The 71,277-nt window shown below is 47.3% G+C and overlaps 1 protein-coding gene and 1 pseudogene across 3 annotated transcripts; one reads left to right on the top strand and one right to left on the bottom strand.

The window, feature by feature from the left end:
- The first annotated feature begins 14,692 nt into the window (after window positions 1-14,692).
- NOX5 (NADPH oxidase 5) lies at window positions 14,693-55,218 on the top strand. 3 transcript variants are annotated; one of them, XM_043470908.1, is made up of 17 exons: window positions 14,693-14,832; window positions 18,957-19,080; window positions 20,722-20,872; window positions 22,291-22,501; window positions 23,486-23,720; window positions 25,110-25,263; window positions 25,440-25,618; window positions 28,218-28,400; window positions 30,036-30,168; window positions 33,477-33,619; window positions 35,831-36,028; window positions 37,912-37,956; window positions 38,367-38,491; window positions 38,722-38,806; window positions 39,988-40,087; window positions 47,972-48,138; window positions 49,116-49,774. In XM_043470908.1, exons 1-17 carry the CDS (start codon window positions 14,783-14,785, stop codon window positions 49,245-49,247), a joined length of 2,415 nt encoding a protein of 804 aa, XP_043326843.1. In that variant the 5' UTR covers window positions 14,693-14,782; the 3' UTR covers window positions 49,248-49,774. The 3 variants fall into 3 exon arrangements, with proteins under 3 accessions (XP_043326843.1, XP_043326844.1, XP_043326845.1); XM_043470909.1 differs by having other exon boundaries at window positions 35,834-36,028; XM_043470910.1 differs by lacking the exons at window positions 47,972-48,138; window positions 49,116-49,774 and adding an exon at window positions 54,956-55,218.
- A 14,708-nt stretch (window positions 55,219-69,926) lies between these two features.
- LOC122443369 lies at window positions 69,927-70,972 on the bottom strand (annotated as a pseudogene).
- Between the last annotated feature and the right edge of the window lie 305 nt (window positions 70,973-71,277).

Below are 71,277 nucleotides of genomic sequence, written 5' to 3' on the forward strand. Positions count from 1 at the left end.
CGGGGGGCAGCTGTGTAATCAGATGGAATGTGTATACCACCACCACCACTCATAGCATCACCTGTGGAAATGGGAGGGATGTTCCTCTCCTTGCCTGTTCTCTTGTGCTTTTGCAGTTTTCACTACAGGCATGGCTTGCTTTTATTAAAAGGAAACGAAATTATTTTGGACCCTCCTTAGGTAGGAGGAGTGTATCCTGTATAGTCATATCCTTCATATCCTCATACAGTCATATTCTTGCTTTTTCCTCTCCCTTGGGTTTACAAAAGGCCCTCTAGGGACTTAGCATTCTGAAAAGGGGGTTTTGCAGCCTCTAGTTGCCATGGTAGCTGTTGCTCCTGGTGACACAAGATGCAGGCCTGGCCCTCCCGGCCCTGTGTGCAGGGAGCTGGGAATCCCCACCCGGGGATGATAGCACCCCCACATCACCCTGGGTCCCAGATGTTTAAAAGATGTCTCTATCAATGCTAGTGTGGGAATGAATCAGCTGTGTTATTTCAGGAAGACATTGTGTTCAGTGATCTGTGCTGTGTGGTGTACTCTTTCTAATAACAAATGCGCTTCACCTAAAAACACTTTTACCTCTGTCTTAGAGCATCAGACCCATTCTCCTCCCCTCCAGGGTAATCTGGTTTAACTGCCTCCAGGTAAACATAAGAGTCCCGTTTAGAGGCTGTAGAGGGGCAGCCCATTCTCACACCAGCGTTCCCTCCCAGCGCACTCAACTTCCTCTCAGACCCAGAAGCAGGAAGAATTGTTTATTGCTTCTTAAGGGACTGGAGAATGCTTACTGACATAGGAAGAAAACTGAGTTAACTTCCAGTGGGTGGGACGCATATCAAGATAGTTATTGTTCTTTCCCGATAAGTCAAGAAGAGTAATATATGACGTAAATTAATTTGTTAATAAATTATTGTGGTATATTAAGTTCCCATGAAATTCTTCTCCTTCAATAACAGAAAGGTCTCACTTTTCACAGGTGATACTGTTAGTGGTGTGTGTTTGTGTATGTACCCATGACATCTGGTTACAGAGCTAGCTCTCTCACTCACACACACACACACACACACACACAGAATGTACCATTCAACATTGTGTGTTGACAGAACAAAAGTAAAGTTCAGTGAGAACTGGAGGAGACAACTGAAAGGTCACGTTGACCGCAGGCGGAAAAGCCCCCGCCGGAAAGTAACGGATAAGACATCCACCAATCAACAGCCCGTTGCCAGGCAGAATGATGGATGCGAAGGCGCCAAGACTCCGGCCAATCAAAAACTGACAGACCGAAAAGTCCAATCAGCACCCTAGAGCCCGATTCTAACCATATATGGAAAGGTCCCGCCACTTCCGCATCCACCAGGGTATATAAGTGTCGTCCCCGTTCTCGCAGGTTGGAGACTCCCGCTTTCCCCCCTGCTTGCCTGTGGGAGCTCTGCTCAGGAGCGATTGCCCAATAAAGCCTCTTAACACTTTGGCGCTCTCTTCATTTTGCCGCGGCGTTCTTACAAGAACTAAGTAAGCTCTTCTCTTGGGGAGGAGCGGGCTGAGGAGGGGAACGTTTGTGGTGGCCCTTGAGCTGGTGTAGGGGTTCACCAGGTGGAGATATAAGGAGGAGAGCTAGCAAATCCTTGGTGCTAAAACCAGGGTCCTGAGTCTGTCCAGAGATTTTCCGAACTATGTCATGCTGCCATAGCCCTGAGCCCTCTTCATCTCAAGGATCACAGGTGTAGGTTCAGGTGAACACAAAATCTGGAAAGAGGCAATGCCTTCATGTCAACTGACCAGGATATGTTCAGCCCAGGTAGAGCCTGCACTACGCCGATGTGCACTGAATTGCCAGAGACTCCACTGCTTCTCTAGCGGAACCAGTGTCCTGGGGACAGGCTGGGGCTGCCGCCCTAAAGTAAGGCTTTGTCATTTCGTGCTGTGACTTCTGTGGGTGCAAACTAGATAGGGTTAAAAGAAGGACAGGGAGGGAAGAAAAGAAAGGCAAGGCAAGATGGAGAAAGCAAGGAAGGCCAGGCAAGTCTACTCTGCGGAAGGTCTCAAGGCACGACTCACAGTGGGAACTAGAGACAGACATCCTTCAAGGCCTGGTGTTTGAGGCCCACATTTCCTCCCTCTGGGACTCCCAGAGCCTAATGGTTCTTGGCACCTCTCAAAAACAAAAGGCAAAAATAATACTTTAATTTCCTGCAAAAGTTTGAGTTATAAATACTGACCTTGTTCCAAGAACCAATTCTTAGGAATGAGACATAAATTTACCAAGTTCCTGGATCAGCCTAGATTCTTTTCGCACTTAGGTCACATGTGCCCCACCCTGCCTCCTTCCTCCCTGTGTCTGACATACAGAGCCCAGCCTCAGGCTTTGTAATCACCCCCTTGGCGTGGAGCCTGGGGGGAAGGGTCTGCGTTAGCGGGCTAGGGCTCTAGTTCCATCGCCACCAACTCCTGAGTGACCGTCAGGAAGCCACATCCACTCCAACGACTCTGTTTCCCCGTCTAGAAAAGAAAGGTTGGTACTTCCTTGGTGGTCTAGTGGTTGAGAATGTGCCTTGCAATGCAGGGCGCATGGGTTTGATCCCTGGTCAGGGAACTAAGATCCCACATGTCATGGAGCAACTAGGCCCACGTGCCACAACTAGAGAGTCTTGCACCACAACAAAGACCCTGTGTGCTGCAACTAAGACCCGATACAGCCAGATAAAGAAATGAATAATTTTTTAAAAAAAGAAAGAAAAGGTTGCACTAGATCTTTCATAGAAAAAAATCTGCATACACAGTTTTAGGGAGGTGAGTCGGCTAAAATTTTACACAAGTAAGTAAAAATTAATTTTAAGTGTTTGGAAGTCATGGAACAAGTCATTTTCAAGGCTATGTCCTGTGCTGTGTTTAGTCACTCAGTTGTGTCCGACTCTTTGCAACTCCATGGACTGTAGCCCGCCAGGCTCCTCTGTCCATGGCGATTCTCTAGGTAAGAATACTGGAGTGGGTTGTCATGCCCTTCTCCAGGGGATCTTCCCAACCAGACCAGGGATCAAACCCTAGTCTCCCTCATTGCAGGTGGATTCTTTACCATCTGAGTCACCAGGGAAGGCCAAGAAGACTGGAGCAGGTATCCCTTCAGTTCTCCAGGGGAAGTTCTCCAGGGGAACTTCTCAATACAGGAATCGAACCGGGGTCTCCTGCATTGCCAGACAGATTCTTTACCAGCTGAGCTACCAGGGAAACCTCTTCAAGGCTATAGCCAGATCTAACTTCTGTAAGTCTCTAGACTTCTCCACACTCAGGGAGGAGGGAGGTGGCTTGTCTTATACAGCTGGGTCCCCACAGCAACCCTCCCACCATTGCCCTCTTTTATAAAAGGAGAGTGTCTCACACATATCTTCTGTCTCTTGGGCTGGGATGGTGGTGGAAGCAGCAGCTGGCCCGCATTGCATGTGTTTCTGATGGCTGGAGCATTGACGGCATCTCCTGTGCTTAAGGTGTAGAAAGGGGTGGGAAGAGAGTGGGGTAGCTGAGGACAAGAGGTTCTTGCCCCACCTCTAGGTCTTTTCCCACCCTCTCTGAAGAACAGCCCCCTCCAGAAAGGAGAGGGAAGGGAATCAGGAGCATGTATCCAATGGGACCCACTGGAATGTGTACTTGCAGGGTCTCAGTGGAGCCACATGACCTCACAGGAGTAAGTCTGGTGTTACTGAGTCCAAGCTCGCCCTACTTACTGCAAAACAGGCCAATCAACAGAGAGATGAGTTGTTGGGGCAAAGAATAGCAATTTTATTCAGAAGGACAGCAGACAAGAAGATGGTGGACTAGTGTCACAAAGAATCATCTTGCCCAGGTTTGGATGCTAGTTTGTTTGTTTTTTCTTAAATAGAACAAAGAGGGGGAGGTAAGGAGGTAAAGTAAAAAGAAGGTGATAAGTTGTATATATTTCCTGGTTCTGGCCAGACTCCAGAGGGAATGTGTTATTTCTTCTTGCCTGCAGCCATTCACAGGTGGGTCTGGTCAGGGGGTTTCCTGTGAGCTAAACAAAGGTATTTTAGCTTAACGCTCAGGTGTTCCTTGGCAGTGTTCCTTGTTGTTTACTGGCTAAGTTGTATCTGACTCTGACCCCATGGACTCTAGCCTGCCAAGATCCTCTGTCCATGGGATTTCCCCGGCAGGAATGTTGAAGTGGGTAGCCATTTCCTTCTCCAATGGGATCTTCTTGATTCAGGGATTGAACCCTGCATTAGCAGGTGGATTTTTTTTTTTTTTTTAACCGCTGAGCCGCCAGGGAAGCCCACAGGGTTCCTAGAGATGGGCAGTTATGTATACTTTAAGCTACAGGCAACATCCCTTTAGTAGCAAAAGCAATACAACACAAAGGTTAAAGTGAAACAATATGGAGTCAGATTTGTCCCTATTTCATGAGCAGTCCCTTTCTACAGGTAAGAAAAGTGAGGAACAGGGAAAGGAAGCACGTTGGCTTCAGGCATCAAGTACCCATTCTGAGGGTGGTTGGATGAGCAGGAGCATCAGGATCATGACCCCTGGAGGAGGCAGTTGGGGTCACATGCACTCACCGATTCCTGCTTCAGAAAGACTAGCCAGGATACTTTTTCTGGGATTTGGGAAACAAAGGAGGTGGTTGGGAATAATGAAAACAGCCTTCTGAATGAGTGAAAATGAACTGAGTGTGTGTTCCGGGACAGGTGTTTCCTCATATGGTGTTTCATTTAGTCCTCCACCATATGCTCTGGTAGGCAGGGCAGATACACCTCCACCCACCCTACACAGAACTCAGAGAGGGTCAGAGGGCTTCCAGGGAGGGCAGGACTCCAGTCAAGCCTAGCCCCTCTCACTCACAGGGCTCACGCCTATAGGGGGCCCACTGGCCACACCTGCCAAACAGCTGATCGTTCTGTGTGATTTCCTGGAGTACAGTCAGCCCCCTCTCCCATCCCATGCCCAGCGCTGGGTATGGAGGAGACACTCAGAATCAGAGCACAAGTGTTTTCCGGCCTATTTAAATGTAACGGAAGCCACTGTTGTAAATTGGCCTCCCCACACTTCTTTCCACCTGCCAGAGTGTGCCAGAGTGACTTCCAACAGCTAAGTGGGAAAATGCATCTTTTCCTTTAGCAGGAAGTTATACCTCAGGGGGTCCTAGGAAAAGAGCACTGTGCTGGGAGTCCTGCACTGGATCAGCCACAAGCCCGCCGGGTGCCTCAGTTTCCCCATCTGGGCCATGAGGGTGCTTTTGGTGTGCCTAAAGGCCTCTTCAGAACCCACGGACTCTGACTCTCTTGTGGTTGGAGCTTCTAGTCTCTCACAGAAGGAATTCCCTTCTAGGCTTGTCATCCAGAGGCAGCCCTGCTCAGGCCCTGTCTCTGTGGCCCTTCCTGCTTTTCTACTTAAAAATAGTCTTCACTAGGCTTTGACCAGATGAAAGAGACACACGCAGCTGGAACTTGCTAGCCAGAGACTGTCACTATTAACTCTTGCCTGCTGGTTACAGGTGAGTTATAGCAGGTCCCATGGGGAATCATAGCAGGGACATAAAGAATAAATGGGCTTCCCTGGTAGCTCAGATGGTAAAGAATCTACCTGCAATGCAGGAGGCTTGGGTTCAAACCGTGTGTTGGGAAGATTCCCTGGAGTAGGAAATGGCAACCCATTCCGGTATTCTTGCCTGGAGAATTCCATGGACAGACCATGGGGTCACAAAGAGTTGGACACAACTGAGTGACTAACACGATCACTATCAAAGAACAAATAAGGAATATGAGTTCAGTGAGTGCAGCAATCATGGATCATCTATTTATCGCTAGGATGGCATAGAATATTTCTTAAAGGAAACACTTGAGTGAAATAGTGAATGAGTGGAGGTGATTCCTACCTAGAGCTGATAGGCATGTTGTGGAGAGAAGAGATATATACATGAAAAGTTAAATAATGACCTAAGGACCAAATCCTTCCCCCCTCCCCACCATACAAAGCAATGGTATGAGATGTTGCAAGACAGCATGTGTTCAGCCAAATCTGTGGGCAGGAACACAGTGTAATTAACTCTGGGTTGGGGACAGCAGGAAGAGCCTCCAGAAGAAGGTGGACTTTGGGCTGGATCTTGAGGGATGAGCCCACTTTGAGGGGTGTGGTGCCTCCAGAGGCTTGCCCAGAAGACCAGGCAGTTCCTGCAAAGGTTCTATGTTGAAAATGAGCAAAACATGTTCAAGTTTTCCAACAGAGGCTGGGTCTCTGCTTTGAGAGATGGGATACTGGGCAGGACTGATGGAACTCAAGAGTACCCTGTTCCAGACTCTGCCCCTTAGTTGGTCTGTCTGATAGATGGAGCTCAGAATATCTGCCCCCTGGGATCTTGGGATTTCCTGGGATGTATTTGCACAAGCATTTTGCTCCGGGAAATGTCTCATAAATACCCACTGTAACCCCAAGGGGGAACCTGTCACTCGAGGCAGGCACAGTGTTGGCTCTCTCCACATTTTCCTCAAGCTGAGGGCAGCTACTCAAGGTCCCAAATGCTGACCAAATCGCTAACCAGCTCATGGAGCCCCATGGTTGTATACGAGAGGAGGAAAATAGGTCCCAGCCTTCCAGAGCTTAAAGAGGAGATAAGAGAAGCTGGTGAAAACTTAATGTCCTCTGAGATCTTGTTTATCAGTTTAAAAGGATGATAGAACTTGCTGGAATGATGTTAGGTCAACTTAACTGCCCTGTTTTCTATGAGGGCAGTTTTCTATTTCAATCCCAGAGGGGTGAGACTACGGTGGGGTGATAGGCCATATTCAATCTCATTAAAGAGACCTAGTGATGTCAGCAGGAAGACAGAGCCTTCCCCAATGGAAGCTCAGGCCTAACAAGTCATTCACTAAATATGGACTGAGTGACTGTTACAGTCCAGGCACTGCTCTAGTGTTGAGATTCATTCAAGAATGAAACAGACACAAGTCCGTACCCTCATGGAGCTTACATTCTAGTGTGGGGGAGGCAGACGAGAAACAATAAGAAAACACATCATATAGCACACTGGAAGATGATACATCTCATGGAAAGAAGAGGGTAGATCAGGGTAATGGGAACCAGTAGTTTGGAGTGGGTGAGATGCAACTTTAAGACAGGATGCTCAGGGTAGACTTCATTAAGAAGATGTGAAATGAGCAAAGGCTTGAAGAAGGTGAGTGAGTTAGCCAGGTAGATCTCTGGAAGAAGAACGTTCTGGGCAGAGGGAATGGTCAGTGCAACTGCCCTGGGGCAGAAGTGTGCCTGTTCAAGAGATAATGAGGAAGCCAGTATGGCTGGAGCTGAGTGAGCAAGGGGAGTGCCTGAAATGAGGGCACATGGGTCATAGGGTCATGTCATAGTGGGGGTTATGAAGGGCTTTGTGGTTATTCTAAGTGGGATAAGAGCAGGGGAGTACTCATCTACCTTGCATTTGAACAGGATCCCCAGGGCAGCCAAATAGAGAACAGACTCTAAGGCAATGATGGTGGAACAGAGGGTGAGTTAGGAGGCTGGCAGCATGGTCCAGGTGAGCAGTAATGGTGCCTCTGGCTAGGCTAGGACCTATGGAGGGGCAGTGAGATTCTGTATCTATTTCTAATGTAGAAGTATAAGCTGCAAGATTGGCTTGTGGGTTAGATGTCAGACATGTAGGAAAGAAAGGAATAGATGAGTACTCCATAGTACTGAGGTGAATGGGGAAGGGGTCATTTACTGAGATGGGAATACCAGCTGGCTCAGAGTTAGGAATACTGTGAAACCAGTTTTGGATGTGTTAAGTTTTAGATGCAGATTGACATCCAAGTGGAGATAGTAATTGGCAGTTGGAATTACTGAACCACAGTTCAGGGCCAATGTTGGGGATGGAGACATGCACTTGTAGATGAGCTAGTTAACTTAACAAGGAAGTTATTTGTTTAGATAGAAAAGATAGGCTAAACCCAACTTACAAAGGCCACATAAAAGAGCAGAATCTAGGGATTTCCCTCGTGGTCCAGTGGTTAAGACTCCATATTGCCAGCTGGGGGCCTGGGTTTGATCCTTAGTCAGGGAACTAGATCCCACATGCTGCAACTAAAGATCTCACAAGCCACAACTAAGACCAAGCAGAGCCAAATAAATATATTTTTTAAAAAAGAGCAGGATATATCAATAAGTTAGGATACTGAAAAGGAGACAGTGAGTTAGAAACTGGAAGAGGGTGGGATTCAGGAAGTCAAGAGAGGACAGAGGTTCAAGAAAGGAAATCACCTTCATCAAATGCTGCTGTGACCCCTGGGCTTGGAGGGATAGAAGTCTGATTGGAATGGGTTCCAAAAAAAGGGGGGGGATGAGACTGAGTATAAGCAACTCTTTCAAGAAGCTTTGCTATTAAGGAGAAACTGGGCACTGGCTGGAGAAAGAACGATCCAGCCGAGAAGAGGAAAATGCTGCAGAAACACGGGGCACCATCCTTGAATGGGCAAGGGGATGCAGGCTCCAGGGCACAGGTGGCCTCAGGAGGAGCACAGGCAGGTGACCTGTCGCCTTCCCCATGGCTTGTCAGCATGTCAGCTGCTTCTCCTGACTCATTCAGGCGGAGGAAGGTGGCCGTAACAGTGTTCCCACTCTACAGCAAGCAGAGAAAGTCTAGGCGCTACAAACTCAGAACTTAACAGCAGCCCCAAGAATTAAACCATCTATTACAGGGCTGGAGTGAAGACATCATGCCTTTGACAAAAAATGTAGAAGAAAAATGCTTTCTGGCAAAAAGCAACCGGTTGGGAGCATGTTGTGTAATGAAGCGCTGTGTCCCCTCTACAGGAAAATATGTCCTACTTTACTCAGAAAAATGAAGGAAAGAAGTTTTCATATTTTTCCTTCCATGATGGTGTTTCACTTTGTTACTAATCAGACTAAGGCAAATAAAAATTGAAAGCAGTATTTTTTTTTTGCCAAATGGACAAATATTTTAAAGAATAATTCTTAGTATTCAAAAGTATTTGGTAAAATAGGCATTTTCTTCAAACATGGGCGGGAGTGAAAAAAATGATTTAAGATCTTTGAGAAGCAATTTGGCTATCGGCTGTAACCAAAAGACTTAGAAAGTTTCATATTTCAGTAATTCCTCTTTTGGGCATCTGATCTAGAGAAATGATTGGAAATATGGACAAAGATTTAATAACAAGATTTCTCACAAATTTGTTTATAGTAACGGAATAAATATAAAAAGTTAACTGTCCAAACACAGAAAACTAGTTTACAACATTTTGACATGATCATATTTAATAGTATGGAGAAATGTAAATGCTGGTAAGTGAAAAGAAGTTACAAAATTATTCCAAGTGAATTATTCAATACTATCTTAGGAATTATACATCTACTCTTCAATTATGTATAGACTAAAAATTATCTTATTTATTGAATTATTTAAATTTTTAATAACAATATTCTTCTCCATATTTCTAGTTGTGTTTTCTTCATACCAACTAGGCTGGTTTAATTTCTGCCCATTTTTATTAAAGTTCTTATTCTTTTTTTAAATGGATGTTTTTCTTTCCTTTCTTTGAGGATTCTAAATATGCTTAACATCTATTATTTTCACTTCTTATAGAATGAAATCCCCCTATTGTTGGTTTGATTGGCTGTCTTTTTAGTATAGTGCTCTGCCAAAAGACTTTTGGTTTTAGGGTCAAAGGATTTATCAGCAAAACACCACTCTGCACTTAAGTAATCAAGAAATAAGTATCTATTATACTGATAGCCAGACATCCTGGAATGTGAAGTCAAGTGGGCCTTAGGAAGCATCACTACGAACAAAGCTAGTGGAGGTGATGGAATTCTAGTTGAGCTATTTCAAATCCTAAAAGATGATTCTGTGAAAGTGCTGCACTTAATATGCCAACAAATTTGTGTAATAAATTTTGTGTAATAAAGTTTTATTAAAGCATAAAGGAGATAGAGAAAGCTTCTGACATAGGCATCAGGAGGGGGCAGAAAGAGTACCCCCTTGCTAGTGTTAGCAATGGAGTTATATACTCTCTAATTTGTTATTAGGGTGAATCAAAAGAATGTCTGGGGGTTGTAAAGACCTCACTAGACCTACTCCCATAATTCACATTTTAAGACAATAGGATTAGCCAGAAGGTTTTTTTTTCTCCAGAGACTGTCCTCAAGCAGGATATATTATCGTTATATAATCCTAAGGAATGTAGAGGGGAAAAAAAAGTTTGTCCTTTCTTCCTCCTTGAGAATTCCAGACCCCTCTCTCGTTGGGGACCCCTAGACTTCTTATCAACCTGCCTAGGAATTGACTCTCTCACTACTAACCAAATAAGTGAGCATCCCATGACCAGAGATGTGTAAAGCAGGACTAGTGACCACCAATGTTGTTGAGGAGGGGTGGATGAACTAAAACAATCGGTTGATTCCTACACTGTTGGTTGAAATGTAAATCAGTACAGCCACTATGGAGAACAGTATGGAGGTTACATTAAAAAAAAAATATATATATATATGTATATATATGTGTGTGTATATATATATATACACACACATACATAAATAGAGATACTGTAAAATCCAGCAATCCCACTCCTGGGCATATATTCCAAAAAGATGAAAAGTTTAATTTGAAAAGATACATGCACCCAGGGTTCAGGCTCATAGCAGCACTATTTATAATAGTCAGGACATGGAAACAACCCAAATTCCTATCAACAGATTTGGTTTCAGAAGATGTGAACTATTACATCATGGAATATTACTCGGTAGTTTAAAAAAATGAAATATTGACACTTGCAGCAATATGGATGGACCCTCAGAATATCATGCTAAGTGAAGTAAGTCAGATAAAGACAAATATTTTATCACTAATATGTTGAATCTCAAAAATAGTACAAATGAATCTACATACAAAACAGACTTGGGATTAATAGATACAAACTAGTATACATAACATAGATAAGGAACAAAGATTTACTACATAGGACAGGGAACTATATTCAATATCTTGTAATAACCTATAATAGAAAACACTGAAAAATATATAGAGAGATAGATAGATAACTGAATCACTTTATATCCTTGGTTTACAGTATTGTAAAAGTAGGAAGTCAAAAAATACCTGGAGTAACAGGCAAGTTTGGCCTTGGAGTACAAAATGAAGCAGGACAAAGGTTAATAGAGTTTTGCCAAGAGAACCGACTGGTCATTGCAAACACCCTCTTCCAACAACACAAGAGATGACTCTATACAGTGGACATTACCAGATGGTCAATACTGAAATCAGATTGATTATATTCTTTGTAGCTGAAGATGAAGAAGCTCTATACAGTCAGCAAAAACAAGACCGGGAGCTGACTGTGGCTCAGCTCAACTCCCTATTGCAAAATTCAGACTTGAATTGAAGAGCTTAGGGAAAATCACTACGCCATTCAGGTATGACCTAAATCAAATCCCTTATGATTATACAGTGGAAGTGACAAATAGATTCAAGAGGTTAGATCTGATAGAGTACCTGAAGAACTATGGATGAAGGTTCATAACATTGTACAGGAGGCAGTGATCAAAACCATCCCCAAGAAAAAGAAATGCAAAAAGGCAAAATGGTTGTTTTACAAATAGCTGAGGAAAGAAGAGAAGCGAAAGGCAAAGGAGAAAAAGAATGATATGCCCATCTGAAAGCAGAGTTCCAGAGACTAGCAAGGAGAGATAAGAAAGCCTTTTTAAGTAAACAATGCAAAGAAATAGAGGAAAACAATAGAATGGGAAAGACTAGAGATCTCTTCAAGAAATTTAGAGATAAAAAGGGAACATTTCATGCAAATATGGGCACAATAAAGGACAGAAACTGAATGGATCTAATAGAAGCAGAAGATATTAAGAAAAGGTGGCAAGAATACACAGAACTATACAAAGAAGATCTTAATGACCCGAATAACAATGGTGTGATCACTCACCTAGAGCCAGACATCCTGGAATGTGAAGTCAAGTGGGCTTTAGGAAGCATCACTACGAACAAAGCTAGTGGAGGTGATGGAATTCCAGCTGAGCTATTTCAAGTCCTAAAAGTTGATGCTGTTAAAGTGTTGCACTCAATATGCCAGAAAATTTGGAAAACTCTGCAGTGGCTACAGGACTGGAAAAGGTCAGTTTTCATTCCAATCCCAAAGAAGAGCAATGCCAAAGAATGTTCAAACCACTGCACAATTGTACTCATTTCACATGATGGCAAAGTAATGCTCAAAATCCTTCAAGCCTTAAATCCAGGCTTCAACAGTATGTGAACCAAGAACTTGCAGATGTCCAAGCTGGATTTAGAAAAGGCAGAGGAACCAGAGATAAAATTGTCAACATCCATTGCATCATAGAAAAAGCTAGAGAATTCCAGAAAAACATCAACTTCTGCTTTATTGACTATGCTAAAGCCTTCGACTTTGTAGATTACAACAAACTATGGAAAATTCTGAAAGAGACGGGAATACCAAGCCATCTTACCTGCCTCCTGCGAAACCTGTATGCAAGTCAAGAAGCAACAGTTAGAACTGGACATGGAACAACGGACTGGTTCCAAATTGGAAAGGGAGTACATCAAGGCTGTATATTGTCACCCTGCTTATTTAACCTATGCAGAATACATGATGTGAAATGTACTGGGCTGGATGAAGCACAAGCTAGAATCAAGATTGCCGAGAGAAATATCAATAACCTCAGATATGCAGATGATACTACCCTTATGGCAGAAAGTGAAGAGTTCTTGATGAAAGTGAAAGAGGAGAGTGAAAAAGTTGGCTTAAAACTCAATATTCAAAAAATGAAGATCATGGCATCCAGTCCCATCACTTCATGGCAAATAGATGGGCAAACAATGGAAACAGTGACAGACTTTAAGGGCTCCAAAATTACTGCAGATGGTGACTGCAGTCTTGAAATTAAAAGATTCTTGAACCTTGGAAGAAAAGGAATGACAAACCTAGACAGTATATTAGAAAGCAGAGACATTATTTTGCCAACAAAGGTCTATATAGTCAAAGCTATGGTTTTTCCAGTAGTCATATATGGGTGTGAGAGTTGGGCCATAAAGAAGGCTGAGCACTGAAGAATTGATGCTTTTGAACTGTGGTGTTGGAGAAGACTCTTCCGAGTCCCTTGGACAGCAGGGAGATCAAGCCAGTCAATCCTAAAGGAAATCAGTCCTGAATATTCATTGGAAGGACTGATTGTGAAGCTGAAGCTCCGATACTTAGGCCACGTGATGTGAAGAGCTAACTCATTGGAAAAGACCCTGATGCTGGGAAAGATTGAAGGCAGGAGAAGGGGATGACAGAGACAAGATAGTTGGATGGCATCACCGACTCAATGGACATGAGTTTGAGCAAACTCTGGGAGATGGTGAGGGACAGGGAAGCCTGGTGTGCTGCAGGCCACAGGGTCACAACTGAGCAACTGAATAATAAAAAAGCTCAAATATTTCAGTAAAAATTACTTTTTTAAGTTGAGTGAACCGTATGACCCTGAAGTCTCTCCAGTCCTGAGTTTAAGAAAAGCAAATCAAATCTGATAAACTAAAACCAAATCAAACACTGAACTCCTAGATTGTTGTCATCACATCATAAAACCTGGACAGTTGCCCCTGAAGGAAAAATAGATGCTTTTTATACTTTCTGATACTCCAAATTAAACCATTTGGACCCAATACATTTGATTTCTTGCCACATTGGAAGGGGAGCACTTGCCAAGGTCATCAGATAAATTCCACAGAACTCATCTTCCCTTGGGACTTAGTCAGATGAGAACTGCTGAGCCTGTGAGCAGAGGAGCATGAGGGTCACAGCAGAGGGATTTGAGGGAACATTTCAGGTTCAGGGGCTACCATGACTGTCACTCAAGGAGCCCTTTAAATATCCCACCAGGGGCCAAACAATTGGAGAAACTTCTTTAAAACAAAGCAATAAATATTTCCCTCATTTTGGAAATGAACCAGGAACATCTAAAACAACCAATAGGAAGTCCTAATGTGCAACAGAGTCTAGGAGTTATCAGTCTGAGTTGACATCTTACCAGACAGGAGAAAAAGTGAAAAGCACTTGGAATTTTCATTGCAGGGTGGCTTTATCTAAATGACTGCACAATTCCTTTTTGTGTTTTAACAAACAGAGCTTGCAGACCATCAATTTCTCCCAGACCCCTTGGACAGAAACCCCTTACAGATGACTGTTCCAGCTTATTTTTACACAGGACACTGGGTCCGAGTTGCACTCCCCACATGGTTAAATGCAATCTCCAGATTGAATTCTTGCTGAGCCGCCTGGACATGTTACTTCACTTCTCTGAGCTTCACTTTCCACATCTGCAGAGTGTGATGCTAACACCCCCAAGCAGGGTGGGTTACATATTCAATCAGGCACCTTGTGTGAAGTCCTCAGCATTTTTGTTGGTAACTGACAGGACTGTGGGCCATGAAGTCTCATGGGGTACTTTTTTTCATGGTGCATTTCTAGACCTGCCCAGTCTCCCTGAGGGAGGGAAGGTGGAAGGTACTTGACTAGATGGAACATAGCCAACATCCTTCTTAGGAAAAGGCTTGCCCCACTCTGCACCAGGCCTCCTTCTTAAAATTTCTCTGTAACAAGCTGGCTACCAGCCAGCACATGGCTCAGTGAGCAGCTGTGGGTGTGAGCAGCATTTTAGGAAAGGCAGGAAGAGTAGCTGGGGAGAGATAAACTGTGGGCTTCAGGACGCAGGCTGCTGTACGGACAGCAGCCTTTCCGGGACCTGTGGTCTAAAAGCGAAGAAGATGAGTGCGCCGGGAGACACAGCCTGGACAGACTCTGAAGGCTTCAGAGGGTGAGTGGCTCACTTGTCTCACTTTCCATGCCAGCGACAAGGGAAAGGCAGGAGTGCTTATTCTTTTGGGGGTCCACAAAGGGTAGACTACCGGTGACAGAAGGAAGGAGACCCGAGCACGCTCTTGTCTGGTTACGAGCAAGCTGTAGAATCTTGAGCAAGTCATCTGCCCTCTCTGGGCCTGTTTTCTCATCTATAAAAGAAGGAACTGGCCAAGTCTAATAACCAGACTAATAACCATACCTAACATTTGTGCAGTGTTCACGAGTTTCACTTTTGAAATAGAATCTCATTGGGTCCCCGTGGCAACCCTTGGTTGAAGGATTGACTGTCACTTTTACAGATGAAGAGGGCTTCCCAGGTGGCACTAGTGATAAAAAAAAAAAAACCCACCTACCAATGCAGAAGACGTAAGAGACATAGGTTCGATTCCTGGAGTGGGAAGATCCCCTGGAGAAAGAAATGACAACCCATTCCAGTATTCTTGCCATGAACAGAGGAGCCTGGCGGGCTACAATCCATGGGTTTGCCAAGGGTTGGACACAACTGAAGTGACTTAGCACACACGAATACACAGATGAGGAAACTATCACACACTGGGGCCAGTGGACCTAAGAACCTGGTCTTCTGGGGACAGTTCTGGCCTCTCGTCAATACCAGGTTCCCCTGGAGCTCTGAAACCTGCAGATTCCCAGCTTCTTGTTGAGGACTACCTCCTTTTCCCTACCCTCCCTCACTCTTTACTTCCCACCAGTTGTCTCTTCTCCAGCCTCTTTGCAGAGTTTCCTTTCTCATCCTGTAGGCCAGGCACACTAATATTTCTGAGACGAGGGAGGTTAACATTTGATACCCTGCCCCCATGCTCCCTGGGTTAGCACTTGTGTGCAGCCTGTTTCCTAGAATTCGCTCTGCTTTGTGGAATGTCTTCCTGTGGGGTCCCGAGAAAAGTAGTAGGTGAGGCTGTTTAACCTTCAGGGCCGTGCTTCTCCAGATGTGAGCCTGGACCATGTTGTGTGGCTCACAGACATTCAGGGTTCTGCCTACATATGCAGATTCCTGGGCCCTGCCCCGAGTTTGGTGGGTCAGAAGGGGCATTTCACCATCTTGCCCTGTTTCTGACAAGCACTTACCAGGGCCTGGGAACCATGCTTTTAGGAGACTGCCCTGTTGGGCTGCAGAGGGCTGTTGATAGACTTCTTAGAAGTGAACCACACTTATATTACTAAAATAAGTCCTTCCTGATGATGATGATAATTGATTTTTACTTTCTGGCCATGCCATGTGGCATGTGAGATCTTAGTTCCTCGATCAGGGATCGAACTCTCATCCCCTGTAGTGGAAGCTTGGAGTCTTAACCACTGGATCGCCAGAGAAGCCCTAATTTTTTAAGTAAACTTTAGGATTTAACTAGGTTATATTTTAGAGTTTTGCATCTCTGTAAGTGAAACTTGTCTAGAATTTTCTCTTTTCGCATGCTGTCTTCAGTGGGCTTGGGTAATGATAGCTTTGTAAAATAAACTAGGGATCTTATGGTCATTTTCTACAATCTGAGATGGTTTGACATTGGACTTATTTTCTGAAGATTAGAGAAAGCTCAACTGTGAAAACAAGTTGGGCCTGACATTATTTTAAATGTTGACATTTAGCCCCCTTACTAACTATTTAAATGATTATTGGTCTGTTCAGATTGTTACTTCTTGAAATTAATTCATTTCTCTATGTTCACCAATCACTTGCACACAATACTCATATTTCTGTAGCCATTTTCTGGATTCTATTGCCTTTCTCAATATTAATATTTTATTTTTTCACTTTCTCTAATCACGCTTTTTTACTTAGTATTTTCATAGGACCGACTTGTTTTTTTCACTATGAGCATGCATGCTTAGTTGCTCAGTCATGTCCGACTGTGACTCCATGGACTGTAGCCCTCCAGGCTCCTCTGCTCATGGGATTCTCCAGGCAAGAATACTGGAGTGGGTAGCCGTTCCCTTCTTTAGGGGATCTTGCTAACCCAGGGATCAAACCTGGTTCACCTGCATTGCAGGCGGATTCTTTACCATCTGAGCCACCAGGGAAGCCCTTTTTTCACTATCCTGAGGCATAATTGATGTACAATTATTAATAAAAATGAACAATTTGATGAATATTGACATATGCATGCATCTGTAAAACCATCGCTGTAACCAAAATCAGTTTACCATTTTGACCTTTTTTTTCCAGTTTTCTAGTTTCCTAATTTCAGATTTTATACTTGATTCTATCCTTCTATTCATGTATGTGTGTGATTTATTCTTTTTCTAGTTTCTTAAGTGAAAGCCCATTTATTTCATTTTTCAAAAGGTTATACTCCATTATAGTTATAAAATATTAGCTACATTCCCTGTGTTGTACAATATATCCTTGTAGCTTATTTTATACATGGTAGTTTGTACCTCTTAACCCCTTACCTCTATCTTTGCTCTCCACCTGTCCTCTCCCTACGAGTAAACACTAGTTTGTTCTCTATATCTGTGGATCTGTTTCTTTTCCATTATGTTAACAGTATGTTTTAGTTTTTACATTCCACGTATAAGTGATATCATAAAATATTTGTCATTCTCTGACTCATTTCACTTTAACTCATTATTTTTAATCTTATTTATATATACAATAAATTCTCATTTTTTGTGGTAGCTGTATTTTGTAAAGTCACCACAAACCCTGAATGAGGAAATTCTGCACCTTTATTCCTGGGAAAAATAAATACAGGATTTGGTTCCTACCAGCTGATGGGCACACAGTTTTCGTATAATGATCAATACATGATTTTGTTTTATGTGTTTCTGTTTAAAGACTCCTTTAAAAGCAGAAATTGTTGATTCATTAACATAGACCTTATGGTCAACAGCACTAGAACTCGTGTCTGAACAAAACTTATCTAACAATGTAATTTCTGCATAAGGCAGATCACAGACTTTTGTGCTTAGGAATACTAGACAGTATTTTGTATTTCCTAGGGGCCATTTTAAAGAGCAAAATCACCAATGAAGAGTGCAAAAATGTGAAACACACAACACTAAATAGATTGTGGGAAAGGCATTTGTTTATAGTCTGAGAGCTGAGACAAGTAGGCAGATTGTTGCTTGTGTTGACCTCAACAGGAAACATGCACATCAAGTGACTCAAATGCATTCCCACTTAACCCATGTCCACAGTGATCTCAGAAATGCTGCAAGTATAGGGGGTTACTAATAAATTTTAGCGAGTATGCTTATTTCCATACATGGAATCTGCAGATAACAAGGATTGATTGTAGCTAAATTATTTAAAGTTATATTAAACTCATGGGATATAGACAAAAGCCATTCTCACAAAGGAAATTTAGAGAATAAGGTGACATAAATTCTCACTCATTGACTCGTCATTGACTCAAGTTTGGATTGCTGGGTTCTGATGCCACACAAAGTGTTAATCTCTGTTCTCATCACAGTTTAGCTAGCCCATCTGTGAGGGTTTAAGATGGCTGATGCCCTTGTGACATTGCTGATACATCCTGGACCTGGAGAGTCAAGCCCTCAGTCTCAGCCCTTGCATGGCTTATACTTGAAATGTTCAGGCAGAGGGTGGAGGTTCTTGGGTGTGATGGGAAAAGCAGTGGCCTTGAAGTTGACCTGCTGAATAAATTCTGCTAAGTAACTGAAGTGCTCTGAGCCTGTTTCCTCCCTGTAAAATGTCTTAGGGAGGAAGGAAGCTCAGAGCGGTCGAGTAGTTTACATTCGGTAACAAGGACCAAAGCAAAGAGTGACTGGGGAGGATTCGGAGCACAGTAAAGAGCTGGTAAATGTGAGGTGGGGTGTCACTGTCACCGTGTTAATAACACCCATGGAGTGAGCCATTCTCTGAACTTACACCCATCGTCTGAGGTCCAGTTCACTGGGGCCCTGTCATCCCAGAACCTAAAGAGACTTAAGCCTGGGTCAGCCAATGCCCTAGATGGAAGGAACAGACTTAAAGACAACAAGAAGCAGCTGTGGGAAGCCTGAGACCCCAGCTGGAGGAAGACAGAGGTCCTGGGGCCACTGTGAGGCCTCCTGAGCCCTTGGACACCCCAAACCCACCCACCTGTCTCTTTTGTCTCCCAGCACCATGACTGCCGAGGAGGACGCCAAGTGGCTTCAGTGGGTGACGCACCAGTTTAAGACTATTGCGGGAAACGATGGGGAGATCAACCTGCAAGACTTCAAAAAAGCCCTGCAGGTGAAAGAGGCAAGTGTCTGCTCCAGAAGTGGGGACCCTGTGCTTATATTTTGTAGAGGAGGAGCAATCTGGTTTCCAGGACACAGTACCTCACAAGGAGGGAAAAGTCTCTGCTACTGGGGCCCTTCCATCCATGGTGGTAGCCATGGCCTCCTGGGATCTTTCAAACAACACATGAAGTTGGAAATCAGTAGCTTGTCAAATCTTAAGAAATATTATTGACCTTACATTTACTGCCAGCCTCATGGGCAGAGGTGATGCCAAGACTTAAGTTTCCTGCCAAAAAACCAAATTTTTCCGTGGTTTGTACCCATTAAAGGCCTGTTTGCACTGCCACTCCATCCCCAGTCCTCTCTCTCGGTGTCATAGGTCCTCTGCCCATCCCCATAACAGCCTGCGTGCCTGACAAAAAGTGGAGACATTAGCAGAGAGGAGGGTGGGGTGAGCCTGCAAATGCCAACCTCTCCGCAGGTGTCCTCGGGGATGGCCTCTCGTGGTGGCCTGTATCCTTGATGGGAGTGAGACAAGGAGCATTTGAATGCCCCTGTTTGGATGGGAGGACTCCTCACTTGCTGGTACCAGGGGCACTCTAAACACTGTTTGAACTCTGAACATTGTCTCCTTTCATAGTCAATATGGGGAAGGGAAAAAAGGCCTTCTGCCTAATTGGGGCTATAAGACATCTTAAGATGAAGACCATTCGGGATGGTAGAGTAATATTAGGAGAGTGATAAAGGCATTACTAAAGGGACCCAGGTGAAAAAGAGTGAGGCCGAAGCAGGGCTGACTGCCCACAGTGGGCCTCGTGCTTGTGAACCCATGCTTGTGAACTTAGATCAGACACTAAAGCCCTCAGGCTCCTCGCCCTGCCTCAAGGAGTAGATCTCGGCCTGGCACATCTGTGACACTGACCCAGCCTGTCTTCTTAATTTCTGTGTTTCCAGTGCCTAACACAAGACCTGCCTGGCAAGCAGGGGCTTGTGCAGATACGATTCTTGAATGAAAGAATTGTTGAATGATGAATGGAGTGAGTGCACGAGCACCTGAGAACAAGTGCTGTTAAGAACGACTCTACATTAGGAGCACTTAATTGTAGGCTCTAGGCAGCCCAAACAACAAGGCAAAGACACAGGTATTCAAGTGCCACCTTCTTTATAAGTCTTTCCTGGCTTCACTGTCGCTCGAGGTCACCCGAAGGGGAAAAAGACAGGACCTGGGAGGAGCCTGCAGGGGGACGCTCAATCTGACCTTTGTCCCAAGTTGAGTAAGGGGCCACCAGAAGTCTGGACTGCAAGGCTGATGAGAGTGGTGGGTTATGGAGACAGAGAGCCTATGGAAATTACCAGGCCCAAGAGCCAGAAGGGAGCCCAGGACCCATTCACAAGCCTATCCTCGCTACAGGGATCTGAACAGTTCTCCTACCAGAGCCCAAAGTTGTTCTCAGCTGACAGGATGGGCCATGGACACTGTCCCCTGGTGTGGCTTCATTGGGCAGATCACAGGCTATTTTCAGTCACTTGAGTCCTCCCTGAATCCCACCACCCCATGGCATGTGTACACACACACAGACACACACACAGAGTGAATGAATTCAAAGCCCAGGCTCCATGGCCACGTTTGTACCCATCTCCTGTCCTCCTCTGGCCACAGTCTTTCTTTGCTGAGAGATTCTTTGTCCTGTTTGACTCGGATGGAAGTGGCACCATCACACTTCAGGAGCTGCAGGAGGCACTGACCCTGCTCATCCACGGCAGCCCCATGGACAAACTCAAATTCCTCTTCCAGGTGTATGACGTCGACGGTAAGCATCCTTGGTGGGATGGGAGGAGGACTCCGAGGGAGGGACAAAGGGAACGGGCTGTCTCAGCGACTGCCCAGCACTGGGCTAATGTCTCCAGCTGCTGTTGTGCTCCTGGGCACGGCCCTCTAGCCTATGGGGTTTCTCTAGCTCCTGTGTGATTTTGGCTATGGAAAAGGGCCTGTTATCACTTTGGAAGGACTTTGGAAGTCCAAATCAAGGAATTATTTCTTTTGAAAGAGAATTACACACATCCATAGCCTTTTTGGATCAGATAGGGAAGGCTTCAACCCATCCTGTGCAATAATTGGTCTTGAGGTTGGGGGGCTCCCTCTTTCCAGGTTTTAAGAACCTGGTCCCTGGATTTATTTGTGAAGTAACTGCTCCTTCCTTTGCATTTTTAGTGGGAGTTTGCAGTGCCTTTGGGGCATAATCACAGATCACCTTCTGAATGTGTCCAAGATTAATAATGTATCTCAGGGCCTGGTTCACACCCTCATCCCTTAGAATTCGTCAGGGGCATATTGCTACCTCATGTGTGTCTATATCCGAAATAAGTCAAGAAATTTCTAATCAAGGGTCCTACTACTTATGAAGAATGAAAATACATACAGAAAAAAAAAAAAAAGCCTCAGATCCCATCTCACTTGATACAGTTGTTTCTCCAGTTAGTTCCAGGATCCCTGTGGATACCCAAACCCATGGACGCTCAAGTCCTTTATATAAAATGTAGACATACAGTCAACCCTTGATATCTGTGGGTTCATCCATCCACAGATTCAACCAACTGTGATCGAATTTGTAGATGAGGAACCCGTCTGTACTGAGGGTCAACTGTAGTTTTGGCTTCCTTTTCACATCACTCTTAGCCACTCATGTTCTCATAAGGTCACAACCCTGCACTTGAGGGACCAGCTGTGGCCTCTCAGGACAACATGGATGGATGAGCAGAGTCTGCTACAATTTGGGGAACAAACAGAAACCTCTTCACCACCACCTCATATACAATTTGCCTCTGAATAATTGGGGCTCTGGGCACATAGCTCCTTAGAGATTAAGTAAGCAAGTGTATCTTCTGGGCAGATGGTCTTGGAAGTTGAGTGGTGCTTAGAGAGGAGGCTGCAGATTCTAGAGGAAGGCATGCACTGAGGCCAAAGATTCTCCATGCTTGGGAAGGTGTTTGCCTCTGCTGAGCCCGGCAGTAGGGAGCCATGGAAGGTTTGTGAGCTGGAGGTGCCATATGTCCTTTGATTGCCTGGTGTTTACTCCTAAAGACATCAGGTTGGCAGAAACCTGAACGAACAGGAAGTTAACCCCACGATGCAATGGTTGTGCAAGGCAGGGGGAGTTTGCAAGTACAGAGTGAGGTGGGAGGGAGGTGGGTGCAGGTCCCCACTAGGCCTCATCTTCGCCTGAAACAGGCAGCGGCTCCGTCGACCCCGACGAGCTGCGCACCGTGCTGCAGGCGTGCCTGCACGAGAGCGCCATCTCGCTGCCCCAGGAGAAGCTGGACCAGCTGGCGCTGGCGCTCTTCGAGTCGGCCGACAAGGACTGCAGCGGCACCATCACCTTCGAGGAGCTCCGAGACGAGCTACAGCGCGTCCCCGAGGTCATGGAGAACCTGACCATCAGGTACCGCCCTGGCTGGTGCAGCCACACAGCCCATTCCGGGATCAGAGTCCAGGTGCGAAGTGTGGCCTGAGCACAAGGAGGGTCCCTCGGCCTGGCCCTGCCCCGCCCCGGTCGTCCCCCCCCAGCCCAGCCCCTCGGGTTCCCTCCCTGGCCCAGCTTAGCTCCTCTGCCCACTTTCTCTTGGGGCCAAATGTCTGTCCTGCCCTCTGCAGGGCAGCTGTTGTCATGCGTGCATTTTCTACAGGGTTCCTTAAGAATCAACTCAATATTAAGCACCAGTTATGTGCTGGGCATTTTTACAAGTATATCATTGCATAACATGGAAAAGGAAATTGAAGTTACACAAAGAATGAAGTAACAAAAAGACATTAAAACTATTTCACCTGAAGTAACACACCTAGGTGCACACAAATACTTAGCAAAGACATTTATTTATTCAACTTGTTTGAGCAGCTACTCTGTACCACACCTTGTTCTCAGTAATGGCAGAGCTCTGCTGGGGCTGCATTCCAGGCTGAGACACAGGTATTTTATACCAATAAACAAGTACATACACTAGACAAGTACAAATTTGACAGGAACTGTGGAGAAAATAATATAAACAGGGTGTTACAGCAGACCTAAGTTTATCTAACTCCAAGTTCTGAATAGTGCCACTTTTGTACTTCATTCTTTTTGTGTATTAACTTCAAAAATTTCTCAGATTCTTCCATCCATTATGATTGTCTCCCCACTCAAGGTAGTTAAAAAAAAAAAAAAACTCGTGGGTATGGTATCAGACAGACAGGAGATTGATGCCAGTTCTACCTAGCTGTGTGACTGTAAGCAAGTCACTTGACCTCCCTTTCCTGATGTAAAAGGAAGCCGGCCTGTTTGCCCCAAGGCTCCCAAGAGTTAGTGGCTGCAGAGGGAGTGCGCCTCCAGGCTCCCACCCCGGTGGTCCCCGCCGCACCGCGCCCCTCTGAGTGGAGTCCTCTCTTACAGCGCTGCTCGCTGGCTAACGCCCCCTGCTCCCCCGCGACACCAGCGCCCACCTCGCCCGCTGACCTCTGCCTACTGGCACAACCACCGCAGCCACGCGCTCTGCCTGGCCGCCTTCGTGGGCCTCCACGTGCTGCTGTTTGCCCTGGCAGCTAGTGCCTACCGGGCCTTCGGAGCCAGCGTCATGGTGGCCAAGGGCTGCGGCCAGTGCCTCAACTTTGACTGCAGCTTCATCGCGGTAGGGCTCTGTGGGCACAACGCAGGGAAGCGGGCAGGGGGACTGATGTAGGCTCCTCTTAGACTAAATGACCCACGCATGGACACCTGCATTGGCAGCGCAGGATGGCACCTTAGAAATCCACTGGGCCGACACTCAGTGGGGGGACTAAGGCTCAGAGAGGGGCAGTGAGTTGTCTGTCGTCACACAGCAGGTAAATAATACAGCTCGCATTTTTGTGTGCTTGCTATGTACCAGTCACAGTGCTAACCACTTTCCATAGGGTTATTGACCCTCACAATTACCCTATGGTGGACCCAGACGAGGTTGGGCTAGCTCCTGTGAGGGCTCCAGCCAGAAAGAGAATACTTCAAGAGGCCTTGAATGCCAGAATGTGATCCTCTGGACCAGAGCCTGAGGTCTCCAAGTGTATTTGATAATACACTTCTACAACTGGAATGAAACAAAACACAACAAAATAAACAAAAAACAAAAACCCCCTCCCAATTACCCAATATATGCTCACTTACTTATATGCATGCCCTGTTACTGTTAGCCAATAGGTTTAGGCACAATATAACTATAAGTCAAGATTCATCTTTAATGATCAGAGATGTACATCTCTAGTTCAAATACTCCTTTTGACACTATCAGTTTCTTACTAGAGGAGTTTTATTTTTAACCTCATAACTGGCCTCAAAGAATTCACACCAGGAGTGGGAGACACATGACTCATTTTCGTGGTCACTTGCTCTTGCCTTATTAACATTATTTTCAATCTGCATTTTCTCTGTAGGGAATCTTTTTAAGCTACATGTCCTTTCTGAGGGGTAGTTAAGCTTGCTTAAGTTAAAAGCAGTTAATGCAATCCACAAATTCACACAATAGGACAGGCATAAATTAAAGCAAATGAGTAAGGGAGAGGGCCCTCGCCATAAGCCCCTTAAAAAGTGCCGTCTCCCCTCAGGACATCTCAAGAACTACATGGAACATGGTGCCTGTCTGACCTATGACTCAATGAGGGCTCTGTGTCTACACAGAGCCTAAACATTAGTAGAAGCTTATGTGTTTCCCACGTGTTGAGATAAAAGGAATACAAACATTCTGTAAGATTTTCTCTTCCCTGCCCAGTTCTGGAGGTCCTACTTTGGGACCCCAGCTATGGATCGAGGCAGCAATGGAATACTTGAGGCAGGGGACATGGTGATGTCCCCTAGCCCCGCCCACCCTCCAGCCCCGCCCACCACGGCCCCGCCCACCCTCCAGCCCCACCCACCAAGCCCCGCCCACACAGCCCCGCCCATTGGTAAGCACAGCCATCTCAGCGGGAGGCAGGGAGACACCTGCTGCGAAGGGGCGGCCAGGTTAGAGAGCGAGCCAGATGGGCTGTCTACCGCTTTGCTTGGCCAGGTGCTGATGCTCAGGCGCTGCCTCACGTGGCTGCGGGCCACGTGGCTGGCTCAGGTCCTGCCGCTGGACCACAACATCCAGTTCCACCAGCTTATGGGCTACGTGGTGGTCGGGCTCTCGCTGGTGCACACCGTGGCCCATGTGGTGAACTTCGGTGAGTAGGCTGGGCTGGGGTGGGGTGGGGATCTGGGCTTTCCACAAACCACTAATTTATCCCGCTCCCGTGTCCCGGTGGGCGGAGAAGGGTGTCCTGGATAAGCTGGATGGGGAGAAGTGGGAACCCCAACTGGAAGGCGCAGTGGGCCGATCTTGTCTTGTGCTCGTCTCCAGCGCTCCAGGCTCAGTCTGAGGCCAGCCCCTTCCGGTTTTGGGAACTCCTGCTCACCACGAGACCTGGCATCGGCTGGGTTCACGGCTTGGCTTCCCCGACCGGCGTGGCTCTGCTCCTGCTGCTGCTCCTCATGTTCGCCTGCTCCAGCTCCTGTGTCCGCAGGAGAGGCCACTTTGAGGTGCCCCAGCCTTTCCCCTTTGCCTGGCCTATCTTGGGCTCCCACCTTCATTTCTTCCTTTTTTTAAAAAATTAATTTTTGTTGGAGTATCAGTTCAGTTGCTCAGTCGTGTCCTACTCTTTGCAGCCCCATGAATCGCAGCACACCAGGCCTCCCTGTCCATCACAAACTCCCGGAGTTTACTCAAACTCATGCCCATCGAGTCAGTGATGCCATCCAGCCATCTCATCCTCTGTTGTCCCCTCCTCCTCCTGCCCCCAATCCCTCCCAGCATCAGGGTCTTTTCCAATGAGTCAACTCTTTGCATGAGGTGGCCAAAGCACTGGAGTTTCAGCTTCAGCATCAGTCCTTCCAATGAACACCCAGGACTTATCTCCTTTAGGATGGACTAGTTGGATCTCCTTGCAGTCCAAGGGACTCTGAAGAGTCTTCTCCAACACCACAGTTCCAAAGCATCAATTTTTCAGTGCTCAGCTTTCTTCACAGTCCCAACTCTGACATCCATACATGACCACTGGAAAAACCATAGACTTGACTAGACAGACCTTTGTTGTCAAAGTAATGTCTCTGCTTTTTAATATGCTATCTAGGTTGGTCATAACTTTCCTTCCAAGGAGCAAGCGTCTTTTAATTTCATGGCTGCAGTCACCATCTGCAGTGACTTTGGAGCCCCCAAAAATAAAGTCTGACACTGTTTCCACTGTCTCCTCATCTATTTCCCATGAGGTGATGGGACCAGATACCATGATCTTAGTTTTCTGAATTTTAAGCTTTAAGCCAACATTTTCACTCTTCTCTTTCACTTTCATCAAGAGGCTTTTTAGTTCCTTTTCACTTTCTGCCATAAGGGAGATGTCATCTGCATATCTGAGGTTATTGATATTTCTCCCTGCAATCTTGATTCCAGCTTGTGCTTCTTCCAGCCCAGCGTTTCTCATGATGTACTCTGCATATAAGTTAAATAAGCAGGGTGACAATATACAGCCTTGACGTACTCCTTTTCCTATTTGGAACCAGTCTGTTGTTCCATGTCCAGTTCTAACTGTTGCTTCCTGACCTGCATACAGGTTTCTCAAGAGGCAGGTCAGCTGGTCTGTTATTCCCATCTCTTTCAGAATTTTCCACAGTTTATTGTGATCCACACAGTCAAAGGTTTTGGTGTAGTCAATCAAGAAGAAATAGATGTTTTTCTGTAACTGTCTTGGTTTTTCGATGATCCAACGGATATTGGCAATTTGATCTCTGGTTCCTCTGCCTTTTCTAAAACCAGCTTGAACATCTGGAAGTTCTCGGTTCACGTATTGCTGAAGCCTGGCTTGAAGAATTTTGAGCATTACTTTACTAGCGTGTGAGATGAGTACAATTGTGCGGTAGTTTGGGCATTCTTTGGGATTGCCTTTCTTAGGGATTGGAATAAAAACTGACCTTTTCCAGTCCTGTTGACACTACTGAGTTTTCCAAATTTGTGTGCAGTTTTCCAAATTATTGGAATAATAAGTTTTCCAAATCATTGAAGTATAATTGGTTTCTGTTGTTCAGCAAAGTGAGTCACCCACCTTCATTTCATGCTGTGCCCCCTCCAGCTTACTCCAGAGCCCAGGAAGTTCCAGGTGGTTTGCATACTATGGACATGTGACTTGGGTTCTGCCACTGAACTGTGATTTGTGTCTGGCGAGTGAAAATGTTCTGCTCTAGAAGATTCTACCTTTTTTGCTGGCTTATCCTCTTGCTCTAATAGGATTAAACTAGGCTCAAGACGGCACAAAGAGGGCAAGAAACAAGCTCTTGAGAGTTCTAATCCCCACCCCACTCCTTATTGATCATTCCACTGCTGTCATTTATAAAGCAGAGCTGTGATTCTCTACCTTTGGAGTTATTTTAGAAATTAAATGAGATAATACAGGTGAAGTCAATAACTATACACACCTAGCATGTGGGCGCTCTACAGGTGTTAGGTCTAGCTTTGCTTCCCTCTCTCTAGCCTCCTGGAGATATAAAAGGTCCTGAAGGATCTAGTTTGGAGATTGTGTCCCCTGGACTGATCTGGTCGTAGCAGAAACAGACATATATGTATATACAGTCACCTACTCTGAGCCAACAATGACCCTTTGAGGTCATAATCAGCATCCTCACTTGACCCATGAGGAATCTGACTCATAGAAGTAACTTATCAGACCCAGGCCACAGAGCTAGTAGCCGAGCAGGTGTTAAAACTCGGGGCTTTGCTCTTTCTTCTCCGCTGCCAGAACATCATTGCTCTCTTTCCTTCCTTCCCCCCGAGAAAGGGTCAGTGGGTCGGGACACTGGTGCTGATGAGCCCATCAGAGGGGGCAGTCCACCCGGCCCAGAACACGCCCAGGCAGATGTTCCAGGTGTTGGTCACTGGTGCCAAGAATCTTCACTTACAGACTCTCTGAGCCAGGCCCTCAGAACAAAGAGGCAACAGAGCTTCCCACCCCCAATCTCTACCCAAGCCTGTTCCCAGGAGAGGGTGTGTATGGCCAAAGCTCTGGGCATAGTCCTGGCTTTGAGGATGACTGTGAACCTTGGCTCTGTCCCACCCCTGTGCCTTGACATTTTACTCCCCCATCTCCCACAGGTGTTCTACTGGACCCATCTGTCCTACCTCCCCATGTGGCTCCTGCTCATCCTGCATGGGCCCAACTTCTGGAAGTGGCTGCTGGTCCCTGGCACGTTGTTCTTCCTGGAGAAAACCATCAGCCTGGCAGCGTCCCGCATGGCGGCCCTGAACATCGTGGAAGTCAATCTCCTCCCTTCCAAGGTACAAAGGGGGCCCGAGGAGCCAAGAGGTGTCCCAGGTGGTGGGGTGCAGCACCTGGGTACTCTGTTAGACCTCCACCCCCAGGAAATAGGGAGCACGATGGAGGAGACAAGCCAGTGCAAGACTTGGTCCAGCCCTGCAAGAGTGACGCTTCTGGAAGGGGAATGGTGGGTAGGCAGGGAGCTACTAAAGGCCAGGTGTGCATAGAACACCTTCAGTAAGTATGTATTACATGTTGGCAAGGTGGCAGGCCCTGCGCTAGGTGACAGAGATGCAGAGAAAGTGGAGGCACTCTTCTACTCTCCATAGACACACAGGATAATAGGAGAGTCAGCCCTTTCATCAGTGCAGGGCTGTGTTGGCAAGAGAAGAAGAATCTCAGGAGGCATTAAACTCTTTGTCTTTGAGAGATCAGAGAAGCTTCAGAATGAGAGGGGAGCTGCCTTATCAGGGTTTTGAGAGATGAATAGAAGTTTGTCGGATAGACAAGACAGGGAAGGGTATTGCTGGGAGAAGGAACAGCATGGGCAAAGGCAGAGAGTAGTGAAAGGGCATACTATACTGAAGGGACTACAAGTAATTTGGAGCCAAGGTGCCAGGGAGAAGCTGGAGGCGTGGGCAGGGCCTAATGGTGAGTGGCCTCACTCTGCAGACCACGGGAACGCCTGAGCAGGGTGGGGAAAGGATGGTGGTATTGAGCTGGCTTATACTCCAGCTGGATTTCTTTAGTTGCTCCGTGGAAGATGGCTTAGAGAGGACCACTGGGGAGGCTGTTGCACATATGCAGAGGAGAGCTCATGAGAGCCTTGACCCTGACCAGGGTGGGGAGGGGGCGTATCATAGAAAGACTCGAGAGGCAGCTGGCTGCATTTGGGGTTGGGGTGGGGGTATGAGGAGAGGAGTCTAGGCTGTCTTGCAGGTGTCTGAGTAATTGGTGCCATTTTTGGAGAAAGGGCAGGCAGTTTTGGGGGGCTTGACTCTGGACAACTTGAAAGTGAGGACACGGAAGCTGGATGAGAGACTGAGGTTTGTGTCTAGGCCCTGGCATCAGACAGAGTGATTAGATTCAGATCCCATGGTTTCTTAGCTGGTGCTCTTGAGCAAGGCATTTAACCTCTCTAACTCAGCCTCTCCTCCATAGAGGGGAGAAAGATTGACATTCGTCTCAGGGAGTTGTTGTAAGGACTAGAGGTAGCACTTAAAGAGCTCCACACAGCTCTGGCACCTGTAAGTGCTCAATAAACCAAAGTTACTCTCCAGGAGGCTGTTGTATCCTGGGAGAAATGCCTGTTCCTGGTTGGAATGCCAGCCAAATGCCACAGCAGTTCCAGAAAAGGGGCTGGAGCAGTCAGGGGGCTTCACAGAGGACGAGGGCCACTAGGAAGCAGCATTTACACCAGAGGAAGTGGGATCACACCATGAGCCCCGCTTCAGACACAGCCTGCCTCCCCTTCTCCGATTGCCACCTACCACCCATTGGCAGATGTGCTGTAGGGTGAGCCCCCACTCAGAGACACAAAAGGTCTCATGTCAGGCTGGCCTGGGTGATGGTGGAAGAAGATGGCCCAGCCTGTGGTCCTGGGGCCCCTGGCAGCTCTGAGTCTGCACGGATGACCCTGGTCTCTCTCTCCCCAGGTCACTCATCTCCTCATCAAGAGGCCCCCTCTTTTCCACTACAGACCTGGTGACTACTTGTATCTGAACATCCCCAGCATCGCACGCTACGAGTGGCACCCCTTCACCATCAGCAGTGCTCCTGAGCAGAAAGGTAGGCCTGCACCAACTCCACCAGCCCCTCAGGGGGTGTTACTGAGTCCTTGCCATGTGCCACGCAAGGCTGTGAGCCCGGAACACAGAGGCAAACAAGACCTGAGACACAAACCCGGCCTCCCGGACCTCCCTCTGGAACATGGGGGCAGATGTGCAGATGCTGGGGGGGGGGAGATGTATAAACAAGACCCAGGATGCAAACCTGGCCTCCTGGGTCTCCCTCTGGAACATGGGGGCAGATGAGCAGATGCTGACTAAATGGGGTGATTGGGGCTCTACTGGCTTCTGTGAGGGTCACCGGGGAGGGCCTGACCTGGTGGGGGAAGTGGGCAGGGTGGCCTTTCAGCTGAACCTTGTAGGGTTTATAGGAGTTTACTAGGTAGGAGAAGGGCATGGGGGTGGAGGCAGAAGGGGAAGCATGAAACCTGCAAATGTAGAAGGGTCTGATGTAGTTTGGGTTGAGGGTCAGGTGGAGTAGGGAGGAAGGAAGCAGAGGTGAGCGGAAGGAAGAGAAAGTCAGAGAAAGGACCGAAGTGGCTGGCAAAATTGGTAAGAGGTAGTGTGGGGTCAGGAAGGTCTTCAAATGCAGGGTGAAAAGTGGAATGGTGCAGGCAGTTGGGAGCCTGCAAGGGTCTTAAGCAAAGGAGTAGTGGCTCAGATGAAGGGGCACCAGGGCATTTCCAGAGGGCTGTGACAGATAGGAAGTCAGGCTTCCCTACTCCATGTGGGCATGAGACCTGGGGAGCCCCAAGGCAACAGAATCCCTTCCCATCCTTCTCCCCCATCCCTGACCACTTCCATCCTCTGGGTGCCCAGCACCCACAGAACTACTCAGCCGACCCTCTCTTCGCCCAGCTGTCCTCCGACCCCCACCCATGCATGTGCCTGCGTGCCTGCCTTCCGGTCCTGGGCTGTTGGTAGGGCCACAGTCTGGACCTCTGACCTCTAGGCCAGGCCAGGGATTAGCCTTCCCATCTCAAGTGCTACTTTTTTTTTTTTTAATATTTATTTTTATTTATCTGTCTGGTTGTACTGGAGCACAGCTGTGGGATGGGAACTCTTAGTTGTGGCACATGGGGTCTAGCTCCCTGACCTGGGACTGAACCCAGGCCCCTGCGCTGGGAGCACGGAGTGCTCTGGACCACCGGGGGAGTCCCTCAAGAAGTGCTTCTGACGGAGGAGGCCTTGTATGGCCTGTCGCAGCGAGACCCTTGCTTGGCTTCATGAGAGCTAAAGGTTTCTGGTTGCCGGGGTTCTCTGACCCTCCTCCATGGAAAGCTGTAGCTCCACTCACGATGCCTCCCACCCCAGCCCAGGCCCCACCCCGGGCCCAGCTCCCACAGCTCAGGGCACAGACCCAAGGCCAGGGTTCCCCACGAGAAGCTGTACAACACTTGCCCTGGAATCACATGAGTGGAGACCTGGATGTACAATGGGGTGGGGGTGAGGGTTAGAGAGGGTGGATTATTTTCTTCCTATTTTTATTTCCCTTTTTCTTTTCTTTTTTTTCTTTTTTTGCTGTTTTATAAAAAACAGATATGTTCCTGGAAAATTTGGACAGTATAGAAATATGTGCCAAAGAAAATTAAAATCCCTCAAATAATTCTACCCAAGGAAAACTATTGTCAATCATTTGGTGAATAGCTTTCCAGATTTTGATGTATCTCCATGAATAATCAGATATAGAGATAATTCTGCATATAAGGGATTATGGTTTTGCATATAAGGGATTACATTGTTTTGCCACCTACTTTTTCTCCATGAATGATATGTCATGAAGATCTTTGCATGTCAGTTCTTTTAAAAGAACAACTTTTCCTTTTCATGGCTGCATGCTAGTCCAGTGTATTAACAGTAATAGGATTATAATATAGATGTGTAATTTATTTGACCAGTTTTTAAAAGTGTTTATTTATTTATTTGGCTGCACTGGATTTTAGCTGTGGCATGTGGGATCTAGGTCCCTGACCAGGGGTCAAATCTGGGGCCCCTGCATTGGGAGTCTTAGCCACTGGACCACTGGGGAAGTCCCTATTTGACCAATTCTTGAAGGGTTTCTTCAGGGTCTCTGCCTGGACTCTCTTAGTCCTGAGCCCCCTGCAGTAAGTGAGTCCACGTGGGGGCTGGTAAATCCTCTGATTTTGTGGAGCTGGTTTCCAGGACCAGGGGTGGAACTTAGGCTGGCAACTCTGGCTGACTGAATTCGACTGGCATTTAAGAGGCCGCTCCATCTGAGCCACTCTGTGAGGCAGTTCAGGGTGCGTCTGTGCAGACGGGGCACAGCGCAGCCCTCCTGCTGCTTTGCACCTTGAGGGCGAGGGAGCGCCAGGGAGGCTCCTGGGAGCAGGGGTCCCAGGACCTGACTTTTTCAGTCCCCTCCGCACAAAGCTGTGAGAGCGTGAAAGTGAAAGTCGCTCAGTCACGTCTGACTCTGAGACCCCATGGACTATATGGACTATATGGTTGTTGTCCATACTTTGACATGTCATTCACGCTCATCGCTAATTCACATCTCCAGTGACCGTGCAACTCCTGCTGCATCTCGTTATTTCATGTATTAACAAAAAAGCACATGTATTTTTAAATCAAAAAATTTTTTTAATGTATTTTGGTAACGGTCTCATTATAATTGGTTTCATTCATAATTTCTACATATATTATTCAAGGTATTTAAAGAACTTATTCTGAGAAGGAGTTTATCCTTGCCTTCACAGGACTGCCAAAAGAGTTCATGATTTAAAATAAAAGAAAGAGAACTCCAGACCAGAAAGTCTCTTAGGGGCCTCCTTGCTCTAATGTATGTTCTTTCTGGTACCCCCAACACCCTTCTACCAGTCATCCACTTAATAGGGAACCTTAGCAAACACCCTCTGCATCCCAGACACAGAGCAGTGAAAGCTACTGGTCCCACTATTGATTGAGCACCTACTGTGTGCAGAATCATTGACAGGCATCTCATAGAATGTGGGAGAGAGATGGTCCCCAACCTTGTTGAGACCCTGGCTTGATGGAGGAGGCCAGGCCTTCACCTCTAGGGCGCCCCCAGTGTGCTCAGGGCTCTCTGACCCCTGCCTTGGCAGAGGAGACTGAACACGTAGGTTGACTTCACTGAGAAAAATTGCAAGGTCTGCACCAGAGAGGCCACCTCTCCCAGTCTCATGGCTGTGGCTGCTAGTTCGGACCTGAGGAAGGGTGTTCAGAGGAGAGCCTAAGGGGTTTATGCCCAGTCCCAGTCACTTCAGTGAGACAGGTGTCCCTGTGGAGACCAGCACTGACCCCTCACCTCCTGCCCTGTCTCTTGTTCAGACACCATCTGGCTACACATCCGGTCCCAGGGCCAGTGGACCAACAGGTTGTTTGAGTCCTTCAAGAAATCAGACCCAGTGTTCTGTGGTTCCAAGAGGCTCTCGAGGAGGTTGGAGATGAAGAGGAGTCAGAGGAAGTCCCAGGTAAGTGACTGAAGGGGAGAAAGGGTCCACCATGGTGACAAACCCACAGGGACCAAGTTGCCTTCTTAGCTGGCAACCTCTGAGCAGTTGTGAACACTGGCTGGGACAGCACAGAGGGTAGGCCAATTGAGAATGTGTGGTCCAAGAGCCTCCTGGAAGCCGGACCACACGTGATCCTTCCTGGTCCAGTGTGCTCCATTAGAAGGCAGGGGCCAAGGCAAAGAGGGGGAAATTGAGAGGAGAAAAATCCGTTTCTACCTCTCTGCTCTAGTACTTTCTAACTGTATGGACTTGGGCACATCTTTTAGCCTTACTGAGCCTCAAGTTGTTTACCTATGAAATAGAGGTGGTTCCTGTCCTTGGCTTTCCTTTCTAACATGATTGTTTTAAGGACCCATGGAATGTATGCATGTAAAGTATTGCGTGAACTGGCAGCGTGGTCCAGGTGGACCATTCATTATCCCTATCAGCACGTCCACCACCACCATTATCATCGTCACCACCATGAGTTTAATAATCTTTTGAGCCCTGATAAAACCCATACAATTGACAAACTGCCAATGAATACAGGCTCTGGGAGGCTTGGGAGGAATGCAGAGAGGTCAGAGCAGCACTTGAAAAAGCAGGAATCGATGTAGAAGGCTGAGGGTGCCTGAACACTAGAAGGCTGTGCCACCAGGCCTGGAATCAGGTTAATAAGTGGAAACCCTGCTGAAGGTCAAAGGAAGAGATTCCCCCAGGCTGACCCAGCCCTTCCTTGCCCTCGTGGAATATAAAGTCCAGAGAAGGAACCAGGTGGAATCCTGCCTGGCCAGACCAGAGGGCCCTTCTAGAAAGTGCCAAGAGTAGAACTTTGGGGAATGGAGAGGTAGGTAGAAACAGGCAGGGTGTTCTTTCCTGTTAATCAGGGGAAACCTCTTGAAGGAGGAAGCTGATTTTCAAAATGAGGTGAGTGCTGGCACACTGCGAATTGGTGGGTAGATGTACTAAAAGCTGTGTTTCCTTGGGGTCTCAGGCACCACTGCCAAAGAGTAAATTGGCACAGACTTTCTGGTGGACAGTCTGGCTATATGTGTCTGCATTTTAAATATCTATACACAGCAGCTTAAAAGTGAAAGTGTTAGTTGCTCAATCAGGTCTGACTCTTTGTGACCCCATGTACTGCAGCCCACCAGGCTCCTCTGTCCTTGCCTGGAATTCTCCAGGCAAGAATACTAGAGTGGGTAGGCCTTCACTTCTCCAGGGGATCTTCCCCACTCGGGGATGGAACCTGGGTCTCCCGCACTGCAGGCAGATTCTTTACCACCTGAGCCACCAGGGAAGCCTTCCTACCCAATGACTTAGCAATGCCATTTTTAGGAGTTTAATCCTAAAAAGCTATTTGGACATGTATGCAAGCTCATTAACCACTTCGTTCATTCATTCACTTAGCAAATATTTAGGGCTTCCCTGGTAGCTCAACTGGTAAAGAATCCACCTACAATACAGGAGACTTCAGTTCGATCCCTGGATTGGGAGGTTCTCCTGGAGAGGGAAAGGCTACCCACTCCAGTATTCTGGCCTGGAGGATGCCATGGACTCCATGGGGCTGCAAAGAGTCAGACACGACTGAGCAACTTTCACTTCATTTATTGAGCACAGGATCTACTGTTTTCCAAGTACTACTCTAAATGCTGGAGATTTGTCAATAAACAAAATACCCATTGTCACTGCTTCCAGTCCGGAGAGGGTGGTGGACAGTAAATACACAATAGAGACATAATGTGTCACATGGTAATAAAGACCATGAAGAAAATAAGTCAGAGTAAAGGGGAAGAGCTGTTTTATACACCATGGTTGTTAACAATAATGAGAAAATGAGTATAATCAAAATGCCCAACAATAGGGAAGCAGTTTAAAAAATTACCAATCACCCTTCTAATGGAAGAGTAAGTTGCCTAAAAAAGATTATGTAAATGTATATGCATTAGCATGTAAAGCTAGCCAAGATGTAGTAAGTGGAAAAGCCAAGTTACAAAGTAGTATGTTCCATTTATGTGAAAGTGCATGTGTGTAAGTCTGGAAGGACAGAAAATGGTTAGAGAAGTTGTGTTTTCTGTTCAGGGTGCTTTTTTACTTTATCCTTTAAAATTCTGTAGTTTCTGAGTTTTTGTTTTAAATTGTATTGATTTATGATTTGAATAATAAAGCAATATTTGTTTTGAAACCTAGCAGGGCGTGCAGCCCCAGCCCATCGATTTCCGAGCCTCAGCACAGAGTGCAGTAGCCTCCAGCAAGGAGGTGACTGTGGAGCTGACATCCTACAGGCCGGAGGGAACTCTGTGGCGGGAGCGCGAAGGCATGGTGAACACGGGGACAAAGGATAGGACTCGGGCACTGAGGCAAGCTGCAGCCGAGGACCGGGTCCTGGTAAGGCTGAAGAAGCTGGAGCTGGGGGTTGGAGAGCCAAAGATTTTTCTCCCAGGAATGGTGGGTGGGTCCTTGGAACTTGGAAGAGAGGGCCCCAGTCAGGAAGGACCCCACACCACATGGTGTTTCTGCAGCCTCTCACCTGTATGGCAGGCACCTTTGTAACTTTTACCATATTTACTTCCCATAGGTAATATTTCCCACTGAATATTTCTCCTTACATCCCAACAGTACTTTAAACTTAATTGTATTTTAAAAGGATTCTTTAGATTAGTGTGTTTAATGGAAAATCAGTATCATGTGCCATAAAAAAGATAAGTCTAAAAGCAAAAACAATGTTATTAAATTCTTGCCAGATGTTTCTGCCTGTTAAATGAGGCTCTGAGCCTGAAGCTGCTGTCTTTGTCTTGTTCCCTCTCTGTCTCTGTCATGCTCTCCATTTCTTTCTTTCTCACATCGTTAAAAGGAAAAAAAAAAAGAAGAGGGAATAGTAAGTGTTAGAAGTTAAGGGGGTATAATAACCATGATGTAAGGCTTTCTCCTTGCAATAAGAAGGATTTTTTTTTAAACTGTTAGAGGAGTAGCCCTCTCACAGTGCACCTCCTAAAATAACCATCACAAGTAGTTCAAGGCCAGCACCGTGGAGGACACAAAATTCAGTTGCCCCTGGACAAAGGAGCAATGTGGTGTGATGTGGTGAGCGCAGGACAGGCAGACAGAGACCCAGGCTCCACCCCACCCTCTACTCAAGCGAACTTGAGTGAGTCATTGTCACACTCCCAGATTCATCTCTTCTGTGAAAGGAGGGATTTGCCTGGATGATTGTGAAGGTCACTCCTAACCAGAGAGACCTTCAGCACAGGCCTCTGAAGCCCTTTTGTGGGCCTGTTTCCTTCATCTTCAGGGAGGAAGCACATGAACCTCAAGGAATCTGGTCTGGCTGTGCTCAGCGCTGGAGGAGTGAGGCAGAATAGACAGAGGAGGCCTGCTCTCTGCCCTCAGGTGGCTCCCCATCGGTGAGCCCACGGCAGGGTCCCCAGGGCAGGGTGAGCTGTGAGCCAGGCCAGCACCTGGTTTTTCTACCCGGAGACCCTGGGCAAAGACTCTAGGAAGGTGGCCACTCCAAGCAAGGTGCACACTGAGGGATGCGCAGGAATTTTCCAGCCGGGGAAAAGGAAAGTGTGGTGTGCTTTAGGCCCAGGGAAAGCATGCTCACGGCCAGGGTGTGTCTGGAAACGTGAAAGCAATCGGGTGTAGCTGAGCCCACGAGGCAGGTGGGCTGAGTGTTCTGTCACACCTGAAGCTGACTTGTATTGGACCACAAGAGCGATTGTTAAATTTTCAGGAATTTTGAGAGCCTGTTTTTTTTTTTTTTTATTGTTGTTGTTATTTATTTTTTATTGTTGGCTGTGCTGTCTTCATTGCTTTGCTTGGGCTTTCTCTAATTGCGGTGCCGAGACTTCTCATTGCAGTGTCTTCTCTTGTTGTGGAGCATGGGCTCTAGGCTTACGGGCTCAGTAGTTCCAGCATGCCAGCTCAGTAATTGGGGCTCAAGGGCTCTAGATCATGAGGTTGGTGGGGGAAGCCAGTTATTAAAACCAGTCATTGGTGGGAGCCGTGATGACAGTGTTCACATCAGAAATCTCGACACTAACAATCAGGAATTTGTTTTTGGTGGTCCTTTCTTCTGAGGAGGAGTCAGTTTACCAGCACATCACTGATGTTTTCCCTCAAAAGTGCCCCATGCTCCTTGGAATGGTTTGGATAGAAAAGGCAATCCCCTTTTTGTAAGGTTGCTCAGACTGCAAGGGCGAGTAAACCTCTGAGAAATGCCTGGCCCACCCACTCCCAGAGACCCACTTTCTCTGCTCTATGCTCTGCAGGTCTCCGAGATGTGCTCTGAGAACCACCAGTTCTGTAACATCAAGGTGAGCGGTTCCGGGGGTGGCCGTGACCAAAACCACTGCCCCAAGCGGAGGACAAAGCCTCTGCCCACGGGGAGGGCTTGCTGGGGCGCTCAGTTCCCGTGCTCTTCGTCCCCACAGCCTGACTCCCAGGTCTCCAGATAATGGGAATCAGACCCCCGCCCACCCTCACAGGGCACACGGCTGTGCTGGTTGGACCCTGCTCTCACCAGATCTGCGCGTGGGAGTTCTAGGGTGCTCCCAGACTCGAGAGCAGAGTGCAGTGTGTGAACAGTGCTCTGAGCAGGAGCCACTGACTCCCGGGTCCCAGCCCAGGAGACAACTGCCTGCATATACAGGGGGTCTGAGGTGTTGGGGTCCACTTGTCACCGCCCAGCCATCCCTCTCTCTCCTCCAACCCCTCCTGTGTGCAGTGCTACATCGATGGCCCTTATGGGACCCCCACTCGCAGGATCTTTGCCTCCGAGCATGCTGTGCTCATCGGTGCAGGCATTGGCATCACGCCCTTTGCCTCCATCCTGCAGAGCATCTTATACAGGTATCCTGGGGCAGAATCCTGAGAGATGCCCCCCTCCCCACTCCCTGTCACCTGTCTCCATGTCCCCTGTTACCTCTTTCCTCTTCTGTTTCTCCTCCTGCTCTCTTTTGGGGTCTCATCCCCCCCCTGCCACCCCACCCTCCCTCCCTGTCGCCTGCACTGTTCTCTGGGGTCCTGAGAAATCTCATACTCACCCCAAACTCAAAACCCCTCCTGTCCCCTCCCCTCAGACACCAGAAGAGAAAGCACATTTGCCCCAGTTGCCAGCACTCCTGGAGGGACAGTGGTCAGGACGAGGACATGAAACTCCACAAGGTGAGTGAGTGCTGCCTCCTACAGGCAGGACTCCAGAGCTTCTCCCCAGACACCAGAGCCAGTTCCTCCCCGCCCAGCTCGTCTCTCCACCTGGAGAGACACTCTGGGCCCTGAAGGCAGGCCTCTCATTAAAGAACACAGCCTGAAAGTCAGGCAGCCGGGATGCAGTCACAGCCATGATGCTTGCTAGCCGTGGCCTGATGGTGGTTTTAAAAATGAAAATGCTTGCCATTTGAAAATTCATTATTCTGTGTAAGCCACTTAAAAGAGTTTCTTTTTTTTTTTCATTTATTTTTATTAGTTGGAGGCTAATTACTTCGCAACATTGCAGTGGGTTCTGTCATACATTGACATGAATCAGCCATGGAGTTACATGTGTTCCCCATCCCGATCCCCGCTCCCGCCTCCCTCTCCACCCGATTCCTCTGGGTCTTCCCAGTGCACCAGGCCCGAGCGCTTGTCTCATGCATCCCACCTGGGCTGGTGATCTGTTTCACCATAGATAATATACGTGCTGTTCTCTCGAAACATCCCACCCTCGCCTTCTCCCACAGAGTCCAAAAGTCCGTTCTGTACATCTGTGTCTCTTTTTCTGTTTTGCTTATAGGGTTATCATTACCATCTTTCTAAATTCCATATATATGTGTTAGTATGCTGTAATGATCTTTATCTTTCTGGCTTACTTCACTCTGTATAATGGGCTCCAGTTTCATCCATCTCATTAGAACTGATTCAAATGAATTCTTTTTAACAGCTGAGTAATATTCCATGGTGTATATGTACCACAGCTTCCTTATCCATTCATCTGCTGATGGACATCTAGGTTGCTTCCATGTCCTGGCTATTATTAAAAGAGTTTCTTAAAAAAAATGTTCTTCTGGCTTAATAAGCTTAAGAGCTCAGAACACTGCTTGCTGTGAGCAATAGATTATTAGGGAAAGCTCTGACCTGGCAGTCTAGAACTTCTGGTCCCATGCTGCTCTGTAGCCTCATTCTTTACCTCTGTGAGCCTGTTTGCACCCCCATCCCACTCCCCTCCCACTACCCCAGTTAAATGGCAATGATAGTGTGTGCCGTGCTAAAAGCAGGGTGGTCACATGAGGGAGCCTAGGGAGCACAGATAAGAGTGAATGAGGGTAAACCCCCCCACCCCCCACTCTGATCTGGGCCCTTCTCCCTAGGTGGACTTCATCTGGATTAACCGAGACCAGCAGTCTTTCGAGTGGTTTGTGAGCCTGCTGACCAAACTGGAGATGGACCAGGCTGAGGAGACGCAGGAGGGTAGGAGAGGGATGGGGCTGGAGGATGATGGGGTGGGGGGCGGGGGGCGGTGGAGTTCAGGGTCTCTGTAAGAAAGTGTTTATTCTCTTCCTATCAGAAATGTAGGGGAGAGGGAGCTGTTTTTCCCCCCGACAAAACATAATAATTTGTGAAACTTAAGTGGGGGGAACCCATTCATAATCCCATCTAGCTACCCAGGCATTTTGAAGGATTTCCTTCTGTTACTTTTTTCTTATTCACATTTTATAAAAATGTATAGCCTGTTTCCCTGGTAGCTCAACTGATAAAGAATCTGCCTGCAATGCAGGAGACCTGGGTTCATTCCATGGGTTGGGAAGATCCCCTGGAGAAGGGAACAGCTACCCACTCCAGTATTCTGGCTTGGAGAATTCCATGGACTGTATAGTCCATGGGGTCACAAAGAGTCAGACACACTGAGCGACTTTCACTTTCCACCCATTTCTCTTTTTTAAATGACATTTCTTTTTGTTCAAAATGAGCACTTATTAAAAAGTTAGATTCCCAGCCCTTATTCCAGACCTTCCAAATCAGATTCTCTGAAGTAGGACTAGAGAAGTTACATTTTAACATGCTTCTCAGATGATTCATATTCACGCTTCTTTAAGAAATTTTTTGAGGGACAAGTTATGTACAGTAAGATTCATCAATTTAAGTGTCCAAAGAATATAATGGCACTTTGACAAATGTGTCCAGTTGTATGACCTTAAAAGCAGGGTGGTCTCATGAGGGAGCCTAGGGAGCACAGTCAAAACATGGACCATTTCTTTTACCCTCAAAGCTCCCTCATCTCACTTTGCATCAACACCCTCTCTCCACTTACAGCCCTTGGCAACCAATGATCTGCTTTCAGTCACGATAGTTTTGCCTTTTCTAGAATTTCATAATAGTGGAATCATATAATATTCATGTAGTCTTTTTAAACTTCTTTCACTTAACATAAAACCTTTGAGATTTACCCATGCTGTTGCATCTTTCAGTAAGTAGTTAATTCTTTTTTTTTGTTGAGAAGTGTTCCATTTTATGGACATACCACAATCTGTTTTTCCATTCAGTTGTTGGTGGATATTAGAGTTATTTCCACTTTTTAGCCACTTTTGACTATGAAAGTCTTTGTGTGGACCTATGATTTCCATTTCTCTTGGGTTGATACTTAGAATTGGGATTGCTGGGTAGTATGGAATGTGCTCAGTTTTACTTTATAAGAAACTATCAAATTGTTTTTCCCAAGTGACTGTACCATTTTGTATTTCCATCAGTAATGGAGTTCCAGTTGCTCTACAACCTCATCAACTACAGCCTCATTTGATATTGGCAGTCTTTTTAATTTTAACTCATCTAGTGGGTGTATAGGGGTATCTCAATATGCTCTTTTTTGTCTGTTTTGGTTTTAATTTTTTTAAATTGAAGGGTAATTGCTTTCCAATGTTGTGTTGGTTTCTGCTCTACAACAACGTGAATGAGCCATAAATATACATCTATCCCCTCCTTCCTGGGCCTCCCTTCCCTGCCCACCCCACCCCTCTAGGTTCAAAATACTCTTTTTCCAAAAAATTTTTTATTTATTTTTTATTTTAGGTTCAATATACTCTTAATTTGCATTTCCTTAATTACTAATAACATTGGAGATATCTTCATGGTCTTGCTGTGTATGCCTTATTTATAAAGTGTCCAAATATTTTGTTTGCTCTTTAAATCCAATGTTTTTCTTGTTTTTACTAAGTTCTGGGAGTTCTTCATATATTCTGGAAACAGCTCTATAACCAGGTGTACATTTTATAAATATGTTCTCCCAGTCTGTGGTTTGTCTTTTCATTTTCTTAAACTATCTTTTGAAGAACAAAATTTTGAAATTTTAATGATGTCCAATTTATCAGATTTTTTTTCTTGTAGAATTCATGCTTTTTGTGTTATATCTAAAATCTTTGCCTTACATGAGGCCACAAGTGTTTTATGTTTTCTCCTAGAAGTTTTATAGCTTTAGCTCTTTATTTAGATCAGTTTTATAATGAATTCAACAAGGTCCAGGATATACAGTCAACATGTGAAAGTCAATTCTATTTTTATTTGTCGTTGTTGTTCAGTTGCTCAGTCATGTCCAACTCTCTGTGACCCCGTGGACTGCTGCACGCCAGGCCTCCCTGTCCTTCACCATCTCATGGAGTCTGCTCAAACTCATGTCCATTGAGTCCATGATGCCATCCAACCTCCTCATCCTCTGTCATCCCCTTCTCCTCCTGCCTTCAATCTTTCCCAGCAGCAGGATCTTTTCCAACAACAAATAATTAATATTTGAAAATCTTTAAAATACTAAAAGCATGAAATGCTTAAGGATAAACTTAGTAAAATATGAGCAAGATCTGAACACTAAAAACTATAAAACATTTCTGAGAAATAGTTTTTTAAAAAATATTTCTTGTACTTGGAATTTATTGACCTTCTTGGTCATATGGACTTAAGAGTTTTCATCAAATTTGGATAAATTTCAGCCATTCTTCCTTTGCATATTTTTTTCTGTCTCCCCTGCCCCTTCCTGTCACTTCAGTTACACAGATGTTATACTGATATCTCACAGGCTATTGGGATCTGGTTGTTGGTTTTTTCCCACTCAACCTATGCCACATTTTAGGTAGTTTCTGTTGCTATGGTTTCAAGGACATCTTTTGTTCTGCAGTATAGTACAGTACAGCGCAGTGCTCAGTCCTATCTGACGCTTTGTGACTCCAGGGACTGTAGCCCTCCAGGCTCCTCTGTCCATGGGGATGTTCCAGGCAAGGATACTGGAGTGGGTTGCCATTTCCTACTCCAGGGGATCTTCCTGACCCAGGGATCAAACTGGATGTCTCTGGCGTCTCCTGCATTGGCAGGCAGATTCTTTACCGCTGAGCCACCTGAGATCCTTCCAATTCTAGTAAGAGTCCCTCCAGGTTTTTAAAAATAGGTATTGAGAAGCTGATTCTAAAATTAATATGTAAAAACCAAAAGACCTAGAATAGCTATTAATCCTATCCATTGTGTTTTTCATTTCTGTTATTGTGTTTTTCTTCCACAGAACTTCTGTTTGGGTATCTTTTATGTCTTCTACTCTCCTCATCATGGCCCTTTGTTTTGTCTTTACATTCTTAAGCATGTTTATAATATATGTTGTAACATCTTTGTCTAAGTCCATCACCTCTGACATTTCTGGATCGGTTTCTAATTACTAATTTTCTCCTGGTTATGAATTGTATTCTCCTGTTTTTTTTGCATGCTTGATAATTTATTATTGGATGTCATGCATTGTGAATCACATGTTGTCCTGTTCTGGATTTTGTGGTATTTCTCTAAATAGTACTGTACTTTGTTTGGGTGCACAGTTACATTATTTAGGATGATTTGGATACTTTCAAGATTTGCTCTGTAACTTCTGTTAGGGTGAGTCCAGAGCAGCCTTTATTGTGGGTCTGATTCAGTCCCAGAGCTAAGGTGCTACACCTCTGAGGACTCATTCTACTGCCTTGTATATTACAAGCTCTCTGCATCCTTGATGATGGAATACAGATTATTCCCAGCTCCGGCTGAGCTCCAGGCACTGTGGCGCCTCATGTTTCCTGGTAGTTTCCTTTCACGTGTGTATAGACTAACCCTCTGCCAAAGACCGAGGGGGAACTTGATGCAGCTTTCTAGAGCGGTGAGTCCCTGTCCTCCCGTCCTCTTTCTCTTCTTCCTTCTCTCTCTCTTTTGTCTGCAGGTGCCTTTCTTCTAGTTTTGTGCCTGGCACGTCCTAGCTGTCTTGGCCTCTCTGAACTCCAGTATCTGTCTCCTCAACTCAGTGAGGCTGACACCAGTCGGCCGTAATGCTCACTTCATTATTTTCTCTCTCAGTGAAGACAGTTCTGCACAACTTGTGGATCAGTGTCTGGACACCATTGTTTTATAGATCTTGCTCATGTTTCTAGTTGTTTAAGGAGAGAGAGTGTTATGATTCCTTTTACTCACATATGGTTTTTAAAAACTTTTATTAATTATTTATTTGACTGCATGGGGTCTTAGCTGTGTGTGGGGTCTTTTCTGTAGTTGTGGTAGGCAGGCTTCTCTTTTCGTGGAGCCTGGGCTCTAGAGTGCACGGGCTCGGTAAACACGAGTGCGGGCTTAGTCGTCCCACAGAATGCAGGATCTTAGCTCCCTGACCAGGGGCCAAACCCATGTCCTCTGTACTGGAAAGTAGGTTTTTAGCCACTGGACCACCAGGGAAGTCCCTCCAATGCTGATTTTTAATAGATGTAATCTGTAAGTAGAGATGAACATATTTATTTATTTGTGGTGTGTGCTCAATATTTTTCCTGATGAAGTGGCAATCAAAAATTCCAGAAAGTGGTCTAAGGTAAAGATTATATAGCTTGGCATGTACAAATTCTTTTGTGGATGGTCCTTTCTTTTATATGTTTGTTAAATTGAGATGCTTAAAATCCTCCTCCAGCCCATGCAGTCTCCCCTCCCCACCCAGCAAGTGTTGTACCCTACATTTTTTACTAAGCACTATATGATAACATGTTTCTCTGGGATACATAGTCGTCCTCTTGAGACATTTTTGTGGAATACTGCGGTTTTGTACTGTACTTAAAGTTGATCTATTAGTTACTATTTTGTTTTGTTATGCTTTACTTGTGGAAAATCTTATAGAAGAAGGAACATTTTTAGATATGCTTCTAACTTCAAGAGAATTGGTGAGGTTTTTTTATACTGTTGAGTTCACTGGAACTAGATATTATTTGGCTGTTTAATTATCACAGGGTTGCCATGAGTAAATTCAAATTTCTATAATAAACATAGTTTATAAGCTCAAGTAATCAAACAGAGTTTTCTACAAAAACATTCCAACACATGTAGTTTACTATAATAAACATCCAGAGCCTTAAAGCACAAGTCAACAATCTTTGGAAGATGACAATTAAACCCTAGATGTTGCAATAAAGCTTCTTGCCCTTTCTTGTAAATAATAATTAAAGCAAATATGTATATAGCGTTGACTTTGTTCTAAATGCTTAAGTATTTTAATTCATATAAGAAATGTGCTTTTATGATGATAGCCTCAGGGGAAGTTTAGATTTAATTTAAATTTTCTGGTTACTGGTATATAAATATTTACTGTTTGCTTCTTCCTAATCTATGTAAGCAAAGGGTAACAGCGAACCCAGTGCTTTGCATTCTCAAAGTCACTTGAGTCAACAACTTTGCTACCTCAAATTTCTTCCAAGGCTTCTCATTAATTGCAGCTGAAGCACATGGCCTCTGATTTAAACTTTAATTATATACCAAGGTTTGAGTTAAAGAATTTGTGGTTTATAATTTTTGATGTCTTTAAGTTTCAGTCATTTTGTTTGACTTGAATCTTCTACTGTAACCCAAAATAACTCTAGAACCTTGAGCACCTTGTTTTGCCTCTACTTCTTGGTCTGAAAAATATGGATACTAAGTACCTAGCTCTTAGGATTGTCATGAGGATTGGATGAGAGATCATCTGTATAGCACCCAGAACAGGGGCTGGAGCTTAATACCTGCTCAGTAAGTTAGCAGTAGCAGAAATAGTACTGAGATTAGTAGTAGCAGTAGTAGTAACTGCTCACTGAATTTAATATTAGAAGTAATAATAGTAGTAGTAATTGCCCCATAAATTTAATAGTAGTAGTGTATCAATACTAGTAGTACTTAATGACTTATCTAATGAATAGTACAATTAATGGTTCGCCATAAATTATTCAACCATGCCCCTACTACGGGACATTTTGTTTATTCCTAATTCTTTATTATCATAAGTAAAGCTGCAATTAATATGCATGTGCACAGAGATTTTTTTTCCCTTTCTTTGGATGATTCCCTTAAGGGAGTGTCCCAGAAATGGGAGGACTGTCTTGAACACAAGTGTCTTGGAGAGAGTGAAGACGTCCACAGCACCTCCTCCTCCCTCCCACCCTGTCTCCTCATCTCCTTTTTCTCCCCCATGTGGGGGGTGGTGACTGTGCGGGAGGGGGAGGAAGGACCAGGGTTCTCTGGGGTGGGCACCCCTTACCGGACGTCTCTTCCCTCCTGTGCCGCCAGCCCTGCTCAAGCTCAGTGATGTGTGAGATGAAATGTGCTGTCCCTCTTAGGGTCACTTGCATTAAGAATTTTCTTTGTTGGAGCATAGTTGCTTTACAATATTGTGTCAGTTTCTACGGTACAGCAAAGTAAGCCAGCTATATGTGTACATAGATCCCGTCCTTTTTGGATTTCTTTCCCATTCAGGTCACCACAGAGCCCTGAGTAGAGCACCCTGAGCTGTACAGTAGTTCTCATTAGTTAGCTGTTTTATGCATGGTGGTGGATATATGTCGCAGAGCTTCCCAGGAGGCACTAGTGGTAAAGAACCCGCCTGCCAGTGCAGGAGACATAAGAGACACAGGTTCAATCTCTGGGTCGGGAAGACTCCCTGGAGAAGGGAATGGGAACCCAGTCCAGTATTCTTGCCTGAAGAATCCCATGGACAGAGGAGCCTCATGGGCTACAGTCCATGGGGTCACATTGAATTGGATATGTCTGAAGCGACTTATCATGAGTGCACATATATATGTCAATCCCAATCTCCCAGTTCATCCCATCCTCCTTCCTCCTTTGGTGGCCTTATGTTTATAGGGCCATCTGCATTTTTAACAGTGGCTGAGATTTTAAGCCAAAGGCTAATAAAACAGTAGAGAACAAGCTGGGATGGCCTGAATCCTTGAGGGAGAGGCAGGGATGTGGGGCAGCACTCAGCAATCTTCTCCCCTTCCTGGCACACAGGGAAAGTGATTACGTTTGTCTGCCACCTCTGGGATCACAGAGGAAACTGCTTGAGCACAGAGATGCCCACTGAAGGCACCAGTTCCTAAAGCTGGCGGGATCAACAGCTCACAGACCTGTCCCGTTGCAGACATAGAGCTGTGGACACTCACGCCTAATGGGTCTCCTTGATGCCAGTCTCTGCCCTGTCCCTTCAGTCCTCTGACGCCCCTCCCTGAAATGCCCTTTTCATCTCATCATGCCCTGCTCCAGGACCCTCTCCCTGCCCTCCTTCCCTAGCAAGGCATTCCAGATCCTTCCCATTCTGGCCTCAGTGTGTATTCAGTCCTGTCCCCTGTCACGCCCATTCAAGGATGCTCTGTCCCAGCCTGGCAGTCACATCATGACCCACCAACCCCAGTCTCCTGCCCTTGGCTCCTGCGGCTCCCTTCTGAGTGTACCTTCCTCTCACCTCCCCTTTGAGTCTCACCCATCTGCCAAGACCTCACCCAGTCCCCCCCAGCCCGGGAAGCAGCTCTGTCTGCTCCCGCCTTCCCTGTATATCAATAGCATTTGCCCTCTGATCCACTCCCAGGTGGTTCAGACGGTAAAGAATCCGCCTGCAATGCAGGAGATGCAGGTTCAGTCCCTGGGTTAGGAAGGTCCCCTGGAGAAGGGAATGGCAACCCACTCCAGTATTCTTGCCTGGAGAATCCCACAGACAGAGGAGCCTGACAGGCTACAGTCCATAGGGTCGCAAAGAGTTGGACATGACTAAAGTGACTTAGTATGCATGCACACACTCAAATATGAGGTCTAGCTCCTGGGGTGGTTGTAAGGCTTACATTGGACAGTGGCTATAAGGTAACTTGTGAATGCTGTGCATAGGGCCTGCCCAGCTCAAGCAGCCCAAGGTGGCCATCTTTCCCCTCTATGGTGTTGGTCAGATGGAGGTACTGGATGAACACGTTAGCTGATGGTATTTGTATGAGTCCCCCTCCAAGCCCTGGGGCAGAGTGGCTGGTGTCCTGCCCTGTCCCCATCAGAGGTGCTGGCCCCTCAGCCCTGCCCTCTCCTCCCACCACGTAGGCCGTTTTCTGGAGCTGCACATGTACATGACCTCTGCGCTGAGCAAGAACGATATAAAGGCCATTGGTCTGCAGATGGCCCTCGACCTCCTGGCCAAGAAGGAGAAGAAGGATTCCATTACGGGCCTCCAGACACGCACCCAGCCTGGGCGGCCTGACTGGAACAAGGTAAAGGCCACCTGGAGTCCTGAGGCCTGCAGGGACTAGTGGGGCTGAGAGCCGGAGGCACTGGCTAGGAGATTTGGGCCAAGCAGCCAGAGGCAAAGCTTGGGGCCAGCATCCAGAGTCCAGCTAGGATCTCAGGGCTGGAATGGGAATCTATGTTCTGGCTCCATCACTACCTCACTTTGTTCCACCACTAGCCTCTGTTTCCCCATCTGATCACAGAGGAAGTTAGTCCATGGGACCTCTAAGGCCCCTCCCAGCCTGCAAACACCCTGCAGACCAGAGTCCAAAGGCCCCAGTGGACAGAGTTCTGGGGAGATATCAGGCCTTATCCCAGTCTTTCTATTTTATTCCTCAGATTGATTTTATTATTATTTTTCCTCCCTGAGCACTTACCAGTTGGGGTGTAGTGTTTGCCTGAAATGACCAGAAGGTATTGTTTTTCAAACTGCTGTAGGTGACCCATGTTTAGATGGTAAGAGCTGGTGGGGAAGAGATGCCAGCAGGCCTTGAACACCAAGAAAACTTTAGGCAAGGAAATTCTTAAGCAGAACTTGGGGTGGAAAACGGTCCTCCCTGGGGAAGAAAGCCTGACTTCAGGACAGAGGCGTTTTGCTGGAGGCCTGTGAGCTGGCGTGAAGTTGGGGTGTTGGGGCTCAGTGTGCCCGCTGGGCTCTGCCATCGCCCCCCAGCACTGCAGCTGGTTAGTACATGTCTCCCCCATGGATGCAGCCCCTTAAGTGGAGGGCCTGGGTCTTATCTGCTTCTGGTCCAGCCCTCCCTGGGGTCTGGGTCAGGTTATATATTCAGCAAATGGCCCCTAAACTAATGGCCGAAGCCAAGCAGCTATGCCCTGGAGCTCCTCGTGGGGAGGACAGCCACCCTGGCCCGTCATGCCCTCAATCCCACCGGGTGAGTCACTGGGCGGGTCCAAAGCCCCCTCTTCTCCCTCTGCCCTTCCCCCATTCTGCGAACTCTAGGTGTTCCAGAAGGTGGCCGCTGAGAAGAAAGGCAAGGTGCAGGTCTTCTTCTGTGGCTCCCCAGCTCTGGCCAAGATCCTCAAGGGCCACTGTGAGCAGTTCAGCTTCAAGTTTTTCCAAGAGAACTTCTAGCCCTGCCTCTCCCAGCTCTGCCCAAACCCACTCTGCCCGCCAGCCTGATCAGACTGCTGCTAGTGCCCTGCAGGGACCAGCCTCAAGAGGACCCAGCAAATCCAGCCCCACATGCAGAACAGCAGGCCCTAGGAGGCAGATGGACTTCCTTGAGAGCCCAGGGGGAGGGCGGGGCCTTGTGGGGTGCTGCTGTGAGTTTGGGAATTGCTGTGAGGCTGGGCAGACTTGGTCGGGGGGTAGAGGGGTGGAGGTGATGTGGTTGGGGAGCACAGGGGGCCTTCCCAGGGCAACCCGTCCTCCAGAAGTCCTCTGAGGACACCTTCCCTCCTACTACAGTGGGCCCAGACCCACCTGATCATCATGATCATTCCGGAACTTCCACACACACAGCATTTTATTATGAAAATGTTCAGACATACAGAAAATTTAAAGACTCATCCAGGGAACAGTGTTACCCACTTTTTAGATTCCTCAGTTAACATTTTGCTGTGTTTGGCTTACTGCATATTTTCTATCTCCCCCTCCCTCTATTCTGGAGAAGGAAATGGCAACCCACTCCAGTATCCTTGCCTGGAAAATCTCATGGACAGAGGAACCTGGTGGGCTGCAGTCCATGGGGTCGCAAAGAGTCGGGCACGACTGAGAGACTAACACACACACACACTCCCTCTGTTCATCCATCAGGCTATCCTGTTTTTCTGATGCATTTCAAAGCACACCTTGCTACTCAGAGGAACCTTCTTTAAAGGTAGATTCCTGGGACCCATGCCCAGAAATTCTGATTCTGCAGATCTGGGGTTGAGACGTGGAATGTGTGTTTTATCCAGAATCCATGTCCATAGGGAGAGATGAGCAGCTAATTTTCTCTTCTCTTTATGATGTTGTCTTCCCATCTCTCTCTATATCTGTGTCCCTTTTCTTCTCTCTGTCTTTCTCCTTGTGTCTCTCCCCTGTGTTGGCCCTTCCTTGCTTGGCATGATGCTTCTCCCTTCTCTCCACACACTGAGTCATTAGAGAAGTGGGGTGGAGACAGAGTCTTGGTGTGTGTTTCCAGGGGAGTCAGAGAAGTCCTGTGCCTGGGAATCTGGCAGGTTGTGACTTGTAGCTCAGTTCAGCTGTGCCCCAGTGGTGAGCCCTGGAAACCTCCTCGAGCTTGTTTCATCTGAAGGATGGGCCTGATGCCCCGCCTCCCCGATCACAGTTGCTGGGGGTGAAATGAGACATTACCAATAGTGCTCAGGACATTCATCCTCTGTCCCTGGGTGGCTCTTTATTGCTCCAGCATCTGAGTCTCTGCATCTTCTATTTCATGAAAGTGAAAGTTGCCCAGTTGTGTCCAACTCTTTGTGACCCCATGGACTATGCAGTCCATGGAATTCTCCGGGCCAGAATACTGGAGTGGGTAGCCTTTCCTTTCTCCAGGGGATCTTCCCAACCCAGGAATCAAACCCAGGTCTACCGCATTTCAGGCAGATTTTTTACCAGGTGAACCACAAGGGAAGCCCAAGAATACTGGAGTGGGCAGCCTGTTCCTTCTCGAGGGGATCTTCCCAACCCAGAAATCGAACCAGGGTCTCCTGCATTGCAGACAGATTCTTTATCAACTGAGCTATGAGGGAAGCCCATTCCCTACTTCGTAGCTCCCTCTCTGTCTGTGCTGGAGCCTCTTTTTGTATCTGTCACTGTCCAGACAGGTATAGATGGCAAGGACAGCAAATACAGAAGCTCTCCTGGGAGACTCGTTGGGGAGGCAGTGTCCTGGGTGGTAGGCAGGGGCAGCAGGGCTGGCCTCACCCCCAGACCTGAGCTGGGTGTTTTCTCTCTGCCCCACACTGAAAGCCCCTGGGGACCTCACAGTTGCCTCACATCCTCTGCCTTGCAGCTGGTCTTGCTGGGGGTTCCATCTCTTCTGTGACAGTCTAAACTCTCCTCCCCAAAGCAGCTTTCAGGGGGTTGGAATCAGGCACTTTCCAATGGGATTGTAGAATATACCTTTCTTTTCTGTGGGTTAGAAGTCCTGGGCATGGAACAGGTAAAGATGACAACCATGATGGTGACACCTCTTAAAAGGGCTGGGCATCAGAGAGGGACCTGGGACACAGCAGCTGAGGGGAGTGCAGAGGACACTTGGAGTCATCTTGTGGGTGACAATGAAATGACATCGGTGAGAGAAGTTCTTTTCAAATAGCAGCAGCAAAAGGGGACTTCCCTGGTGGCCCAGTGGCTAAGACTCTGTGCTCCCAATGCCAGGGGTCCAGGTTTGATCCCTGGCCAGGGAACTAAATCCCACATGCCACAATGAAAAGTTCCCATTCCGCAACTAAGATATCCCACACGCTACTACTAAAGATCCCACGCGCCACCACTAAAACCCAGCACAACCAAATAAACTTGTTTTTAAAAAGCAGCAGCAGCAAGAGAAGGGGATGGTGGATAAGGATGTCGAAGTGCACCTTGGGGCAGAGGGCAGGACAGAGCGTGAGGACTGGGACAGAGAGAAGGTGGGACACAGGACGTCGTATTCCGGATGCAGGAGGAGCAGGAGGAAGAAGGCAGGAGGGAGGGTGGGACCCGGCTGTCAGCCCAGGTAACGGAGGCGCCCGCGCGAGCCCTGTGGAGGGCAGGAAGGAGGGGCACTGGGTCCACGGGGCCTCTCCTGGGGGTGCGCATCACATGTCTGAGAGGCCTGGTGCTGGGGCCTCTGCGCACAGTTGTGTTTCGTTTCCAACAAGCCTGGGATAGACATCTAACTCCCATGGAGAAACTCGGACCAAGAACAGTCAACTTACCAGCCTGGGGTCACACTCCTGGACCCCTGTTCCCTCCTGTTGAGTCTGTGTTTTTGCCTTGTCATCAGACTTGGGAAAGCTTGGGGAGGAAAAAAGTGTCATTTAGCAGGGTGTAGATGTAAGCTAAGAGGGTATCCTGATGGGGGACTGGTAAAGAGAATATAGCAAAGTCATGTGGCAAGAGTTTGCAGACCATTCTAGTGTGTGCTAATGGGACTTCACACACACACACACACACACACACTCATGCACACAGTCACCATTATCTTACAGTTTGCCCAGGACAACTGTTCATACTCCCCTGAAACACTGGTCCCCCAGTCCGCAGTCCCTTGCTCTCTCGTTACAGATTTCCACTGATCTGCCACTGCATACAAATAGCAATTTTATCTTCCAAAGGGCATGGGAGCATGTGGAGGAACTTGCACCTAGATTCTAAAATCCTTGAAGGATCCACAGGTGTGACTTGTGACCATTTGTGTCCAAGGCTTTCTCTCCAGACATATCCTAGTTCCCCACTGGAGGGCGCTGCGGAACCGGCGATCTCAAGAGGGTTTGTTTTGCTGGGAGGGAGGCTGGTTTCCGAATGGTAGTGAATCTGGAAGAGCCAGGAAATAAAGCCCCACCCCAAAGCTCTTTGCTGGAGGCAACAGCTCCATGCCGGGACTCAGGCAGAACCGTGAAGTCAAGAGACTTCATTTTCAAGATTAGAGTTTCTCGGGACTTCGTGGTGGTCCAGTGGTTAAGACTGTGCTTCAGAGTCTCATGCACCTTCACAGGGTGCATGGGTTCCATCCCTGGTCGGGAACTTCCACATGTCATGAGGCGCAGCAAAGAAGAAAAGTCAGTTTCTCTAGCTGCCAGTCTCTTACCCCGACACACAAACACACAAATGCACACACCGCCCTCCACCTCCCCCTCTGCTCCACACCCACACCACACCACACACACACAGCCCTACACCTCCCCACCTTCTGCTACACACACACATACACACACACACGTGCGCGCACACACACCACACCACACACAGCCCTACACCTCCCCACCCTCTGCTCCACACCCACACACATACACACACACACACACACACACAGCCCTACACCTCCCCACCCTCTGCTACACACACATACACACACACGCACACACACACAGCCCTCCACCTCCCCACCCTCTGCTCCACACCCACACACATATGCACACACACGCGCACGCACACACACACCCACACACATACACACACACAGCCCTACACCTCCCCACCCTCTGCTACACACACACATGCACGCACACACACACACATACACACGCACGCACACGCACACACACACACAGCCCTCCACCTCCCCGCCCTCTGCTCCACACCCACACCACACCACACACACACAGCCCTCTACCTCCCCACCCTCTGCTGCACACACACACACATACGCACACACATGCGCGCGCGCACACACACCCACACACATATGCGCACACACACACACACCCCACCCCTCCCATCCCTGTGCCCAGTGTACAAGTTCTGGGCTTCCCTCTTTTCTAGCTGCAAGGTCAGAGCAGGTCTGGGGCAGTGGGCTGGAGGGTGGGGGGAGTTCACCTCATCATAGGTGACAGGATCGAATATGTGGGTGTACAGATCAGCCGGGCCGTCCATCTGGATGTTTCCTAGATGCCCAGATGGGGGCCAACCTGCCGTTAACCAGAAACAAGTGCATCCCCAGGACTGGCTTTTGCTTCTTCCACCCAGGTGTTGGCAGTGCTCTAGGCGAACAGAGAGGGAATGCAGGTGAACTCGAGATCAGGGCGGGTTATTAGGGTGTGTACCGCCCACTCCATCCAGCTGGGAGCTCCCAGAGGTCAGGCCTGTGGCCCCAGGGCCTCCTGTAGACGGAGGGGCCTTGCGCGGATATCAGCTCCCCCGAGGTGAGGGGCTTCTTAAACAGAATCCTCCTCGGGAAGCGTCCTCTGCTTGTAACTGTCACGGCAATCTGGGGAACAAAAGCGAGAACACAAGCCCGCTGAACGAATCGCTTTGCCAGGCTCCACGACGCTGCTCTGCCGTGACGCCAGCTCTGGAGGGGACAGCAGCATCAGTGACACAAACCGTCTGACAGCCTCCCGCACCTGCGGTCTCTTAATACGCTGAGAGCCGGCCGTGCTGAGGAGCGCCGCCGCCTTGCAGACAAGGTGGAGGTGGTTCTTGTTCACTCAGTCGTGTCCGACTCTGCGACCCCACGGACTGCAGCACACCAGGCTTCCCTGTCCTTCACCATCTCCCCGAGCTTGCTCCAATCCATGTCCACTGAGTCCGTGAGGGCCAGCCAGCCATCTCGTCCTCTGTCCTCCCCTTCTCCTGCTTTCCGTCTTTCCCAGCATCAGGGTCTTTTCTAATGAGTCAGTTCTTCGCATCAGGTGGCCACAGTATTGAAGCTTAGAGAGATTAGCCACTCCGGTCAAGATCGGCTGCGGGCAAACTCCTGGGGCCTGTGCAGTGTGGGAAGGCTTTTGCCCTCTGAAATCCAGGAGCGGCCTCTGCATCTGGTCTGTGACCTAGGTCTGCCCTGTGACCTCTCGGAGCTCTTCCTGCCTCAGTGAACAGATGAACGATGTGCACATTTAAAGGCTTGTAGGTGCATAGTCTTTCCAAAAGTTACACAGAAATGTGTTTTATCTGTTTGCTCTGAGTGAGTGGGAAGGACGGTGTGGGTTGTTCTGTTTTTTTTTTTTTTTTACCTTTTTATTTTCTACCCCTGTATCAATTTTGATGTTTTTATGACAAACATGTATTAGTTTTATAGCTGCATTTTTTTAAAAAAGAAATCCAAAATAGAAGGCTAATTAAAAATTCAAATGTCATGTTTTCATGTGTTTCCATTCCATCTAACAAAAAACAAACAGTGTCTGTGTATCTTGCAGGAAATAAATAGAAATGTGTTGGAAGAGGGTAAGAAGGATATACACCTAACAGTGCCCAGAGGTCAACTGGAAGGAGGTAAAGGGGCACTTTGAGCTGTCCTCTCTGTTTTATTTCATGTATTTCTCTGTTACCCATGGAATGTTTCACAGCATAGAATTTTTATACCATGTGCTTCATATATTACTCGGTTTTTATCTGTGTACCTATGTGATGGTCTGCGTCCTTTTTAAAAGAATAAAGCATAATGGAGAGAGGGTCTGAAGTGAAAGTCACTTAATTGTGTCTGACTCTTTGCAACCCCATGGACTATATAGTCCATGGAATTCTCCAGGCCAGAATACTGGAGTGGGTAGCCTTTCCCTTCTCCAGGGGATCTTCCCCACCCAGGGATCGAACCCAGGTCTCCTGAGTTGCAGGAGGATTCTTTACCAGCTGAGCCACCAGGAAGCCCGATAAGAATAAAAGAAGCCCCCAAAGAATAAAGCAGAATGGAGAGAGTGTCTGAGGTGTCTCCTAAAGACCCCTCATATTGATGAGTTCTCCCATGGGAGTGTTTGGGGCCCTGCTGGCCCTGGGAATGGGCCCCTTCCACTGGGGGGCGCTCCCGCCTCTTCGACAGAGCAAGGCTGCTCTGTGCCCAGATTCAGAATGCAAAGCTGCCAGCCATATGTGCTCTAAGTATTCAAATTAAAGGCCCTTCCAGGCCCAGGGCTGGTCCAGAAAGACTGCCTCGGGGGCACTGACTCGGCTAAACAAATACTCACATTAACCAGCCTTCCTGACAGATTGATGCATCTTTTTATGATCTGTCTTTACAATATGATGACTCTCTCCTTTTAAAAATAAGATTAATTCAGACAAGACATTTATTTTACAGGGAAATCCATCCCGGGGTAGGGGGGTCGGGGGAAGAAGACTCCAGCAGAAAGGCAGAGATGGCTGGAGAAAGAGCACTCTCAAGGAAGCTTCCCGCCTCCCAACATTAGCTCTGTGACAGTGGCCCCATATTAGCTGCCCTAATCCTACACCACCTGGAATCACCCCAGTTGCATGAGTGTTGCCTCCTGGAGAAAACAAAATAAATCAGTGAGTGGGTTTCAGTGTGTGGTGGTGGGGTGGGGGGGCAGGGCGGGAGGAAGTGAGGGAGGGAATGGGTGTATTATTTTTTTTTTGGTAAAAGAAAAAAATTCTGAGATTCTCCCAAACTTGTTTGGACATGTGTGTATGCAGATTAAGCTTGTCTTTAAAGAACAGAGAAGTACATCCAAGGGAAATGAATTACTCGTCTCTGTCTCTGTGTCTGGAATAGCACTGCCATCTAGCAGGTGCTTGGCAGTGGTTCGTGAAGGCTTCTGCGCTGTGATCCCTGTTTCAACTGGTGGCATCAGCAGGTACCCTTGACTCCTCTGTCTCCCCATCTTCCTCCCTCAGCCAGCCACCAAGGGCTGCCAACATGCTTCTCACATCCATTCCCTCATGTGTTGGTACTGCATTGGTTCAGTCCTTCCATAGACTGTTGCCTGGACTATTACATCCGTCTCCTGGTTGGTCGTCCTTTCTCCAGCCTCTCTGGGTCTGACTCATCCTCCACACTGTTGCAGATCTGATTAGACCCCTTCCTGTTGGATAACTGTCCTGTCACAGTCATCAGACTGCCAAGACTGGCCACAGGCCTTCCTGCATGAGCCCTTGATTCAGTTCTGCAGGCAGTATCATTACTGGCCCTCCTGTGTCTGGCCAACATCCATTTCACCTTCATACTCTTAAAAATGCCGTAGAACTCAGCGTTGCCCTGAACCCTATGCCATTTCACACCTTCAAGCCTTTGCTTCTGCGGTGCCTGACATTTGGAGCACGCTTCCCCACCTTCAGATTGAGATCTCAGAACATTTTATCAGCTCATCTGTGAAGACTCCTTGCTGGTCCCTCCCAGCATGGAACAATCTCCTCTGTGTGATCACATCGGACCTACTTCCACCACAGCACCTGTTGCAGGTACCAGCTTTATCTGTACCTGTCTGTGAACCCCTTGAGGGTAGGAACAGTGTCTATGCATCTTTGTCTCCTCCATGCCTGGCACACAGTAGGTGATCATGTGTTGGTGCTGGTGACCTGGCACAACCCACTTGAAGCCCCTTCTCTCTCTACTCCCTTTCTCTGCTCTGCTCTGCTCTTCACGGATAAAGAAACTCCGACATCTCTGCCGGCAGACTGGACCAGCCTTACATGTGGATACAGTAGGCAGCTGCCTTCAAGGTGCAACTCAAGGGGTCACTAGAAAGATCCCTGCCTCCCCTGTCTTCCATCCCTCCCACAGTTGCTTCTCTTCTATGAGTGGAGGTCAGGATTCCTATAGGTCGGCCTTCAGCTCCCCCTGTAGAATGAGGAGGTGGAACTCAGGGTCCCTTGTAACTCTTCGATACTTCCTCCTCCTCTTCCTCATTCTTCTTCTTTCTTCCTCTAACTCAAAAGAGATGAATGACTTAGAAACAGCCAATGAATCAGAAATAGGGGAAAGCAAAAAAAAAAAAAAAGAGTAATTTTGCCAAGTTATTATTCAAAGGAGCTCTCTGGGACCAGGAGCAGAGCAGCGCCATCAATCACCACGCAGAGCTCTGGGCCTGGGGTGGGGGGAGGTGGCCGCGCTGCCTGTGAACGGCTCTGGGCTCCGTGCGTGAGTGAGCAGCCAGCCCAGGGAAGCTGGGGCCCTCTGCCAGGCACCACAGAGGGAGGGTGGGAGGCCAGAGGGACACTGAAGGGGGACAGGCAGCCCCAAGGCCTGGGACAAGGCTTACTGACCTGCTTTCCTCAACAGGCCAGAGCCCTGGAGCCCGCACTCTGGACTGAACTGGGCCAGCTCTGGGGAAAGCACTATTTGGAGCAGAGGGAAGAGGGATGCGGGAGGCAGGCCTCAAGTCTGGAGCCTCTTCTGCTCAGTTGCTCTCCCCAAGCCTTTGCTACCCTGAGGGAGGCAGCCTTGTCCCACCAGAAGGGGGCCTAGTTCACGCTCATCCCTGCATCCTGGGGCTTAGCTCAATGCAGTTTCCTTGAATGAGTAAACTGATTTGAGGATGACAAACTTGTTACAGGACATTGTTTGCTTCTCTGGGTTTTTAAAAAATTACTTTACCGTAATTTTTCTGCATAGGTTATCACTGCTTGTTACATTGTAATTATAACCCATTTGGGGCAGAAGGGAAATCTGATTCCTCTCTGTGCACACGTTCCACAAATAGGAAGCCCCTGAAAAATATGTGTGGAAGGAAAGAGGACAGGAGGGAGAGGCAGAACTTCTTGATGGCATCTAAGCCTCCATGCATCCCCATGGTCCCACTGTGCCGTCATCTGGGTCATTGTTGGCCCCAGGCTCTGCGTTAGAGGACATTTTGTAAGTAAGTAAGCAAGAGGACTCACTTACTAGGTGAGTTTGTTGCATTCCTAGGTTCTAGGTGCTGGAGTTGAACAGTGGACAAAAGATTTCAAGGGCTGCTCTGTTTCCTCATCTGTAAAATGGAGACAACAACAATAATGGTACCTGTCAGATAGGGAAGTGGTAAAATGATTAAATAAATTCATGTATATAAGGTGCTTAAGACAGTGCTTGGCAGGTAGTAAGTTTTAATAAATGCTGGTTATTTCTGTCTTAGTGTGTTTGGACTGCTATGGCCCAATACCATAACCTGGAGGTCTTAGAAACTACAGAATTTGTTTCTCACAGTTTAGGAGGCTGGAGTCAGAGATCAGGGTCCCAGCATGGTCTGGTTCTGGTTAGGACCCTCTTCCAAGTTGCCCCTCAGGAGGGGTCTGCTGCCCTTTGTGTTCAGGTCCATTATCACTAGACACATTTGTGAGCCTGATAAACAACCTCCTTCCCAGGGAGGACTACCAGGCACCCAGGAGTCCGCAAACACTGCCCGCCACCCACCTTGTCCCCGGGGAAGCCGGGGACATCACTGCATCCTTTCCAAAAGCAGCAAATCTTCCCCGGCTGCAGGAGGCCCGGGAAGACAGGAAAATGGAATCACAGCCCCTCCAGCTCTTCAGCTCTGCATTGTGAATTCTGGGGATAATGTGTCTGCTTTTCTCCCCTGATTGCTCCTGAAATCTCCTGCCTGTTTATCAAATCTGAGCGCTTCGCTGCACTTGGCTCTTCAGCTCTGTCTGCGCACCTCTTCTCTAGAAGAGGGAGACAGAGACGTGCTCCTGGGGGATTTCCATCCAGTGTTGAGGACAGGAAGGCCAGTTTCAATGAGACTGTCCGCGTGTCACCAGGGGAGCAAGCAGATGGGTGGGCTTGCAGGGCATGAGGCAGCAGGGCCTCAGAAAGCACCCGACACCCCTGTCTAGGCTGGGCTGAGGCTCATCTCCCAGAAAGGAAAGTCCCCTCCTCACACGCACTCTCCCAACAAAACCCAATCGAGGCAGCCGAGGCATATTCATTCATTCACTCCACAGGCACAGCGCCAGGTGACAAGGACAGACAACCCTAGTGCCACTGCAGTGAAGTAAATGCCGGGACAGGGCCTCGTGAGCGGCTGAGGCAGCCGAAGCAGAGGGGAATCCAAGTTAGGGTTGGAGAGAGATGTCCCCTGGCCCTGATCTTGGAGGAGGCATCGGAAACGGGTGGAGGGTGTATCTGTACACAGAAGCCCAGGCATGTGCAAAAGCACAGAGGTGTGACTGTTTAATCTTAGGGTGACTGGATGGCGGGTCAGGAGCACAGGCAGGGAGGGAGTGCAGTGGTGCAGATAGGACCGGAGGCCGAGCTATGAGGAGCTCCTCAAAGCTGTAAAGCAAGGGCCTGGCAGGGTCATGTCAGAAAGACCTCTGTCCGCAGTGAATGAAGTGAAGGGGAGAACAAATGCAGGTGGAGCGGCTGGTGGAAGAGGACTTGGACTAAGGCAGAGGCAGGGGATGGACTGGGGAATGGGAGAGAGGTGGATACAGGGCTGAGGGGTGAGCTTGAAGTCTTCCCACGCCATACCATTCAAGCTGAGGCCCCAAACCTGTTCAAACCAGCCCTCATAAAAGGAACATTGATAGTCAGGATGGAATGGCAACCCCCAACCCCAGTTCAGGATGGGTCAAGTCAGGAGTGAGGCTGCCCTTTCCTTCCTTTTTAAAAAAAGTTTATTTTTTTATTTGTTTTATTTGGTTGTGCAGCAAGGCATGCAAGATCTCAGTTCCCTGACCAGGGATCAGACCTGCAGTGGAAGCAGAGAGTCCTAACCACGGGACTGCCAGGGAAATCCTTGCCCTTTCCTTCTGGAGGATCTGTGTGCTCTCTTGACACATCAAGGTATCAGGACCTCACCCTGAGCAGTAGTCTGTGTGCTTCAGATTCTCAAGATGGAGCACCTGAGTGGCCCAGCTCATGTCCGTCCTGCCGGGTATGGATTGGCTGCCTTGGGCTCAGGGTCCACGTCTGACCTCATTGGCCATGGCTGGGGAGCGGGTGGGGCCTGGCGCTTATAGGATCACAGGGTGAGGAGCTGTGACGTGTTCCCCAGAGGGGTGCGGGCTGGGCAGGCAGTGAGCGAGCCTTGGACCATGATGGCATTTACTTGTGCCTCTGCTCGATATCGTGCATTCAGATCCCACCCGAGCCTTTTCACTCTCTCGTGGGCCCAGATTGTTTCAGCTGTGTGTATTTCCAGCTAGCCTGAAAGCTCCCGGACACTCCATCCTTTCTCCACCACCCTCACATTTCCTACAGAGCCCTTGGAAAAGAGCTTAGTAAGCAGCAATAAAGACTTTTTGCCCCATCTCGGGTTGTATTAAAAAATGTCATTTTTTTTTAACATTAAAAAAAATTTTTTTTTTTTGGCTGCACCCCACAGCATGTGGGACCTTAGTTCTCTGACCAGGGATGGAACCCACACCCCCTGCCTTGGAAGGCAGTCTTAACCACTGGGCCACCAGGGAAGTCCCTCCGGTGTTATTTTTCATTGCTTTACTATTTACTTAAGATTTGCAATAGGATAGTTGTCTCTTTGTCAGGGCCTCACCCTGTGAACAGTAAGGAGCAAGATGACCTGACCCCAAAATCCTTCCCTCTTCTCCTCTGCAAGCTGACCCCTGACTTTGTGCTGGGCAACCCCAGGTGATCACTAGTGACCAGGTTAATTAGTCCTGAGAACGCGGATGCAGCCACATGCCTCTTCTCCCCAGTGATGGTGAGAATCTGCTGGGGATTCTGGGAAGGTTTTCTTTTTCTGATAAAAGGAGCAGGAGAGGCTGGTGCCACCTCTCTCTCGTGCTTCCTGTCTTGGTGGAGATTCCCGGACATCCCAAGCGATCCTAGGACCAGGAGGCAGAAGCCAGTACACAGGGTGAATGGGGGACCAAGGTAGAAAGGCCTGGGCACCCCAGGCTGTGTGGAGCCCCTGCCCGCACCAGGGCTTGCCTTCCTGTTCTAGGACGGGAAGTTTCTTTGCTCTGCTCCCAGAGCAGTGCCAGGCACGGAGTCACCTCTCAGTAGATCTCTGTGGGTTGAGGGAATGTCTTTATTGTTTAGACTCCTGTTAGGAGTTGTGTTGAAAGTGAAATTGAAAGTCTCTCGGTTGTATCCCACTCTTTGAGACCCCATAGACTATACAGTCCATGGAATTCTCCAGGCCAGAATACTGGAGGGGGTAGCTGTTTCCTTCTCCAGGGGATCTTCCCAACCCAAGGATGGAGCCCAGGTCTCCCACACTGCAGGTGGATCCTTTACCAGCTGAGCCACAAGGGAAGCCCAGGAGTACTGAAGTGGGTAGCCTATTCCTTCTCCTGCGGATCCTCCTGACCCAAGAATCAAACCAGGGTCTCCCGCCTTGCAGGCAGATTCTTTACCAACTGAGCTATCAGGGGAGTTGTGTTACTTGCAACTAAACGTATTCCTAATTGATTCAGTATCTGTAAAAATCTGTGTATGCTAAGATTCTAAGTGGAGTAGGCTGGGTGGACCCACAAGCTCAGGTGGCATCCTAAAAATTTGAAAAAAGATGCCCCTGGCCTTCAGCCTTCCTCTGCCTGGAGTGGGGATCATTTGTCCTTCTATCCCCTTCAATTTGCCCTTATACCCCTTCTTGTTCCTCAAGGGAAGGGCAAAGTTGCTCATTATTTTTTACAAGTCAGTATTTTTTGGCACCACCCATCAGCTTCTGGCCTGGCCCTGACTCCCAGAGCTAAGGAGACAAATAGGATCCAGCCCCTCCTAGGTAGGAGACGTCAAAGCCCCACCAAACATTAAGGGGAGGGGAGCAGAGAGAGGGAGACTTTCAAGTCATTTCTTGCTGCCTGGCTCCAGCCTTGCATTATCCCTGATGTGAGTCATTAACCTGCTAATTACCAGCCAGTTACCTCTGCTGAAGCTAGCTTCCAGTCTTTTGAACCTGGCTCCTCAGTATACAAAGGGCCTGACAACCTCAATTCTCCACCCCCAGCCCCCAAGCTATCCTTGGTGGGGACCTAAAAGGTCCCTCTGCAAACAGGTTCTACACATACTCTGGCACCCCCTGCAATGGGTGCTGAAGGGAACCTCCCCCAGGAGGCTCCACAATCATGAACGCTTGTAAGTCAGCAGGGAAGTGAGTTCTATTATTTCTACCAAATGGGATGGAGAAAGTAAAGATCATGAGATGACCAGCTTTTCTGAGATCCCCACTGCAGACCTAAAACCTGACTTTGTAATAGCCCCATTATTTTTACATCCAGCTGAAACAGTAGGGAAGAGGGCAGGCACAACCTTTAAAAGAATGACATAGCCATAGGACATGCCAAAAACTGGTTAGGACTAGCTAGGTCCAGGATGGCGGAATATGACTTTCAGTAGACCTTGAGCCTCATTATACACTCATTGTAGTACATTAGCATCTAAGTAACGTACCCTCCAGTGCTATGACAGTTCTGACATTGACCATAAAAGGTCAGAAAGTGGGCAGTGGTCCAATTCCTAGAAATCCCTGCTTCTTCCCTGAAATAGCTGGAATAATCCTCTCACTCATTAGCCTAAGAAATTACTCAGTCCATAAAAACTAACAACCCCATATTTCAGGGCCCCTTGACTTCTGGGGTGGACCACAATCTGTGGAGTATGTGTGTGTTAGTCACTCAGCTTGTTCCAACTCTTTGTGACCCCATGGACTCTAGCCCACCAGATTCCTCTGTCCATGGGATTCTCTAGGCAAGAATACCGGAGTGGGTTGCGATGCCCTCCTCCAGGGGACCTTCCCAACCTAGGGATCGAACCCATATCTCTGCATTGGCCGGCAGGTTCTTTGACACTAGTACCACCTTGGAAGCCCCATGAAAACACAGGATACTGGCCCAGATAGCTGAGGTATGTATCAAAGGAATGATTTCAGTGAGCTCAGACTCTAGCATCTTCCCATATTTAGAAAAGCATTAAATTCCTTGAGATACCTGGTTTTCTTTAATTAACAATAATCTCTTGACGATCTGACTACCTGCTCTTTGTTGCCAAACTCCTATATATCCTGGCTCCTCCCTCACCTCCTCGGAGAAGTTCTCTCAGGGTTAACTGAGATGCTGCCTTGCTGCTTGACATCCTAAAAACTTCCTCCAATAAAACATAACTCTCAACTTTTAGGCTGTGCATATTTTTTAAGTTGGCGGAGGGGTGGCTGGAGGGCTGACCTAGGTTGAGACTCTCTCTCTCCTCCCATAGATCTCAGGGCCTCTCTTTTTCCATGAACTCTCTCTATATTGTCTCTGTAAGCAAGCAGACAGGCCTTTCCCCGTATCCTCTGCTGTAGCTCCTCTCTGAAATACCTAGATCACAGCACCTGAGTTGATGCAGGTTTCCTGAGTTGTTTTACAGATATGAATCTCCCCCCAAATGGAAGGTGTTAACTAACTGATGACTGTGAGCACATGGCCCCAGGCCCCCTGGAACCTGAGGCCGGATAATGCTAACCCCCGAGGCACAGCCCTGTTACCTCACCATCAGCCAATCAGAGAATTGTGTGTGAACTGGTCACACCCCTTGTGACTCCCCCTACCTCACCTGGCCTTTTAAAAATGCTTTGCTGGAACCTCCCCAAGGAGCCCCTTCAGGGGACTTGGGGTTTTTTGGGTGTGAGTCACCCACAGCATGAACTGCCCATTTCCTAGCATGGCCCTGAAATAAACATTTCTCTGCTCCAAACTCCAATGTTTTCATTTGTTTGGCCTCACTGTGCATGGAGCGTGTGAACCTGTGCTAACATCTCTACATCACAGAGATCAAATTTCTTACATGTTGGCTCAAGGCCTCCCCAAAACACAAAGGCAGAAACTTCCAGAAATTCCTGAGGCTTAGGCCCAGTGTCATTTCCACCTTATTATTCAAAACAAGTCACAGACCAGCCCAGATCCAATGTGGAGGGACACCGTGCAGGGTGTGGCCATGGGGAGGCCTGGTTCACTGACAGAATGTCCAATGGCATTTCACTGAGGTTTGTCTGGGTTTCTAAAGCACCAAGATTTCTATAAAAGACTCAGCTCTCTCCCCTTCAGACTGTGTGTTTTTTGTTTTTTTTTTTAAATCAAGTAAAAGAAACACATGCACTCACATGGAGCTCTGGGAGCATTGCCACCCTAACCTGTAAAAATCATAAAAATCTCCAAGAGGGTGAAGTTGCATGTTATGAAGGAGAGATTAAACACCATCATTTGTAGCTGCCTATTTATGAGATGTCTTAAATGTGTTATTTCATCTGATCCAATCTTCATACCCATATAGAGATGAAGGAACTAAGACTCAGAGGTATTAGGTCATCTGCCACAGTGGTGGAGCTAGGTCTCCCTAACCCCAAGACCCTTCCTTCATACCAAACAGAATCATTAGAGAATGGTGTGATGTTTCTAGTCTGCAGAAACAAGACCCTGAAAGGTGAAACTGGCCAGTGTCCCCCAGTCAGGATCCAGATCTCTGCCTTGGAAGAGAATAGATGCAAAAGCAAGCATAGGGCCTGGCACATAGTAGGTAAACACAGTAAACACAGGGCCTAGCACGTGATAGGTTTTCAGTAAACACAAGCCCCTCCACTCCCAACCTATTTCTTCCACAGCTCGCCATCATGGGTTCCAGGCAGCAGTCACGAGGCTGAGCTGTTGACATAATTGCAGACGTAACTGATTCACTCTCTGATTAGATGGGAGGTTGGATGGCCAGCTCAGAAAGGCTCTGCCCACTCCACCTTACTCCTTTCCTCGCTCACATTTCATCCAACCGTCTTGTGCTTTTTGAGAAGCCTGTTCCTGAAGAGCAGAGAAAAGTAACAGATTGCTGCATTGACTCTGGGTGGCCAAGTGATTTATTTGTGATGTGACTAAACAAGATGCGCACCTGCCTGTGGAAACGCGATCACACTGAGTCATCAGCGATTTGGATGGCTGTTTAGGCAAGAAAAAGACAGGAGACAGAGGCGAGAAGGAGAACAGGAGAGAAGGGGAGGGGAGGAGAGGAGAGGAGAAGAGGCTGGGGCCAGTTCCTAAAAGTTACGGTTTCAACAGCATCAGTGAAGCACCTGCAATTGGGCCAGGTGTCCGCAGTTAGCTTGACTGACGCCTAAAATTTTGCAATTAGACTTTCATTCCTCTGGTTTAATCACGCGCAGTATGTCCCCCACTAAAGCGTTAATGAAACAGAATCAGGGCGTAAAACTACATCAGCTGTTTCTCAAGGAGAACGCTCTTTTACAAAAACAGGATTTTGTGTTTTTTTCCCCTAGGCAGGGATGGGCATTAACCCAGTGTTTGAAGGAGTCACCAGTGAGGGAACAAAAGGGCACAGAGAGGAAATTTGGGGGTTCTAGTTGTTTTACATTGTTGTGTTATCTTCAGGTGTACGCAAGGTGAGACAGATACATTCACACACATATTATTTTCCCTATAGGTTATTACAAAACATTGAGTATAGTTCTCTATGCTATATAATAGGTCCTTGTTGGTTAACTATTTTATATATAATAGTGTGTATATGTTAATCCCAAACTCCTAATTTATTCCCTCCTCCTGCTTTCCGCTTGGGTAAGCATAAATTTGTTTTCTGTTTGTGAATCTATTTCTGTTTTGTAAATAAGTTCATTTGTATCCTTTTTTTAGATCCCACATATAAGTGATATCATGATATCTCATGGCTTTTCTTAATCGTCGCAGCTGCCTGTACTGCGCCTTTCTACTTGGGGCCGTGGGCACCATCCCACACACAGTCAGTCTTCCCAGCAGATGTCCCTCTCTGCAGCTGAGGAAACGGCGGCCCAGCCTTGACTTGTCCATCTTGGCTCCCTAAAGGGAAGCTCCGGGCGCAGCAGTTTCTCATGGGTCTCTCAGCACTGCCCACGGTGTCCGGCTCTCAGGAGGCATTTAGTCCATCACCTGTCCACAGAGGGAAGTGTGGTGGAGATGCAACTCGAGGTGGGCCCTCTACCACCAGCCCCGTGCCGTTCGCCATTTGCTGTAGCTTTCTCCCAGGTGAGCCGCTCCCTCCGCCCCACTTCTGGCCAGAGTAGTGAGAAATTCGTGAACCACGCCTCGGGGAGGCTAATGTCCTCCGTCACTGCTCCCTCCTCCAGATCCCTGGGTCAGCCCCGATAACTGGACAGCCAGACCCTTCCACTTGGCCCTGCTAGTTGTCTCTTTTCAGACATTTCCTGTCCCCAGCTCGGCTGTCACGCCTTTGAGGGCAGGCACAGCATCTCTGCAGGGGCTCTTTCGGTGATGCACGCGTACTTTAGAGTTGTAAGAGGACCTTTCTTGACAGCGACATTTTTTAAATTTTATTTTAAATTGAAGGATAATTGCTTTACAGAATTTTGTTGTTTTCTGTCAAACCTCAACATGAATCAGCCATAGGTATACATATACCCCCTCCCTTTTGAACCCCCTCCCATCTCCCTCCCCCTCCCACCCCTCCAGATTGATACAGAGCCCCTGTTTGGGGTTCCTGAGCCATACGGCAAATTCCTATTGGCTGTCCGTTTTACATACGGTAATGTAAGTTTCCATGGTACTCTTTCCACACATCTCACCCTCTCCTCCCCTCTCCCCATGTCCATAAGTCTGTTCTCTATGTCTGTTTCTCCATTGCTGCCCTGTAAACAAATTCTTCAGTGCCATTTTTACAGATTTCGTACATATGCATTAGAATACGATATTTATCTTTCTCTTTCTGACTTACTTTAATCTATATAATAGTTTCTAGGTTCATCCACCTCATTAGAACTGACTCAAAGCTGTTCCTTTTTATGAATGAGTAATATTCCGTTGTGTATATGTACCACAACTTCTTTATACATTCATCTGTCGATGGACATCTAGGTTGCTTCCTTTTTCTAGCTATTGTAAATAGTGCTGAAATGAACAATGGGATACATGTGTCTTTTTCAATTTTGGTTTCCTCAGGGTGTATGCCTAGGAGTGGGATTGCTGGGTCTTATGGTGGTCTTATCCCTAGTTTTTTAAGGAATCTCCATACCATCTTCCAAAGTGGCTGTATCAATTTACATTCCCACCAACAGTGCAGGAGCATGTCCTTTTCTCCACACCCTCTCCAGCATTTATTGTTTGTAGACTTTTTGGTGAGGCCTTTCTGACTGGTGTGAGGTGATATCTCATTGTGGTTTTGATTTGCATTTCTCTGATAATGAGCGATGTTGAGCATCTTTTCATGTGTTTGTTAGCCATCTGTATGTCTTCTTTGGAGAAATGTCTGTTTAGGTCTTTTCCCCACTTTTTGATTGTGTTGTTTGTTTTTCTGGTATTGAGTTGCATGAGCTGCTTGTATATTTTGGAAATTAATCCTTTGTAAGTTGGTTCATTTGCTATTATCTTCTCCCATTCTGAGGGTTGTCTTTTCACCTTGCTTATAGTTTCCTCTGCTCAACAGCAACATTTTTTTCTTTGTGTTTTCTATTAACCCCACTGTGGTAGGCTTTCTGGTCAGCCTCCCTCCTCTTATTCCCAGCATTTGGTTCAGCAGCAAAGGAGGGGGATGATGAAGTTGTAAGTGAAGGGGGAGTCCATCAGAGTGCTAAATTTTTAAAGATTGAGAATATTGTGTGTGGGCAGGGATGGGGGAATGGATATGCATATGCTGTGGGCGAAGCCTCTTTAGAAGGCAAATCATCAGTAAACAACAGTGGCTTAAAGCAGAAATTTTATTTTTCTTTCATACAAAAATCTAAGCTGGTAGGATGTCCTGAGAAGAAGGGTAGCTTGGCTGCTTGAGGTTATCCAGAAGCCCAGATTCTTTCTATATATCATCCCACCATCCCCAAAGGTACTGTCTTCATCACCTGGTGGAAGCTGGTTCCCACCACCACCACATCTGCTCTCCAAACAGCATTCTCAGCAGGGAAAGAGGAAACAGACCAACAGCTACTTTTGAAAGCATGACTCAGAAATTTCACACAGTACATCCCATTGGCCAGAAGTTAGTTACCCGTCTCCCTTGTCTGCAGCAAGGGAGCCTGGGAAACACCTTCTCAAGCTGTGCCTAGATAAAACTCAGGAGATTCATTGCTAAAACGAATAACAGAGCAAATATTTGTTGGGCAGCTTTAGACACATAGAGGAATTATCAAAATTAAAAGTGAATATGTCACTTGGTCCAGCAATTCTAGTTCAGAAAATCTATTATAAGGATGTGTTCACACAAGTACATGAAGATTATAGAAAAGGGTAGTACTGATGGCTTTCAAACAAGTTTGCAAACTCTTTGATACTCCTCCCTTCAAAATGGCTGGACTCGGTGACTGACTTGTAGTGAACAGAATGGGGCAGAGATGACAGTGTGTGACTTATGAGGCTAGGCCTTAAAATGCTTTTCTGCATTTCTGTTCTCTCCTGAATAACTCACTCTGGGGGAAACCTGCCGCTGTGAGGACCCTCAATCAGCCTCGTGGAGAGGGCCACTTAGGGAGCTAGAAATTAGGGCTCTCCACCATCAGAGTGCCAGCAACCCTCTCCAGTATTCTTGTCTGAAGAATCCCGTGGACAGAGGAGCCTGGTAGGCTACGGTCCATAGTGCCATAAAGAGTCGGACGCAACATGCTAAGTACCTTAGCATGGCACGGCACCATCAGACATCACCCACTTGCCAGCCCCGGAGGGAGTGAACCCTCCAACACAGTCAAACCCCAGTGATTGTAGCCCCAGCCAACATTCTGACTGCAATCCAATGAAAAACACGAAGCCAAAAGCCATCCAGCCAAGCAGCTCCCAAATTCCTGTCTGGCAAAAACTGTGAGCCATGTTAAATATTTATTATAGTTTTAAGTCACAAAATTTTGGGGTGATGTGTTAGGCGGCAATAATATTGCTTCCTTGTTTGTAGTAGCAAAAAACAGTTAGAACTACCAGAAATAATGAAGAGAGGTTAGGGAGGGTGCTGTCGCCTCTAGGGGTGGGTTTGGGTACCCCATGTGCACCCCTTCTGGTACACTGTCGTGTATATGCATTGTGTACCCAAAGCGCCTTTCTGGACACAATACATACACAGCTGTGTATATGTATTGTATATACAAAGTGCCTTTGTGGACACATATAAACAGTTTTTATATAGGTGCTGTCCCCTAGGGCTGATTCAATCAGCTGCTAGGTCACACGGCTCCTATTGTTAAATCAGTCCCCATAAACAGGTAACCCTCACTGATTTGATCAACATGCTTGGGTCATGTGACACCTACGTATTAAACCAGCCCCTAAAACATGTGAGTCCCATTGATTAAATCAGCTCCGTTAAATATCCTGACCCCCACTACACCAATCATCCTTCTTAAATCTCCTGGCATCCATTTTACCAATCAAACCCCTTAGGTTTGCTGACCTCCATTAAATCCATCTGCCTTCTTAACTCTCCAGACACCCATTAAGTCATTCTGCCTTCTTAATTCTCCTGTACCCCATTAAGTCAATGGGTCTTCTTTTTTTTAAGATTTCCAAAATAACAAAACATTTGAGATTTGAGACTAATGGGAAATTTTAAGTAATGGGAATTGGACTCTCATCGGGGTCTTCTGGGAAATCAGAAGCACCACCCCCTTCTGCAGCTCAATGTTTCTCCAGTTTAGTAATCAATTCTTTCCCTGGACACCATTGGTCTGCTGGTCACAGACATAGCAGCAAGGGGTGGTGTGAAAAAGCTGCAGCGGGCAGCGCTCGCGGAAATAATGCCTGCACTTGGTGATAACTGGGTTTTGGAAGGTCTGGCGACAGAGGAAAACACTTGAATGGTATTTCCTCCTGGTCGCTTCCCACTTTGTAGTTTTTGTCCTCTTAGACGCCACAGGGGCACTCATCAAGTTCGTGTTCTATCTGCCACCCATGCTTGTGATCTGAGCAGTCACGGAGGAATTTGCAGCAGTCTGCAAAGCCGCAAAAACCAATCTCCTCGTAGTCCTTACAAATGCCGAGCTGGTAATCCCAGCACATGGAGATGCTGGGGAACTCGGATGGGGCCCTTCCGCACCATTCCGGAGGAAGCAGTGCCCATAGACGTATCCTTGGGCTTCATGTATTTCTGACAATGATTGATTATTAGATCTTATTAGATCTCATGATTACTAGATCAAACCACCCGATAGATCGTCTTCCTTGCCCCTCAGCTCCTCCTGGATCTCCTGGCTGTGCTCAGAGACGGTGTGTGTGTCATGTCCTTCTCTGTGTCCAGCTCGTGGACAGCAGTGGCCCCCATATCCTCTGGCCCTAGGGGTTTCGCGGAGCGAGTGGACTTACAGACCACACCCAGACACCTGGACTCATTTTCCTCCTCGCCACTCCGGTCACCGTATGCCGCATCTGCTTACCACTCTCACGGGTCTTCTGTATCATGGGATTGTGGGGAGCTTGCTTCTTTTCTGGGCAAACCACGGTGTTCCCTTCGTCACTGCAGCTATTCTCTCCAGACTCTTGGTTGCAGATGGGGCACTTTCTGCAGCCTGCAGCTACTTTTTGCCCAGACTTTTTGAAAAGAAAGGACTTTTCCACAACTGGTCTGTCCTCTTTCCTAGGGAAAGTTGATCTGCCATTTTTAGGGTCTTGAGGTCCAAAACAGCTGTGGTCTGCTGGGTAGTGTGGGCCGGCTCATCACTACACTGTCAGAATGCTCGACTGTGAATTCATGCAAAATCTGTGGTGGCAGGTGTTCTTAGTCTCCTGACCAACCTTAAAAAAAAAAAAGCCCCCTTAAATCACGTGATTGCCTTTGATTCCATCAGTCCCCTTAAATCAGCCTGGGAAGGGGGCTGTCCTTCCTCAGGGGTGCTTGGGTAGAGTATAGTTGATGAATAATACCATGTTAGTTTCAGGTGTATGGAGAGTGATTCAGTAATAC

The sequence above is a fragment of the Cervus canadensis genome, chromosome 6, assembly GCF_019320065.1.
Source record: "Cervus canadensis isolate Bull #8, Minnesota chromosome 6, ASM1932006v1, whole genome shotgun sequence".
Lineage (NCBI taxonomy): Eukaryota > Metazoa > Chordata > Mammalia > Artiodactyla > Cervidae > Cervus > Cervus canadensis.

Coding starts and splice junctions, on each gene's coding strand:
- NOX5 (XM_043470908.1), top strand. CDS start 14,783: ATGAGTGCGCCGGGAGACACAGCCTGGACAGACTCTGAAGGCTTCAGA. Junction 25,264..25,439: donor GGCCCATGTGGTGAACTTCG/GTGAGTAGGCTG, acceptor GCTCGTCTCCAG/CGCTCCAGGCTCAGTCTGAG. Junction 25,619..28,217: donor GCAGGAGAGGCCACTTTGAG/GTGCCCCAGCCT, acceptor CATCTCCCACAG/GTGTTCTACTGGACCCATCT.